Here is a 72,089-nt window from a genome sequence, read left to right on the forward strand (position 1 = left end):
TTAGAAAAAGAATATTAATTACATACCAGCCAGTTATCCATGAAGCAAATGGTGACCATTTTGGGCCAGCAAGCTTGGTACTCCAATAGTAGAGACCCCCAAAAGTAGAAGCAGAACAGAAGCTAGATACTAAAAATCAAACACAAAATTTTGAGTTTACTAAACATTGTTTATAATTAGTCATCCAACATAAAAGTTGAAAATTGCAGCAGTGAAAGAAGCTATAAAACAGAGGAAACCAAAGCACATGTATATCTAGAATTATCAAAGGAAGTACAACATCAGAAGCAAACCTAAATGTACCATCAGAAGCAAGAGAAATGGTAGACATAACAACATCAATAAAACTAGAAGCAGAAAAGAATAAGTCTGGCCATGCATATCTAGCTAATTACTGCAACAAGCTATGAATTCAATTGTTCACATGCTTAATAGCCACTCTATCAGTACTCTTGCAGTACCCTCAAAACCAAAGTGTAGGAAGTCATAAGACTAATAAAAAATCTAAAAAACAAAATCAACAAATTGAAAAACTGTACAGAAACCAAAAATAAAAAATCTTACTCAAGAAGCGATAATGAGAGGTTGGACTGTCCAAAAGAAGGCTGAATTATCTAAGTTATATGATATTACTATGAAATGATTCTTAAAATATACATGGTTAAATTAACTAAAAATTATCATGGTTCTTATCATGCATTACTTTTATACAAAACCCCAGTACCTTAACAGAGGAAACCTGATCAATATTCGCAAGTACATCAATGGAGCATTCAAAAAGTCTGTGCATCGAGTCCTGCTCAAGTTCTTCCGTCTACAACAACAATTATCTAGTTTTAGTTTTGTAGTGATAACTGGATGTATAAATTTATACCCTGCTAGTACTAGGATAGATCACCAAATACCTTATAACCAGCAGAAAGAGCATAAATAGCTCCAGGCAACAGCACAACCATGTGCTCATTTAAAATGGAAGACTCCTGCATGTAAACAAACCAGTTAATATAACAATGAAGTTAATATAAAGCAGTCAATCTTAAGGTCTGTAACAACAAAATCTATCAGGATAAAAATCCAAATGTGTACCTCATTTAAAGAGGAAGAACGCTAGGAACTTCTGCCAATTCACTATCATAAAGAGACGAGAACCATTGATGAGTCAAGAGAATGTGTATAAAATGCAGCAGACTTGAAAATTTCATAAACCTAAACTCTGCAAAACAATACAATAATACCAAAACAAATCACTCTACCCTGTTCGTTCTGTCAAGTTTCCAAAAAGTGATAGGAGGGGTTTAGGTATCAGCAACTTACTCCCAATACTATAATCAGCTGCTCTTGCTGCCTGCAAAAGCATTAGAGGTGAAACATATAACACAAACAACAGCTAAACCCGCAACCTGCAAACCCAAAGTTACATTCATTCAGCATAACTTAACAGCTTTCATGAAAAAAAAAACATGGAAAGTGCTCATAAATAGGTTTTCAATTTATATGCCAAAAAACAAACCTTTTGAGCAATCTTATATCTGGATAAAGTTGAAAAGTAAAGCATGTTTAGCATCAGAGATGGCAAAACTCAAAGCATCTAAGAAAGAAGGTAATATCATATTAAGAATGAATTGGAAAAAAGTACCTTCCAAAGCTCTGAAGAAGCTCTTTCAGTTCTGACTTTGCTCATTTTTAGGCATAGTAATATTCCTTGAAAAAAAGAAAGACAAAAAAAAAATTATAACTTAAATAATAATAATAATAAAGGACCCAAGTAATTTGTTTTTATCGTAAAAAGTATTCACCGCACCACAGAACAGAATAATCAAACAATAATTAGCATGCATTAATGGTAAAAGAAAACATGTGTAAAACAACCTGTGCTTTTCCAATTACAAGATGGATAGGACCTAAGGCGCTATTTGGGCAGTCACTAGTTCAAGTTTAGTTTCTGAACCAAGGAGGAAATTTGTTATATTGGTCCAGGCAACTAACTTCTAACTGTTTCTATTAAGTTTGTTGGTTCTATTTCTTTACTTGTAATACTTTGCTATATAAGTTTGTATTACCTTAGTTTTTTCACTGGTCGTGAAAAAGAACAAGTTTTATTCTCTAAAATTGTAACATCTTGAGAGGAACAGAGACAAGAGTGTTGTAAAGGTTGTAAAGAGAATGGATCATGATTCAACTTTCTGTGGCTCTGTAAAATGACCTTCAACATTCAATCATCATGATGACAAAGAACTTTAGAGATCTGTGAGGATTGGAGGTTGGCAATAACACCAACTTTGGTGCTTTAATTTTGTCTAATCCTATGCAAAGAAGTCACAACAGCAGAATAGGACATGGTAATAGAAGCCGAATCTGCTCGGAAGAACTCGTGGATGGAAACATGCCGTTAACAAGAGCATGAATTGATTTGTATGATTACGTGTCAACACAGCGGTTAACAGCAACCTCTCCCTATGACAAGATTAGAACATTAGAAAGAGATTTGGAATTATAAATTATGAGACATCTATAGACCTTGTATTGTTTACCTTAGGATTGATAATGAAGATTCCACAAACACTCTACATGGCTATCTATCTAAATGAAATTTTAACAAATTTGACCATATATTATAAACAAGGTAGCAGACAAAAGTGAAAGAAAAAAAATGAATAAACTTAAACAGTACACAAATAGCAAACCCTCAATGGCAATTGTTACTTTGTTAGAATAAAAACTTGTCAATTTCTTTATAGACCATATACTTCTTGGATTTGCAAGGTCAAAATATTACTCAGCTAAAATATTACATTAATAGATGAATGAAGTAAGGGCAGAGACTCTTACCATAAAATGCTCTCCACTTGCAAATGTAAAAGCCAATTAAAATCATCCCACAAGTTAATCCAATCAGAATAGCTATAATTATCACTTCTCTCTTCACCTTAAGATCAGGTCTTTCTTTTCCTAAATAAATTTTTGGAGCAAGAAAAGAAAATATTAATGAATTAAAATAGAAGGAAAGGAATTTGAACTTGGTAAGGAACTAAAATTTTCAACCTGTAATCTGTACCAGTTGTTTTTCAAGAATGACCTCTCTCTTGTGCCCAACACTGCAGTCAGCAAAGAAAAAAAAATAATCAGTGGAAATAGATCAATCACAAAAATCGGGGAATAGAAAACGCATAATATATAGGTGAATACAGCAAGGTCAATCTCTATTAAATATATCTTCAATTGTATATTTAAGAAGGCACCACTAATCAGTAAATAACTAACTTCATGAGCTCTAACACCAATGAAATTGTATACATTTAAGTTCTATGCAATAAGACCCGAAAAACTCTGCAAAAATGCCATTGGCGTTCCTGGGGTTGAATCTAAACACATTTGGACCATCCCCAGTTTGAAAGAAAGTAGCACCACCACCAGGGAATCCCCCTGCTGCATCAGGGGGTGGCATTTGTCCTTTGAGACCTTCTTCAACATATTGATCGTATATGGCTCTCTTCTGAGGATCACTTAAAACCTACAACAAAAATCACAGAAAGAATCATATCAACAAAACCAGAAAGCTCATAACAGAGCATAAGATACTGAGACAAACATATACCAAGTGTTAGCAACTGTTCTTGAACATAGCTTTTTAACATATGGATACTTATTCAAACCCTCATTTACTTCTGGCCTAATGATTAAGATCACATCTATACAAAATAAAAAATACTAACTATATGCTCTAACCAAGAAACAAGTAAAATAGAAAATTATCCAACTGTTAATTCTTAATATTCAAACATCATATTCTAATTTCAAGAAGATTCATACTAACCAAGACATATTGGAAGCACTGCAATTGACATTCCAACAAATGCCAAGGCAACAATCCGCCTAGCCAGCCCTTCAAGACCATCTGTTAAATTAACTTTGTTTCCCATAGAAACAAGACAAAATGAGGTCAACCAATACCCATTTTATTCAGGGAACAAAACAAGCTATCAAAGGAGACAGAGATGAAAATTGTGATACTTCTCCTAACATAATTCTTGGAGTGAAAATATGTTGAAACTTTCGGTTTTAGTATTTAAAACTAATAGCTAAAGTATTTTAGTATTTAACCAATCTAGTTTTTATTAATTTCTAGTTCCAGCTATTAACCCAAAAGATTATATACACATATAAATATATGTAGAATATATTAAGCAAAAGTTGTAAATATGAGCAGAAAAAAATTCTGAGACATATATGTCATTAGCAAGACAGAACATAGTGTTTCCTGAGTAGAATATGTGTGCATATGTGTGCATATACACATATACAGACATATGTATTTTTATCTCCCTTTTCTTATTTAATTAAATAAAATCTGATTTAATGTCAACTATTGCTTATTTTTTTCACATATTTTCAACATGAGTTTTTAAAAATAAAAACACCAATATTATTACAAGAGTGTATAGAGAGGCTTTGGAAGGGTTTTCTCATTGTATTTTATGGGGGTTCTAAGTGAAGTAAGATTGCTTGTTTTTTTTTTCCGAAGATTGATTTTTAAGTGTCTTCAAACTCAATATTTCCACAGTTTCTTATTTAGATAACTATTGATAAACATGACTTGTATATATTATTTATGTCTTAATAATACAATTGCTTCAGTTTTATCATGTTTTTACTCTTTCTTGTTAACTAAAGTTTAGATGAGCTACATGTACCACAAGAATAAGACTAAAAAAATAAGACCACAAAAACAAATCAATAAATAACAAGAACAAATAATGAGAAGTAAGAAAGATACATGGCTATTGGATTTAGAATATCATCCCTATACATGCCATCCCTTGTAAACCACTACCGGTGATGTAAAGGATTCTTTTCAATAAGATACTAATAAGGATTTCACCTTGTACTAATACACCCCAGGATGATATATATAAGAGGGTAAGTAAGTATGTCAAGGCACTACAAGAATCCAGAGAAGAACGAACTTTAAATCACCAAAATGGAAAATTGTTACACATCACAAGCACATTCAACATGAAATATTTCCAATTGTAAAATGAGAAAAAAAGTAGAGCAACTAAGGCAAGTTGAGTAGAAAGAAGGGAAAAAATACACACACACACAGAGTAGGGCAGAGATATTCTTACAATAGGATGTGCCAGCAGCTTGCCAAAGTTGTAGATATTATCCCCAAGCAGTGCTGAAAGTGATAAACCAAATGCCAAGTCCTAAAAAATTGTACAAAAAAATCAAAACACTGAAACTAACAGTCAAAACAGATGGAAAAGTTTAATGCATGCTGTTGGTCAAACAAAATTTCTCTAAAGAGGCTCCAATTTAGAGAATACATTTTTAAAAAATCTGAATTTATTCTTCTGCCAGGTAACTTATTATTTCAGTTACTCTTTAGTAACTTATTGTATCCACTACTTTTCGAAACCAAATATGTAATAGATAAATATTAACTTATCCACATGACTGGCTATGTAAGCAGAAAAGAAAAACAAACAAACAGAGTGATATGTCCAAAAGTAAAAAAATAAAAACACATTTTCATTACTTCAAAAGCGTTATTGTACAGTTTGGTAAAAGATATATACTGTAGAAAACATGAAGAAGAAGAAACTATATAGATCATCCTAGTTTCTACACAAAACAATAACATAAAGAAAGATTATAACATAAAAACACAGTGAACTCAACAAAGCCTTTAAAACTTCCTCATCTCATTTCAGAGAAATCTGATTAATTCCTAAGACTATTGAAAAGCATTTGAAATAGAATAAATAAAGTCCAAGAAGCCTGTTCCCTTAAGAATACCTTTACTAGTCAATAGCTCAAAATCCAACAACAGCAAGAACCCAATTACAGCTGCCTTCCCATTTATAATCTCATTCTTCCCTATGAAACCAAATCCTCCTGAGCTCTCATCAACCACCATCCTTACCTTTCAAGCAAAAAATGTGACATTAAAGAGAAGAAGAAAAAAATACTTACTGTATGAGCACGCAAATCAAATGCAAACCTGTCCGAAATACCTACACACTCAATCCAACCGTAGGAACACTCAATCTCATCATCCCAACAGTCACAAGCATAGTGAGCCATTTCATTTGCAAGGTGCTGGCGGAACCATAAACGTTCTTCGTTTATACCAAGACGAGTGAGGAAAAGATAAACTCTCCCAATGAAGTAGCCAAGAGTTTCATTATTAACAATTCCCTAAGTGACATGTAGCACTATAATCATCATCACATGCTTAGAGACAAGGGAGCAGAGAAAAGAAGATATTGAATAAAAGTTATGTAAATAAACCCTGGCAACTGCATCACCCAGACAAATTTTCTTCGCAGACTCGCCAGACATTTGTTCTTCCCTTGGGAACATTAGAAACTCTAATTTTGCAACTTCTGCAAAGTTTGGGTGAGATTTGTCTTCGGGATCCATAAAGTGTTCAATCTCAGCAAGTGTAAATTCACGAACTCTCAAAAGCCCTTGTCGAGGAGAAATCTGCAGATATATACAGTATTCTTGGAATGAGATATTGTTTAAGGTTTTATTTAAAAAACAAAATGGACCTTGCAACATTGTCACAGATCAATGGGACACAGTTTTGGGCACAAAAGAAGCATAGCACTAAGGAATGCAACAGCTACATTATAGGGATATTTTCTATTCTTATAAGAAAGGAGAGGACCAAAATACTAGTTACAAAGACCCGTTACCAATTAGAAATAATATGAGCATCCTATGCAAACATAAGTGATAAAGTCCAAAGATAAGAAAATTAAGAACCTCATTTCTGAAAGCCTGGCCAATTTGAGCAGCAGCAAAAGGAAGCTTGTTCCCATTGTACTAGTACAAGTCTTTGAAGTTAACAAATATGCCCTGTGCAGTTTCTGGCCGCATGAACCTGCAGCAGAGGAGATTTAATTACATATCATTACTGACTAAACAGGAGTCTTAATAAAAAAGAATCGCTAAGAATAATTAGTACCAAAATGTAACGTGCTCACCCAGGGCTTAAGCCAGATGGGCCTATTGATGTTTGGAACATAAGATTGAATGGATATGGATCAGAAAGTGGATTCTTAGTGTCTGGAGCTGTAATGCCATACTCCTTAAGTTTGGCACCCAGCTCTTAAGCTGAAAGATCATCCAAAACAGCAAGTATGCGCTTCAGTTCTGCAGCCTCCTTGGCAGTTATGGAAAGGTCTTTTTGAAGCTTTTCACTGTAGAAGTCCTTGAGCAAGTGATCGGCACGATAGCAAGTCCCAGTTTTCTCATCTTTAACCATAAGGTCAGTAAATTTATCAACATGACCAGATTCTTTGAGAACAACCTCTGGGGTGACACAGGGACAGTCAACCTCCAACATGTTCTCCTCAAGAACAAAATGCTGCAACAAAACAAATCCCTGCCTCTTAGCAGACTCCATATAAATATATAAACACACACACACACAAACTAGGATAAAAGAGCCTAATTCCATAATCACAACTAGCGGAAGCAAAAACCCATAACAAAATTACTCACCTCAAAAACTCAATTGAAGAAATCACCTACACCATTGATGCCAAAAACTACCATTGAACCACCTTCGTCGCACATCCCGATCCCCCATCGCAGCGTCACTATTGGGTGAATTAAAAGCATTATCTATCAAATAAATGAAGCAAAAAAAAAAAAAAAAACGTGTTGTCGAGACCATCTGCAACAATGCCGCTGCCGAGACCCTCCGCTACAGTTGTCGGAGCCGAGAGAACCTAGGAGTTGTGCATCTACGCCTGCCTACTTCTCCATCTTCGTACGCCTGTAGCAGTAACCCAACACGTCGACGACAACACACCAATCGACAACCTAAAAGGAACACAACCTTTTGTTCAAGTAAAAATATAGTGATCAACCTGAAAGATAATAGTAAAGGTGAAGCCGTAGAAATGGGGAAAATAAATGGGTCTCAGAAATGTTGAAGGAAAGGATGGGTCTCAGAAATGTTGAAGGATACGTCCCAGAAATGTTGAGGAAATGGGTCTGTTGAAGGAAAGGAAATGTTGAAGGAGAGGAAATGGGTCTGTTCAAGGAGAGGAAACGTTGAAGGAGAGCTCTGAAATGTTGAAGGAATTGGGTCTCTCTCGGGTCTCACAAATTTTCAAGTCTCAAATGAAAAAAAATCTAAGTGGCGCGGGATGGTGAATTATTACCGCCCGTTTTTTCACAAAGTGGCCCCATTATAGTACTCTAGTATAACACTTTTTTATTAGTATTATATTCATGTGTTATGGAAATGGGTATTTGGTGTAGTGCGGGAATCTAGCCTAGAGTGCTCGGGATCGATTTCACCACCATGCTTGGTGGAATTCAGATTCCCGGAAGTTAGTTTTGTATCCGGAAACCCTTATTTGAATATTAATGGAACCCTACACCTTGGTTGCAACTAGGTGATAAAAGCTTAGGCTCGGGAACGGATCGTGCTTGAGGAGTGTTGCTCGTAATCCGAAACCGCAAAGATCAAAGGTAAGAAAACTGCACCTGGTTGAATATATGTAATGGGACTAAGGGTTCCCTATTGTGTATGCTTGAAAAGATGGTATTATGCCATGCAAGCTATTTAGTGAACCAACGGCCTAAGGGTGCCAAGGGTTACACTAGCGCACAGGTTGCAACTTGGCCACTGGTAGTCGAGGATAGCTTAATATGCACTGAGTTCGGTTTAAGCGGGCCGGAGTCAGTGGGATAAACAGAGGGTGCGGCCTAAGTTGTTGGCCCTAATTATTATGTGATATGAATGTTATAAGTGATTGATTGCATCCTTGATTCTGAAAATATGCTGAATGATTAATGTGGATTATATGATGAGAGTTCATGCCTAGTGAGTTTATTATCTGTTATTATTGTATGTATTGCACATTATGTTTTCTTGCTGGGCCTTGGCTCACGGGTCTACGTGATGCAGGTAAAGGCAAGGATAAACTTGATCAGCCTTGATTTATAGAGCTTTGCGAGCGGAATGTACATGGCCAGCTGCTCAACCGCCACGGTTGAGGTTTAAGCAGGGACGCGAGACCTAGAAATTGTTCTTTTTGCCTTAGTATGGCTGACAATTGTCTGTATTTTGGGGAGTCTGTAATCCAACTTTTTAACTCTATTTCTTTTGGGATCCCATGTATATAACTGCTTAATTATATGAAATGAAACTTTTGAGACCAAAACCTTTTTAACCCTAGCTCACACATGTTTAGTGACACGTTTTAAAATTAATGACTTGATTAGCAAGTCTTGCACCTTTATAAGTACACAGTGTAGCGGTCTTGGCTATCCAGGGCGTTACAGGATATAACCAAACTATCAAAAACATACAAGTGTTTGAACATAACCAAATACGCGAGCCAAGATAGTTTGAATGTAACCAAATTATCAAAAGAAAAAATGTTTGGATGTAACTAAATATGCAAACTAGATTAAAAATATAAGTGTATGGATTACAAACCTAACACGACCTTAATAGGTTTGGAACAAACCAGCTAAAACTAATCGGCAGTAAGTTGGAACATAACCCACTTCGTGCTAAGTCGAGATAGAGGCTGGAGTATCTTGCAAAACAATAGTTTCGACCTCATAACCTCGGAGAGCTAACCGAGGATGAGAAAAAGAAACTAAAAAGTAAGTTACAACTAAACCATCTGCATTACACGCCATATAAGTACTTTCGGGTGCATGGTAAAAGTAATATCCGACCTTGACAAATAATGAGATTGGAAGCGGATAATTCGAGCAAATGGTGCATGAATGCATTGAACCTCGAACTTAAATCCAAATTATGTTTGTATGAATAAACAGGCATATATGACACTTTAATTTAAATTGCACAAAATATTTCATCTCAAGAAATGTAAAGCAAATGTATTAAAGTAAGTTCAAAAAAGTAATACCAGCTCTCGCACGAGCTATAAAATTGTCTCGGCCCCATGGGCATAAAAAATAAATCAAAAATAAAAAGGGGTATTACAAAAGATTCAAAGGGACACAGCCCTAAGGCAAGAATTAAGAAAAGCATTCTCCTTGGCCTTCTCAGCATCAGCGTTCCCTCCGGCTCTCCCCGCCTCATCTCGAGCAGTCTCCTCATCATCCAGCCAAGCCTGCCATTGGGCCACGAGCTTCACTTCAAGAGGGCCTAAGAAGCTGGTATCGAGGTCGACATTGTTGGCCCAGATTCTATACATGGCCATGTCGACTGCCCGGTCCTTCTTCTCCTTAAACTCCTCGAGAAGACGACTCTTTTCACCTTCCATGATCTCGAAAGTGGCGGCCTTCTCTTCTTCAAGCTTGGCATTGGTCTCCTTGACCCGAGCATTCTCCTGTTCAAGATCTGCGAGCTGGGCATTCAGCTTTTCAAGCTCGGAAGACTTGGCCCTCATCTCCTCAGCTCCTGTCTCCACCTTAGCTTTTGTTGCCTTGAGCTCGTCATTCAGTTTGAGCTGAAGATCCTTCGCCTCCTTAGCATAGGACCTGCTCGAGTGGATCTCATTGTTCAGCTTATAATTGAGCTGAGCAGAGACGGCAAGAGCCTGGCATACAAAGAAATCAACATTAGCATATGGACCGACTGTAAATACAGCTAATAGCGAGAAAAGAAAGGTTACCGCGGTAGTAAGCTCGACACTCTTCTCGTAAAGTGTATTGCAGTCTCGGGTGTTGTTCAAAAACTGCCAATGAGGAGCGTCAAAGCCACTAAAGCTCTGGCCCACTCGAGAAAGAATGTCTGAGCCAAGCGTAGCCCCATGGGATCCAGCAGCATTATCAACTACATACTCATCGATGTGAGTAGAAACTGACAACTTGCGTGTTGTGGAAGCCGAGGGTTTTTTCAGAGGTGGGCCGAGTGTTGAGTGAACCATGATGGGTGGAGGTTGGAGCTCGACCGTAGTGGACGCTTTGACCTGAGGAGTCAGCTCCACAGCCGAGCTCGTAGCAGCCGGAGCTGGTGGAGGAGGTGTCTTTTCAGTCCTCTTAAGGACCTTGGTGGGACACTCGGACTTCCGTGAGCCTCTCAGGCATTTGCTTCTTTTGGCCCCGCCACTCTCAAGGATGTTGTCAAGGTCGGTGTCCATCTCGCCTGCACATTCACACCATATTATGAGCTATCTCAAAAGCAAAATAATTTAACACGATACGGACAGAAGGGATAAAAAGACAAGTGGAAAGAAACCTAACTGGAACTCTCCCCCGAGCTTGAGCTAAGCGACCATGAAATTCCCCCATCTTCAGAAGAGATTGGGGGGGGGGGGGGGGGGGGGGGGGGGGAGTACCTTCCCTATAGGTGGATGTCAACCTCGAAATGTCCCTATAGTCGTTGGTCCCGTATTGGACGGCTATTCTGTTCCATACCTCGTTCAGGCTATACATGGTGTCGTATTTCTCGAGCCAGCTATCGAACCTATGTACCCGCTCATCTACCCAAGACCATACATAAAAGTGGTTCCTAACGTCCTCACACAATATTAATCTATCAGTTTTATACTTTAGTAGTGAGGGGGACCACATATTCGAGTTAAGGATGACTGTACCTTGTTCATCCAAGCCTGAGCTTGAGGCCTCGTCGTTGGCCTCATTCCCCGATTGTGGACTCCTATGGCGAACTGGAGATGGAGGCCTCGCATCTCTCCTTGTGGGGAGGTTGCCGGTTGGCAAAGGCACGAGCTCTCACCAGTCATATTTTTTAATTAGACCAGTCTGATGTAGACTGATCTTTCCCTAAGAGCCCACACGCCCGGAGCTTGTCTTCATGCAGGAGATAGGAAAGGGATCTCCTGCCATAGGGAAGTTGGAGCAGAGCCTCTCTGTGCTCCTTCATCTCCTTAGTAGGGGTAGGGCGATGGTAGTTGGCTAGAAAATCAAACGCATTTCAACTAAGTACGGGCCTAAAAACAAAGTTCGAACACAAAAAAGAAGGAGGTTGAGATACTTACAAATTCGTCTGAACGAATAAAATCGAGACGGGGCTAGGCCGTCTGTCCAAAAGAAGGCCTTCTTGAAGTCAGGAGGATGATTGGGAAGATCCTCGAACATCTTCTTTTCCTTTGGATAGCTCGAGAGGTAGTAGAAGCCGTCTCCTCCCTGAGCTCGGGAGGGATTGCTTTTCAAGCAAAAGAGATATAAATTCTCTTCTGGCGAAGGTCCCTTCCATTTCAGCTCGTGGTACAGCGACCTCAGGGCAGACAGAACCATGTAAGAATTGGTGTTGAGCTGGAAGGGAGCCAACCCAACAAAGTCTGTGAAGTCCTTGAAAAAAACTTCAAGGGCAGTATCGCCCCTGCTTTCATATGCTCCTGGCTCCAAGTTGCGTATCTCAGCTTGCTGTCAGGATTTCCATCTCCTGGAGCGCGGCAACTCCGCTCGTGCGAGGTCGGGGCTCGACACCTTAGCGAACCTGATACTCCTATGCCGTGAAAGGCCAAAATATTGGTTATCTGGCCTAGTGACGTGACCGAGCTCCAGTAATTCTCAACCTTGAAAAATTCTCTCCTCGGCTGCGAGGTAGAGGGTTCCCCCATCAGTGAAAACTGAAGCTCACCGGGTTTGAAAGCGATTGTCACTTTAAGCGTAGGATCGAGAGGGATCGGTCTAGGCTCGGTGTCCGGGCGACCCTTAGTCTTTTCCTTTTCCCTTCTTCGACTTCGTCTATCTGACGTTGGAAGTGGTCTCGAGTGTCATCTTGCTCACGTCTCAGTTCGTGCTCCCGAATTAAGCGTTGGTTCCGAGTGAATGGAGATTCTGGGCTCGAAGCTACTTGTGGGTAAGGAATTTCGAGCTTTGACCCCCACCACTTTCCCGAATTCTGCGGCATCTAACAAGAAAGGAAAAGAGTGAGGGCCAAGCGAACAAGAAATAAAGAGATAAATAGTACCTAAGCTCGAATGATCGAGACTACAAGGCAAGCTCGACCCAAAGGAAGAGACCAATCTCAGAGCGTGTATTCCACAGAAAGGAAGGGAGGTGGATTAGTTATGAGAAGTCCTGAAATATTAGGGAGAAAAGGTGGCAGTTGTCTAAAAGGTGATATTTTTGGGAATCGTGCATTCCTTAAAAAACCCTGATTTTGTACCCGATATCTTGGTGTGCAAGATATGGTTTCTAAAATTTGAAAACCTAGAAAAGGAACCATTTTTGGACCTTCTTTCGCAGAAACTAGGTTTAAGCCTAATGTCTATCAGTCGAAGCACCCCAATCCTAGTGCACTAAACTAGTATAAATCCTAGCACTCATGGTGTAACAGAGGCAAAAGCATACAAAAAAAAACGTACATGTATAATGTAAAGAAGCCATAAACCGAAAAATTACACAATGTGATCGGTGGAAATAGAGAAATAGATGATTGAATGAGCGGTTGCAAGTACGATCTCACTGAATCAAAAAGTCCAACCGTGCTTTGTCTTCTCAGCTTGGAGAACATGGAAGAACTAGGCAAAGAAGTGTCTGGTTTTTTCTCTCTGAGAAGTTGAACTTGAAGAAAAAATGGAGAAGACGAAAGGGAATATATTTATAGACCCTCAAGGATTGTAAAAGTTGAATTAATCTGAGCCATTGGCCAGATTCCGTATCAGATCCGACGGCCAGGGACAAATGACATGATGGTACCATAAAGTTGGCAGGCGAACGATCATGGGCAGAGTTTCAAGGCACTCGAGTACCTTGAGTAAGCAATACCCAGCTGACGCGTCTCCATACTCGAGTGTGTGGCAGGTCGGTTCCCGAAGGAAGTAGTTCAAAAGTTTCATTCTCATAGGATTCGAACTAATACTTTTGAGGGGGCACAATGTTACACCCAGATTTCGAGACCCATGAGATTGTGATCTCGAAAGCTAGACTCGTCAATTGTGAGCTCAAAATATCTTAAATGCATATGCATGACCCAGGTGTCGAACCCTCGAATCAAGATGGCAACCTCGAAGACATTTTTTAACCTCGAAGTTCTTTCTGAGCTCGAAAGAACTTGGCATCGGGATATACCTGATGTCGAGTGTCTGCAGATCAAGTAGCCCGAGCTTGGCATAAGTATAAGCTCGGAGTGTGACAGCCTCGGTGGTATTTACCCGCTCCGAGCTGGTCTTGGGGAAAGGTGTCTAGCTCATAACTTATCTATAGACCTAGACTGGCATGATGCTGATTGCTGACCTCGAACGACTTAATGGGTCATCTGATGAGACGCAGTCCATGCATTTAAAAGATATTTATTGTTGTAACATCCCAACATTAAAGGGATATTAACAAGTCTGTTATATGCCCCCTGGTCTTCAGGGGACGTTTCCTTGTATATAGGAGTTACAGAATTTAATATCATTATTTTCATTAATAAATATGAGTATCTTCCCGAAATATGTGGGAACGAACTCTGAGAACCCTCTATAAATAGAGAGGTCATGAACATTTGTAGAGGACGGATTTTTGATATCTTGAGAGAATTTCTGGAGAATTAAACCCTGAAGGATTTCCTTAAATTTCTAAAGTCTTAATAAAATTGACTCGTGGACTAGGCAAAGTTAACTGCTGAACTACGTAAAATTCTTATTGTTTACTGTATTATTCATCTGCGCCATAGTTCCTATTGTTTAATTGTTCTACGTTTTAAGTTGACGAAAAACGGTGTCAACAGGTTGCAATTGAGAACCTTTCAAAAATGAAAATGGAAAATAGGAAGAAACAATGGTGCTGGAAGACTCTTTGAGAAGAAACGAGTGAACTTTTCTACATTTTATTTTTATTTTAAAAATTAGATTAGAGCAAGAAGAATGGATATGGAAACGTGGTAAAAACGTGCAAACGTGGCAACAATTACTGTTTTTGTAATTTTAAATAAATAAAAGGCAACAACCAAAATGCCCTTATAAGTAATAGAAATTGAATATGCAACAAACTGCAGCTTTATTTTTAATTTCTCTTTTTATATGGTAATTTAAATACCATATATTATTTTTTTTAAAATAAAAAGCCATACAAAAGATATGAATTCAAGATTCCTATATAAAAAAGATAAATAAAAAAAAAAAGCCAGGATTTTAATTCCACTCTTAAATTTAATATTGCAATGGGGCACCAATAGGCCATAGCAATACTCTTTTAAATTTGTCATATTTGACTTCTTCTTGTGCTTCATTCATTAATTAACATAGCAAACTGGCTTGCAAATGTTTTCGGTAATAATTAAGGGGCATGATGCAAAATGACTTTTAATGTTGTGTGAAAGTAAGTAAATGTCCATGTTTTTAATTTTGTAGTAAAATAGCCTAATCATCTATTTAATATCACATATTACCAAATACACCCTTTAACAAATTATTATTTTATTCTAAATATTTTAATATTATGGTATATATATTTTAGTTTTTATTTTAAAGTTATTTTGATTTTTTTTCGTTTTTTATGGGTTGTTGAATGATATACCATACCACAAAATATATATACTGAGTTGAAAAATAATATACCATCAAAACTTATAAAATTATTACTAAAAAATGTATTAACTATGCTAACAAAGTTATATACTACCATTAAAATGTATATACTATGATACAAAATTATATACTACCACTATGTATAATAAAATAGAAATTAAATATCACAAAAAAAAATATTATATACCATACCACAAAAAACATATACACTAATTGGAAAATAATATACCAACAACCTATAAAAAACTTAAAAAATCAATATAACTTTAAAATAAAAACTAATTAAACAAAACTAATATACATATACCACTATATTAAAGTCATACAGTCCTAAATAAATAAATAAATTATAAAAAATGACAATTTAGGTAATCAACAATATAAAATTGGCATTTATCGACAATTTAAAAAATAAGGACATTAGCTTCTTGATGGCTTTATTTTGGGCTATTTCCTATAATTTCTCAATAATTAATTATTTGCACTTACAGCCTTAATTTGTAAAGTGTGTTTTGGGTTTGTGTTTGTACGTATTTATATTTATTTTATACATAGGCGGGCACATGTAATTTCTCATAATCATTTCCTTTTAATATTGAGGGAAACATTTCAATATATCTATATATATTTATAAGGAAAAGTTTTGGAGATATGATATGCCATCCTATAATTTTTTACAACTATTTTCTTTATTTTATTAGAATTTAAATAAATTTGAGTTTTATCTGTATATGATAATAAGCAATAATATAAGAAATTACCCTAAATACGGTAATTTCTCTTTCTTTTTCATTTTTACATTCTATTTTAGTTTATTTCAATTTTATATATGTTTCTTTTTTAATTTTATGTTAATTTTATCACTTTATTTCAGATTTACCTCTTATACAAAAAAAATCTCTGTACGTCCTGATATTTCAGTTCGGGTCTTTTAGGCAGCTCGAGTACAGCTGGCTAACTAAGAACAGTACTAGATGATCCGCGAGTTCATATTTCCTCTGCAAAGGCAGTGCGACTCCCCAGGTAATAACATGAGCTGAGGAATACGAAGCAATAAAGACACGAGCTGGAGACACATATGAAGCACAGCATCCTTGACGCGAGCTGGAGTTATGTTCAGGTCGAAGTACGCTAAAGATTGCCATTTCCAGGAACCTTTATAAACCTGGATACGTTATATATAAACAAGCGTGATCAGACATCACATGGCCGTTTATCCCTGAATTCTCGGACACGTAACATAAACGTGCCTAATCAGACATCACATGTCCGATTATGCCAGACGACCCATGATCAGTTTTACCTAATGATTACACCATACCTTAATGTAAATTGTAATATTCATCATTTGTGCAAGGCAGGTCACATGAAGATTTGTATTCACGTGATGACCCCAACACCTATCCTAGGATGGTTCTTCTATAAATACCAAGACCTTGGGTAAGGAAAGGGGTTGGGTTCTTTCTCTGTAAAAGCAAATATTCTGCAAAAATATAGAGAGATATACAGTAATAATATCGACTCGTGGACTAGGGGGATTCTAACCTCCGAACCACGTAAAAAGGAACGAGTATTCTTGATATTTCATTTCTAACATCCCTGAGTGTTATTTTCCTGACCACGGTTTATCCTTAAGCACTAATTTATTCCAGCTAATTACGTTATTCACTGTTGGTGAAAAACTGCGTCAACAATCTCTCTCCCACTTCCCCTCCCTCTCTCCCACTATGTTTCCATGCCCCATCATTGAATTCCCCAATGTTCTAGCAATCTTGGATGGAAAAACTATTAAGTTGTTTTAGAGGATAAGGATGATTTCACAATGATAACAAATAATCATTTTACTGATTTAGTGCATAAGATAAATAAGAGGAAGATCTATAAAAGTGAAATTCAGAATGCTCTTGTTCAAATAGGAGTTGAGAAAGGCGTTGCTCCTAAATAGTTCACTTTTAATTCATTCATTGTCTTCTTATTGGATAAATGATTTCAAACACCTATATTAAGTTAGCTATAAATGAATAATTTGTTTTCTTAGCAGAACTTAAACCCAACAAAAAAAAAGGGGATTACATAAGCCAATAATGATGCATAAGACTTCTCGTTGTATTTTATGTTCTAGTTTTAAAACTCCATTTCAATGCTTGTTGACAATAAAACTTGGTTATCTTTAATTCGCTAATAAATTATTTGACCCGTTGTAGAAAAACTTAAAGAATATACTCAACTTAAGAAGACACTAGGTTGAAATTGGCATACAAGTTTTCAAGTTGTATAGGGTTGCATGTGGTTGCAATGGGTTACATAAGTTGCATAAGAATGAAATTAGCATATGTGTTTCTAAGTTTTCATGGGTTGCATCAGGTTGCATGAACTTGCATTTGATGTTGTAGTGAGTAGTATGAGTTGCATAATGATGAAATTAGCATATGCATTTTTAAGTTGTCATGGGTTTGTATATGTTGAGTAATGATTTTTTTTTTTGTAAAATTTCTAAATGGTTTAAAACTAATTGTGGTGTTATACTTGTAGGTTATAAATAAAGTATTCCTTCGTTCACTTTGATTTGTTCAACAATTAGTATTTTTTTCTTGTATGGGTGATTAATTAATATAGTGAGTTCATCAAATTTATATCAATATTAAAATTAGAATTTGTTAGATTTATATATTTAATTTTTGTAGTATATATTTTTATATTATTTAAGTCCACTTCCTTCTTTTATATGTAGTTTTTTGTTATTATAAAACTGTGCAGATTGCGATTATATTTCCTATTATATATATATATGAGGGCACTCTTAATGGTTATTACCCATGGATGATTACTTTAATATTAACCATTGGATTAACATCAATTGTCCATATTTATAATTGTTAATTAATATTTCTAAAAAAAATTGACTTTTTCAAATTTTTAAAAGGGCTACATGATGACATGGTGGTCAAATATTTATTAATTAAATAACAAAAAAAACTATTTTAATATTCATTCTCCTTTCCTTCTTCATTCTTGATTGATTTTTGAAATTAATGGGAATAATTAATATAACCATTATCTTTCTAACTAATGTTTATTACTCGTGGATGGTTACCATAAATCACTAAACACGTTTTTGATGAGTAGTGATTATAATAATGATGAAATTAAATATATAAAATCAATAATTTTGAATTTTTTATATCAATTAGGCAATAAATATTAGTTGAAAAGATAATGGTCACATTAATTATTCCAATTAATTCCAAAATTATTTTTTTCTCATGAAATGGATAAAAGAAATGAATCAATAATGAAGAAGGAATGAAGAATGAATATTAAATAATATTTTTTTATTATTTAAATAATAAATATGTAACCGTCATGTCATTAAGTAGTAATTCCAAAAGTTTGAAAAAGTCCAAATTTATTTTTAGAAATATTAATTAACAATTATATATGGGCCATTAGTCTTAATTCAAAACTTAATATTGAGGTATCCATTCATAATTAGTAATCATTAAAAGTACCCTGTGTATATAAATATTTATATATCTTAAAAAATGACATATAATATATATAGATGTGTGTGTCGGTTCTGCTTCTTATAATCTAATACAGTAAGGTTTGTTCATTCCCACTAAAATCCACAAATTACGACAATTTTTCCAAGAAAAAAACAAATCAATGGGAAGAATTAGAAAATAAGTTATAACTAGGGGAATAATCCATCTCACGAGACACATAATATAGTAATGAATATTCTTTGTCCAAATTATTAAAGGAAGTTGTTATAAATATTATAATTAAAACAATAATTTGAATGTCGATTTGAAATTAATAATCAGCTCTTTATAAGAAACTATCAAATCTGTTCGTATTTGATTGATTTGTTCTACCAATTTCGATCCATAATTGAATGATGGTTGATTCTACCAAAACTATATATTGAATCATTAATTCATGTATTATTTTCCATCTTTGGTTGTATTCGACAATATATATTAGGAGATCTTGGACACGTATTAATACATACCCAGTTTACCCAATAAAGAAAGAATGAAAGAAATATAATATTAACTATTATCTATTTTCTTTGATTTATGTTTTTTTCGATAATATTGTCTTAGTTATATAGTTTATATATATTTTTTGTTCAAAATAGTATAATAATAATAATAATAATAAATACAATTATTTATTCACGGGACAATTACAAGAGAAAAATGAAAATGATACGCATGTTCTAATTGTCTTTCCAAATTTACAAGGATATTGTATAATATTTAGGGATAATTGCAGTATAAGTAGCCAATGTTTGAGTTTTGCATGCGGCATAGACCCAATATTTATTTTTAGTGGCAATAGTAACCAAAGTCACACTACAAAAAAATGTAGTATTACTGGCGGAGGATTCCGCCGATAATAATTGGTGCAGTCCACCGGTAATGCTCCGCCAGTAATAATCGGTCGGTAATTAGCGAAATTACCGACCGACTGACACACCCGCCGGTATTATATTAATATCGGCGGATTAATAGAGGCAGGGCTCCACCGGTATAAAATAACATTGTCAACCTTGTTTGACTCATTTAATACCAACGGGTTCCGCCGCTATTAATCCGCCAGTAATAAAATACTAATATTAAAATATAATAATTGATTTTATTTTATTTCATAATAAATATACATATAATACTTATTTAAAAATAATAATATTTAACATAAATTAAAATTAATAACACAATTAATATTTATCAAACAAAAATAGCATTATAATTAATCATAAAATTAACATAATAAAAATATCACTTGTCTCATTTTAATTACATATGATCTAATTATAAAATAAACATAATAAAATTTCAATTGTCTTAATATAATTAAAAAACGTAATCTAATTATTATTGTTTTGATCGGGCCAACCAGATGTAAAATATTCATTAAGGTCAATATCTTGATCACTAGTATTAGGGCGCGGCAATGGTGGTGAAGCAAACTGTGGTACCTGTGGAGAGTGCTGCTGCATAGATGATCCAAATTGTCGAGTATGTGGTCGCGTCGAGGGAGACTGATGCAATAAACTCTCAAACTGACCATACCTCTGCTGCTGCGACGAACTCACAAATTGACTATACATCTACTGTGGATGTTGCTGCTGCGATGAATCCCCAAAGTCACGACGCCTAGGATGTGACGTCTGAGATCATGCAGGGACGTTGTGGTAATAAAAAGGAGGGGACTGGGAGGAGCGTCCATACATGTTTAGATAATTCTGTTGAGGGGGATAAAAATGTTGTTGTTGTTGTGGCATCGACCAAGGAGGTGAACTTTGAGAAGATATACCACCTTCAGGTTGTGATGGTAAATATCGTTGCAGAAGGCTTTCAAACCGCGACTCAGTTTCTATACTGGTATGCTGAGGATTACCAGATGAACCTTGTTGAGATTTCAACATCCGGATCTCTTCACGCATTGACTTCATCATTTCCGCCATAGTAGCCATGTCTTCCTGAGGTATATGAGTAGGTTGGTCCTGTGACTGACTTTGACTTGTGGAGCTGGAAGCTGATTTTTTCCCTTTGCCTTTGCTGTAACCTACTCCTCTTTGAAATTCAAACCTTTCCCCAAGTACTTTACTCATAATCTCGTACTGATCGATCGATGAGGAATCAGCAGCAGATCTAGTTTCAGATCCCTCTGTCGGTCCTTGAGACTGGCTTTGAAGTCGTGCCCTCTCAAGCTCTTCCGTCATTTTTTTCCTATTCATAAAAAGTGTTAGAAACATAACAGTAACATAGTTTAATGAAAATAATAACACAAAAGTTTCTCGAGCTGCGTCGTTGACAAAAACTTTTGTCGATTTTCTCAAATGGCTATCTTTCCAAGTATCAATAACATGTTCATCAAGGTTCGCCTATACAAATGTAGAGATAGGAAGTTAGAATGTAAAATTTTGTTAAATTAAATTAATATTTTTACTTACAAATTAGTGACGCTTAGATGCCATCGATTTTGTGCCTTGCGCGATGTATACTTCATTTCTTTTATGTTTTTCTTGTTTTGGTTGGATCGCACAATAAATTTTGGGCTAAAAAATAACTGAACAATATCTTTCCAACTCTCCTTGGTGCAATGGTCAGGTGGGGCAATGAGAACACTCTCCAAATCTTCCAGCTTAGAGTAATATTTTTTGAAGTGAGTATGTCTGATGTTCTTTCTCTTAGAATATCTTTTGCGCATCTCTGTGTAGATAGTTTTCATAACTCTCTCGGGTTCAGGATGACCATCAACATTATAAAAATGCTACATTAAAAAACAACACATTAGTTTAGTTTGTAAATGATTTTAATAAAAAATTTATACCATAAGACTTGTTCTAAATTTTACCTTCATCTTTTGTACGACTTGTTCCTTAAATTGTTGAGGTACATCAGCAAAATCCAAGTAATGTCCTGGCAACAACAAGGTGACTTGGAGGCCTATCTCGCAGAAAAAAGCTTGGTCCTCCAAGCCAACCACTTTGTCCGTCCTAGGATCAAGCTGAAGATCTAGTGGTTTCCCGGCATTCCGCCTTCGAATTTCAAGTGGTATGTTATTAGCCCAGCCACGACCCTTTCTTCTCGGCACTTCAGCTATCCACATTTTCAACAATAACCAAAATTAGAAATATTAATATATATTAAACATTCGTTGAGCTTGACTTTCAAGCTATGAACAAAATTTGAAAATTATTATTAACCTGACTCGCAGGAAGAGGGTACTTTACTAGGATCTGGCGGGTCTAGACCTCCACCATCTCCGCCAGGAGAGGTGGCTATATCTGCTGACATTGTACTTAGGAACAAAAATTATTAGTTAGTATTAAATTATTAGTTATTATCAAATATCACCAATGGAAATGAACAAAATGATTACAAGTCCCATATATTATATTTTAAATGATTGTCTTTATTACAAAAATATAAAAACTATGTAAAATAATCACTATCACTTTCATCATTAATTAAATTAACATCAATCAGAGACACATGATTAACATCATCTTCACAAATATCAACTAGCAATTCATCTTCTTCATCGACTTCTTCTTCGCCTAAGTCGTCATTTATGAAATTATCATCCAATTGATCAGCAGGTGAATTTTGTATAGTGCCAATATATGTTGTAGGTTCATGAGATTCCATAACCAACTGACCGAGATCCATGGTCAACACAAAATTTGATGAGCTTCTGTCATGTACAACATCAACATCTGCATCAGCTTCATCATCCTCGATGTCCCAAATTTGACGATGATTGACATCCTCAACAATTTTCCAGTGTCAGCCTCTAAGTAGATCATCGAGATAGAATACTTGCCTAGCTTGGCTAGCAAGTATATAAGGCTCATCTTTGTACCATTCGATACTGACGTTTATACTGGTGATATTATTTTCAGTGATTGTTTTCTTCTTGCTTGGATCAGTGTTAAACCATTTGCACCTAAACAATGCAACTGAATATGAACCAGTGAAAGATAACACCAGTACTTCTTGAAGCATGCCATAATAGTTAAAACCTTCAGTTCCCGCAACAGATACTCCACTATTCTATGTGGTGCGCTTTTGATCTCGGTCGTAAGCGACAGATGCTAAAGCTAGCAACTCATCACCATTCTCTAAAGATCCAAGTTTGTGCAAGTCATATATCTAAATAAATTAATAAACCTATATTAGAATGATAAAAATATCATTACAACAATAAAGGTTTAAAAATAATCTCAATTTTACCTTTTTATGAAACCACTAGCGAATATTTTTCTTGTGTAAAAAATTATGATCACCATCTGGGTATTTCAGTTTGATCTCTACTAGGTGTTCGTTGTAAATTTGAATGCTTTGACTGTATTAGATAAAACAATTTGGAATGAACATAAATTTCACTTTAAAGGGAATAAACTTACTCTAAGTAATCGTGAATTTCGGGAGAATTGTCAAGTACGAACCATTCAACCATTTCACGAGTCGCAAGGTCAAGAGGCTTGAGAGTTCCTTTTGTCAGGGGACGACATTGAGATTGAAACACAATAAGGTGTCGTGGGACATACACCTCATCTTCATTGCGATCAAGACGGTTAAATTTTGTTTCAACCCCTTTGAAATACATTGAACAAAATGTCAAAGCCTCATCAGCAACATAGCCTTCAGCTATCGACCCTTCGGGACGAGCTTTATTTCCCACGTAGTTCTTCAATTTTTTCATGTACCTTTCAAAAAGATACATCCACCTCATAAATACCGGTCCACCCAAAATCGCTTCTTCAGGCAAATGTAAGACCAAGTGAATCATTATATCAAAAAAAGCCAGAGGAAAAATCAACTCCATCTTGCACAATATCAGAACAAGGCCTTTTTGTGCTTCCTCCATATCTGTAACATTTATAGTCCTCGAACATACTTGCCTGAAAAAAATTATACAATTCAGAAATGGTGGTCAATATATCTTTTGGGAGAAACTTGCGAACACCCACTGACAGTAATCGTTGCATTATAACATGACAGTCGTGGGATTTCAACCCAATGATATTTGTTTTATTCTCGATTATTTTTTTCTTCAAATTTGAACAAAAGCCATCTGGAAATTTCACTTCTTTAATAAATTGACAAAATTGTTGTCTCTGAGCAGGAGTTAACATGTAAGAAGCATGCGGCTTCATCAACTTTCCATTATCATCTTTATAAATCCACAATGATTCTCTTACTCCCATCTTCTTCAAATCATATCTTGCATTAGTGGTGTCCTTAGACTTGTCATTGTCCAAGATTGTGCCGAGGAGACTATCACACATATTTTTTTCGACATGCATGACATCAATGTTATGTTTTAAAATGTTTGTACACCAATAATCAAGCTCTTAGAAGATGCTTTTTTTCATCCAATTTCTGTCTTCCGCAACTCTTCTACGTTTCACACCTCCAAACTGCAAGTGTTTTCCAGGAACTTGGGGTGGAAGGTTGTTCACTTGTTCTAATATTTCCTCATAAGTAAATCATTTTGGAGGATGTATTCTCTCAATTTGGCCGTCGAACTCAGTGTCCATTCTCATTCGATGTGTACTGGGCAAGAATCTTCTGTGACCAACATAAAATGTCTTACCGATCACTCAAATGGAAGATGTATCTTCATTACATGTGGGACAAGCTTTGTATCCCTGACCACTCCATCCAGACAAACTACTTCGAGCTGGAAAATCATTGACTATCCATAAAAGGGTTGCGCACAACTTGAACATAGTGTTGGTCGTACTATCTCTCGTAACAACTCCGTTAGCCCACAACTCCTTCAACTCATCCACCAATGGTCTTAGAAATACATCTATGTCCTTACCCTGTGATTTTGGACCAGAAATAAGGATGGTTAGCATCAAATTATTGTCTTTCATACATAACCAAGGTGGAAGATTATAGTTCGCCAACACCACAGGCCACATGATGTATGATAGGTTCATGTTGCCAAATGGATTAAATCCATCAGCAGCTAAGCCTAAACAAACATTCCTAGGATCACTTGCAAAAGCATAATGATTGACGTCAAAGTTCTTCCATGCCGTCCCATCCACCGGGTGTCGTATCACTCCATCTTCTTTCGATTTCCCAGTGTGGTGCCATAGCATGTCCTTCGCTGTAAGTCTTGAGCTGTATAGTCTTTTCAACCGGGGTGTCAATGGAAACTAACGCATCACCTTATGCGGCACCTTTTTTCCTTTAGTTTTTTCAAAAGTAACCCATCGACTAGTTCTGCAAACTGGACATTCCTCTTTGTTTGCATGCTCTTTGTAAAATAAACATCAATCATATTGGCACACATGAATCGACTCGTATCCCAACCCTAATTTCTTCAATCTCTTTTTAGCCTCGTAGTACGTTGATGGAATTTTATTTTCCTTCGGAAAGGAAGGAAAGCTTTAACAACTTTAATAATTCATCGAATATGTTGTTAGGAATCTTCCCTCTAACTTTCAAATGTAATAGCTTAGCTAAGAAGTTAAGGGAAGAAATCCAATCACATCCAAGATACAACTCAGCTTCAATCTCCTCAAATAACCCGTGGTAATACTGACTTGCGCTGTAATTATTGTCTACTTTCTCAGTTGTCGGTAAGAGGAAGTCCTCCACTATGGGAATCATCTTGTCAACTTCATCATCATCAACTCCTCATCAACAACATCTGGTTCCGCTTCCCCATGATAAATCCACCTCTCATAACCTTGATAAAATCCCCTATCGAATACATGTGCTTCGACAATAGGTAAAATTTCAAGCCTATTATTTATGCATTTGACACACGGACACCTAATTCTTCCATCAGAATCCTTATGTTCCGAGGCCATCGTCAAAAAAGATTGTAGACCATTCCAATATTCTTGACAAGCACGATTTCTCAATATTGTCCAAGTCTTGTCAATTGCCATCTAAAGTGTTAAAAGAGTCTCTGAGTTTTAGTAATGTGGAGAGGAATGGATAACAAAAAAAATTTGTTATCATTTTTGAAATCTTATGCAATATATTAATATCTTATGTTATTTTATGATGTTTTATTAGATAATGTTATTCAAATTAAAAAAAAAATCATTAATTATTTTATTATTAATATTTTAAACTTATCATTTCTGTACCGATATCCATGTAATTGATGGTTGTAGTCAACAACCATCAATCACAAGCATACCGGGACAAAAAAAATTATTATTATAAGATATGTAGTAATTTTTAATTAATCATTATTAATTGTAATAAAATTTATTAAATAAAATTTTCAATTTCTATATTCAAAGAATTTAATACTAGTTAATATTAGATAATAATATTTAATAAAAAAATTAAAATAGTTTCTTAAAATAATTTATTATTTATTTAATTAATCATTATTAATTTTTAACACTTTTATTAAATTAAATTAAATTATTCAATTAGATAATGTTATTTAATAAAAAATTAAATTAAATTATTTACTTAAATAATGTTGAATCAAACTTTTATTATTTAATTAATTAACAAATTAAAAAATAAATTATTATAAGATATGTAGTAATTTTTAATTAATCATTATTAATTGTAAAACCTTTTGTTAAATAAAATTTTCAATTTCTATATTCAAATAATTTAATATTAGTTAATATTAGATAATAATATTTAATAAACAAATTAAAATAATTTCTTAAAATAATTTATTATTTATTTAATTAATCATTATTAATTTTTAACACTTTTATTAAATTAAATTAAATTAAATTATTCAATTAGATAATGTTATTTAATAAAAAATCAAATTAAATTATTTAATTAAATAATGTTGAATCAAACTTTTATTATTTAATTAATTAAAAAATTAAAAAATAAATTATTATAAGATATGTAGTAATTTTTAATTAATCATTATTAATTGTAAAAACTTTTATTAAATAAAATTTTCAATTTCTATATTCAAATAATTTTATACTAATTAAAAATCATAATCTACAAGTAAGCAAGATTAAAACAAGAAAATATCTAGAAGATTCAACTTACTTTTTCTTTCACTTAAATTATAAAATTAATTTTAGTCTAAAATAATTGTTTTGTTTTAATTCAATATTGAGCATGCAAACAAGTTAAACATACAACATAACATAATATTAGCAACCACAAAAATCTCAGAGCACACAATATAATATGAACATAGTATAATATAAACAAAAATCCCAGAGCACACAAAAATCCAACATCCAACACACCAATCTTAAAGCATAGCATAATAATGTACTTTAACTTATTAAGTAAAAATTGTAGTAAAAAAAGCTAACCAAAACAATATCAGTAAAGTCCAATAGCCACTTCGAACAAAGGAACAAGACACTCCAAAATATTGAGATATACCTAAAAAGTTCAATAGGAAACCAATATCAGTAGTTAGTTTGATAATTTGAGAATAGAAAATGTAAAAAAAACTTAGACGGTGAAAGAAGACTGAGCACGAACCAGACCACTGTGGTGAACGCGTGGCGTGGGGTCCAAAACTCCGGCGTGGTGGCGTGGTGGTGCTCGGACGGAGGGGCGGACAGTGGTGGTGCTTGGACTGAGAGGAGAAATTTTTTTAGAGAGAAGAGGAGAAATGGGAGGGACGGACGATGCAATATATAACATTATTACCGCTGGGGATCCGCCACTATTAAAATGCTTCTGCCGGTAATACAATATTAGCGGCGGGGCCAGTATAATCTGTCGGTATAAGTGTTATTATCGGCGGATAAAGGCGCGCTGCTAATAACATTACCGGCGGATAGTCCGTTGGTAATAAGGGAAATAACCCGCCTCTTGCAAATTTGAAACGTCCTCTTCTTCGTTTCCCAGGCATTGTATTAGCGGCGGACTATCCGCCACTAATAATGGGTAAGTCCGCCGCTAATAAAAATTTTTAATTTTGTAATTTAATTTCTCCATTATTAGCAGCGAACCCAGTACTCCGCCGCTAATAACCTATACATTACCGGTGGACAAAGTACGCCGATAATATTTCCCCCTCTAAAAATGTTTTTTCTTGTAGTGTCAGTAAAAGTGCAATTCCGTCAGTCTCATCCGTTAGATCTGTTAATGAGCTGATTAGGCAAACACGTGTCACATTTTTATTGGTCCAAATCATAATTATTTTTAAAATATTATTGAGCTGGACTAATTACGGAGTGACATGTGTTGGTCCAGTCATCACAAAACGGAGACCTAACAGAGAAGGCTGATGGAATTACATTTTTACTGACTTTGGGTACTATTGCCACTAAAAATAAATATTGGGTTTATGCCACGTACAAAACCCAAACATTGGGTACTTATGCCGCAAATATCCCTAATATTTATAAAAAAAAATCGAATTGTTAATTTAAAATTTGTGATTTTTAATTATTTGGAAATTAAAATGATATATCAATATACTAATGCCAAATATAGTGCTATCTTTGTAAATAAACAAAAATCATAAACAAAAATGAAATTAAAATTAAAAAGATGCATGTGAGTGTAATTATATTCCTAAACACTTTTAGATTAATAAAATAAAATATTTGGAAAAATAATATAACATTCAATTTAGTGACAGGTTTAAGTTTTTTTTTTTTTTGGATGGATCACTCATCTTATGAGCTTCAAAATATTAATTTGATACCATGTCAAATGATGATTTAAGAGTGGTGGATCTTCGTCTAGTCGGGTAAAAATATGGGATCAAGGCTTTCATCTATATATATAAATATATATATATATATATATATATATATTGTTTTAATTGAAGAGGATGTTGATCATATTTCTTAGCCTTCTCAATTCGTTTTTTTTATCACGATGACAAACTTATTTGGCATTTCACAAAAAATGGTGAATATGCATGGTGTGCGACGTAGTGGTTATTAAGTTACTATATGAGGGAGAAAGTTTACTAAAGCGTATATGAGAAGAACAAAAGAGTAGTGGAAGTATCTACGAAAAATTAACGAGGGTTCCATCTAAAATATTCTTTTATGGATTCCTACAAACACTGTTTTGTATTTGAATGCTTTTACTAATCAATTTTGTTCATTGAGGATGTCTTCATGCCATGTGGTGTTGCCTATACAACTAAAGGTATTTGTGAAAGAATTGGTTTTTCATAAGCTCATCGAAGCTGAATGTCTAGATATCATTGCCTTTTTACTCAACTTGAAACCAACTTTCTTTCAGGTAATGAATTTTCTATTTTCGCTATAATCATTTGGTAGATAATTTGGCATTTTAAGAATTGCTTCACTCATTGTTACTCTAACATGAACCCTCAAGATTTGTTGGCGTGGGAGGTCAAGCATGTTGAATATAACTAACTATATATGCAAGAGAGGTGGAGTCAGGATTTATCGTTATACGGTTATTAAACTTTTTTGTTTTTAAATCTAGGGGAGCTAAAATGATGCTATTTTTACCAAATTTTCGAGTTTTTTTAAGTTAAAAATAACAATGTTATTGTTAAATTTAATAAAAATAAAAAATTGAAATGGCGCTTAAGCCCCCCAGCAAAAACATTGCTCCACCATTGCTACCGAAGTTTAAAAAATCCTGAAAAATGGTATCCACCAATTAGGGCTGGCAATTTTTGACACAACACGATAACATAACTCGAAAACGATACGAAATAAATAGGTTTGGGTAACACGTTTAATAATCGTGTCATGTTTATGTTGGAGTTTTCAATATGTTTAATAATCGTGTCTTGTTTGTGTTTACCTTAATCGTGTCGTGTCATAATCGTGTCGACGCGATAACATGAATAATTATCATAGGTTTCATAATTTTTTATATAGTTATGATCAATTGTGTTAATTTCGTGTTGCATCATGACACATTAGTCATGCCACAATCGTATTACCATATCATGTTCATGTCGTATGGCCTGCGAAAATAATTGTACCGTGCTTATGTTTGCGGTTTTGATAGTTTAATAATCGTGTCGTATTTATGTTTATCTTAATTAATTATGTCATGTCATAATTTTATCGACACGAACATGACTCAATTACAAAAATTGTCAACCCTACCATCAATCAATAACCAAATCAAGATATATGACCAATATGTGGAGGCAGCAATTGATAAAGGCCAAAAGGTGTGCAGTTTGGACTTGTTGCTTGAGATAATTACTAGAATCTAGTTCATTCTACCAAATCGAACTTCATGCAACTATTGTGACGGATGTTATAGTCTTGCCAGTAAAAGAGCATGAATTTTCAAAACTTTTTGCATCACTTTTGGGTTATGGATCATAATAGGCATCACTTTTCAAAACTATTATGTAGTAATCATCCTGAATAGCTCTTGAAATTCTGTATTTTAATATTACCAAGTGATTTAAAATAAACAACTTAATTAAATGCGAAATACTGATTAAGTTGTTTAGATAGATTTCAGTTTTGTTCACACTACTTATGCAACTGATTAAACAGAAACAGAAAAACAGGTAAAAATTCAACACACGAGAATTTTTACATGGTTCAGATAACCTACATCCATGGGGCCACGCCCAGAGAATAAACCAATTAGTAAAGAAACAATGTGTACAAAAGCATTGACTTAAACAATGTAAGACTCCCTCTTAAACTATTTCCGCAATCTTGTTGTACTCTTCTCTACGAATCTGGTTTTGATGAAACGATGATTCTCTTGAAATCCCTTTAAAGAATAGCGAGTGCTCACTTCCTCCCAAAGTGAGACTTAGATAGAATCCTCTCCTGAAGATCCTTATGAACACGTTCACAATAGACACTACCTGTTTACAAAGGATTAGACAGATATCCACAAGTACACTCAGCACCCTCACAAAGATTAAGGTAAACAAACTTAATCTCTACAAATAAAACACTCTTCAAAATAACATAATGTTTACAAATTTTCCAAATGGAAGAGATAAAAATTCCAAAGGCCTTGGCAAGATATTTATAGGCAAGAAAATCGTCCAAGGCCAACATTTTCTGAGATCTTTGAAATCAAATTGCAAATTCCTTTGATTTAGGGAATCAACCAACGAGATGAATTCTGTGTCGACAGAAAAGGAAACTGATGAGTCAGCAATGCCATCAGTTTTATTTGGCAGAACGAACATGGTCAGTTCTTTTGACCATGTTCATTTTCGACACATTCTTTATTCCAGAATGAACATAATCCCTGAAAATAATCTTAAGATAATTGACATACATATTTTTACCAAATAATGTTTATTTGTGATAAATAAGGTAAAAATGTATTCACACTTAAAAGATATTTTCACACTAAAAAATCAGCTGAATCAATTTGATAATAAATCATGAATCAATAAGGATATGCTACTGATTTTCCTCAATAACTTTAAAATATTTTTGTCTAAATTAAAGTTAGTCAATAAAGGATTTTACAATCTCTCCCTTTGGCAACTTGATAAACAAAAATATTTTAAGAGTTTATTTTGAAAGACTCTGCAAAGAAAATACAGGTTAGAGAAAAATAGTAATGTAATTACTCCCCTTGCGAAAAACATCTCAATTGTAACCAATATCACAAATAAAAAAAAATCATCTCAATTGTAACCAATATCACAAACAGCAAAATAAAATCACAAACAACAAAATAAATAAATCTTTCTTACTCCCCCTTGTTGTCTATCAATAAGCCAAAGGAGTAAAAACAACACAAATGACAGAAGCCAAAAGAAAAGACACTTAAAGCGTTATTTTACAATTTATTTAAACTGAAAAAGAGGAAATCAAAACAAAGGCAGAAACAGATGACCACATTTGGAAGGACCCACAGCAAATTGAGACATCATGGTGTGCTGAAGTTGCTCTATGGTTGCGAGACAATTCTTGAGACTGAGAACTTCTGTCTGAACAGTTTCCAGAGTGGTCTTGACACTAGCGAGTTCAGTAATGACAGAATCAGCATCGCCAGCCTTGAGAGAAATCCTTTTAGTCGTCTTGGCAGATGAGGATTCCTTCTTGAGTTTGTAATCTACACCGGTAGTGGGGGGTGTCACGATTTCATATTCCAACCGGAGAGGCTTTTGAGAATCAAGCAACTTGTAGATCAAATGAGGAAACACCAAATATTGGCTTTTCTTTTTGGCTTTTCCTAAGGCAGTGATCTGATAAAAAATGAGAGTAGCAAGATCAACTTGGAGACTAGTCCCGACTTTGAACAGAAAGAAGGTCGTGTCAAAGGTAATGGTGGAGGTATGAGTGGTGGGAGTCCAGTTGTTGATGGAAAATTTGTGAAGTATGGAATAGTAATGAGTAAGATCAGTCACTTTGAAAATTGAATGTTGTTCCCAAACCATATTTTGTCCCACCAACTCAGATAAAACCTTATCTTTGTTGAAATCCACAACATCATTGATAACAAAAGAAGGCACATTGAGAACCTTGGCAATTTCAGCAGCACTATGCAAATATCAATTGCCCCGAACATAAACTTGACCAAACATAAAAGACTTGCTATCAAACAAATCATCATTAAGATTAGCATAAAACTCTTGAACAACCCGAGGAACAAAACCATCAAACCCAGCTAAAGATCCATACCACCCTCTATCCTCATTATTCTTAATGACCCCAAACACTCTATGGGTAGAGAACGAAATTTTTTTCTCACAAATAACATCTCTATGCACATAATGCTTCATATTTTTCTCATTGTCATTGAAACAAAAATTCAAAGAGTGAGCTTTAAAAGATGAACCTGTTGTGGCTTTAGGAACCACTGGTGACTTTGTGCAAATCTCAAAAAATTTCACAGCTTTCTTGCCCTTTGGAGAAACAGAAGGGTCCTTTGATGGGTCAGATTCGGCTTCGGATGCAACATCATCATCAATTGAGGCATCATCCTCAAGGGGATCATCATCAGAGGGTACAAAAGCTTCAGATGGGTAAGTTTCAGATGAGGAACAAGGGGGAGGAATCTTCTTCACCATTGTCCGAAACTTGGAGAGAGGAGTGGAACCCATGGGAGAAGAAGCCTTTGGAGTGGAATCCGAAGGATTAGTACCATTGGATCGAGGGGATTTTCGAGAAGAGGAAACTCGGAACCACCCTTTATTTTTCTTCTTGGGTGCAAGAACATCAGGAGATTCGGTGGAGTCAGAATGGGTTTTGGGCGACGCACCTTCATGATCAGAGAAATCATCAAAGAGGGATGCTCAGACCTTTTTGGAAGACCCAGGAACAGTGGCGGGCAGAGCCACCGATGAAGGAGGTCCAGATGGAGCTTTGGGGGCTTTGAGGTCAGGAATGACCACGGCTTTGCTCGTAGTGGTGGTTGCGTCAATGAGGCTGGGTTGAGACAATGTACTCTTTCGAGTCTTTTTCTTGGTGAGAGATTGAGATGCAATCAACGAGCCAGCCTTCAAATCCTTGACAGACTGAGAGCCACTTCCTCTAGTTTTCACCATGGTTGCATGAGAAAGAGAGAAAACTGTCACAAGAAAAAAAAAAGAAATCGAAAAAGAAAAAAGAAGAAGAAGGATGGAGACGGTTGTGAGAATGGGGCCTAGGATGTCCGAATATAAAGAATGAGAGAGATAGGGATTTGATCTTTATTCCCTTTTTGAGAATGAAATGGAATACACACTTTTGTAAAGTACATGATAATATCCCAAAAAAAAAAAAATTCCTACATTAGTACACAAAACAAAATTGGGAAACAAGCCATAATAGGAAACTTTCGATCCTAAAAAAAATATGTGATAAAGACAAAACAAAATTGATACAACATGCCCTTTTTGATACACACTGTTGACGCGGTTCTTCGGCAACAGGTAATTAATAGAATAAGAGAGTGGGATTAGTGCTAAGTAATGAACCGTAACAGATGAATGATCTTGAAATAAAATGGTGATACGAATACTTTTTTAGGTGGTTCAAAGGTTAAAATCCTTCTACTCCACCAGCCAATATTATTGCTAGTTTTCTGCTATTCTTTACACAATTGAATCCAACCCTTTGCAACTCCCAGGGTCTCCATATTTATAGGAGAGGGCACCTGGGTGTTGGCAAGGGGACCATCCCGTGACCTTCTTACCCATCATGTCACTTCTGTGACATTCATGATTAATTCCTAAAATCTGACAAGTGAAGTGTGGTCTAATCAATAGGTAAGGGGGATAATGGGTCGCACGGCCCAACCCAGTCGTGGGTGCCTGAACACGCACATTTATGCTGCGTGTCCGAGAATTCAGGGATATATCAGACACGTGATGTCTGATATATGCACGTTTACATTGCGTGGTTGACTTTATAAAGGGTCACAGCTTCCAACTCAAGCTCGTACCTCGAGCTGGATGTCTTCTTAACCCGCGGTGTCTATACCTCTGATCCGGCTCCTCAGTAACCTTAGTAAGCCTTTGGTTACCTCGAGCTAAAGAGGTGGGACCTGGTAACAGCAGCTCCGGGTACATGTCATCCACGTGGCTGATAAATAATTATGTCATACCTCAACTCGCTAATAGCCCGTTGGAGAATTAGGGCGTACATTTGCCCCCAAGCCCCTGCTCATGGCACACGACGTCATCTAGGGCCACAGTGGGGGCTTTTAGGCTTCCTTGTGGACTCTTCACATCCTGCCCATTACGCAGGCGTCGAATACGTGGAGCATCATGGTTGGTGATGGTACGTCTTCCGAGAACCGCATTAAATGGCCTAGCCTACACTCGACCGTCGTTTCGCCTTTCAAGTAGAGATCCTCAAATCCTACATCAAGGCAATCCAACGGCCCTCCTCACTTGACCTCTTACGTATATAAAAGGGGTGGCCACCTTACGCATGGGCCACCCGTTCATTTGGAAATTCTCTTATTTTCTTCTTCCTTCTCAGCCTCAAAAAACCCTCCCTTTCTTCCAGTTACTGTTCCCAGCGTTCCAAAAGTTCAGGCGCGAGAGCTCCTTTGAGGCTTTGGCACCAGCAGTTTCAACAGGACTCCAACCCAGACGACCCTTTCAGCCTCCTCACAGTAAAACATTCTGTAAGTTCTCCGCTTATGCATGATTTAAATTTCCTTTTCACTGTTGCTTAGGTAAATTGTTTCTGTAGTCACATGCGGTATCCTGCTGGTTTTTGTGGGTATGATAGGCGTAGGTTTATATTCCAGGGTATTGACCGTAGAAAAATCATTTAGGAATACGACTCAAAGGGTACACTTTCTGGGGAAATTTTCTGGGTAGAAATTTTGTAGGCCTGTTTGAAATAACCAGCTTTTAGGGTGCAAAACCGGGTAGTTTAGGGGACACGCTTCACAGGCAGTTTTGCACTGTTTCCCTACTAAAACTTTCCTTCCAAGGAAAACTTTTATCCTGACCCTCCTAACACACGGATTCCGAGTAATTGGGGATCCGTTGGGAGCACAGGCGCGTGTTCATAGAACCGCGTGGTCTCACTCTCCACGGGCTGAGATTACCTCAGCCCGTGTAAAGGAAACACTTCGCGTCAGATTCTTTCTTATGCTTAGGTTGCCTTTTCTAAATTTTCTTCTTTTGTTCGCTAGGTGACCAGATGGGACCAAAGAAGAACGCCCCTAAGAAGACCGCTGGCAGCTCGTCTTCTCAGCAAGCCAAAGGACAGGAGGTGGTCATGGACTCTCCAATCCCCGTTTTCAGTCCGGCCGTGGAGTAGGAGATCGAGGTGGGGCCCGACACTTTCTTCGAGGCCGAGAGGATCATCTCGAAGATCACCAACCAGGGGAAAGTGAATAAGATATTCCTTTCCCACAATATTGAGATTGGGAGGGGCGCCCTAAACGCGCGACCTCCCCTAGAAGGCGAGCGGAGCTGCGCATCGCTTGATGAGGAATATGCGGCCTGGAGCGACGAGCACTTCAAGGCTGGAGCCTTCCTTCAGCTAGACCAGTACTTCATGGATTTTCTCAACTACGTGAAGCTGGCTCCTTTCCAGCTCCCCCCTAACTCCTACCGTTTGTTAGCGCGGTTGAGATATTTATTCCTGAAGCAGGAATGGGAGGTCCCCACGCCTGCGGACATACTTTACTTTTTCTGCCCCAAGGCTAGCCCAGAGCAGAGGGGGCGAGGCGACGGGTTCTACTATCTGACCCATTTTCCAAACACGGCTGCGGTCATCGAACTGCCCAGCCACCCCAACGACTTTAAAGACCAGTTCTTCATGTCCAAGGGGTTTCGCAATTGTGAATATCACTATTTCAATTGCCCTCGTAAGTACCCTTTGCTCTTAGCTCGTAAGTTGATTATTGATTAGCTTCCTTTATTAGTTCCTGACTTAGAAACAATCATGCAGCCATTTTTGCGAGGACGGCCAAGTCTATGACCCTCGAGGGTCAATACGAAACACTGGCGGGGCCGCCCCCCAGCGAAAATGACTATCACCAACTCGTATCAGACGAGATGATGCTGGCGTGCAAGCTAATCTCCCCAAGCCAGACTCTGGCCTTAAGGAGACCGGGGGGCCTCCCTCCAGCTCATGAGATGGCGCCCATCCCCGAGGAGGAGGTCGCGGGAGAAGAAGAGGACGAGGAGGATGAGGTGCCCCTTGTGAGGCGGAAGCGAGCGCTGGAGGTCGCCCAAGAAATAGATGTGGAGAGGGCCCGGTCCGGAGCAGCAGCCGGTCCCTTCAGGCAAGGTAATCCTTATATGTTGAAGGACTTAGATAGGGCCACTGCAGACCTTTGGTTAGCTAGGTTCAATCCCAGGCAGCCCGTTCATCGCCATCGAAGTGACCCAGACCGCGACGTAACCTTACTCCAATGCGTCGACCAGCTCGTGCTGGATTACGAAAGTAGCCGCCCTAGGGGCACTGTAGTCGTAGATAACACCATAGCTTTTAGGTCGATCTTTTTTGAGGAGTACGGGACCAATCTTCGGTCGTGGCCCTCCCTTCGGGAGGGTATAGTAGCTCCGGGTCTGGTGGTCGTGACCATAGATTCCTCCTCCAGCTCGGAGGGTAGGATCCCTTTCAATATATACTTGAGATCTGTTTTCCCTTCAAATTTTGTTGTCTTGCATAAATATTTCTACTTGTATATTAATACTTTGTCTTTGTTTTGTCAGAGGATATGTCTCAGCCCAGGAGCAACGATCTGCGAGCTATGTTCCCTGGAGGGAACCCTTCCTCTGGGGCCTCTGGGCCCATGGTGAAAAAGCTCCAGCTGGCGAAGAAGGCCATCGGGAGTACCTCTAAGTCCCCTGCAAAGGGGAAAAACCAGGCTCTGACAGCTCAGGAGAAAGTGCCTCCGCCCCCTCCTGCAATGAAGATGCCTCCTCCTCCCCCGCAAATTCCCGACCCTGCTCGGGAAACGAAGATGCTCCCTAGGACCTTGTCAACCACCACCCCTAAGGTGCGCATCCCAGTGAACCCTCGAGCTCTGGAGAAGATCCCCGACGTCTTTCGGGGGACGGTCTACGAGACGGCGAGCTACATCGTGGACCATTACTATAATGCCACCGAGAGGGACCTGTGGGCGATCAAGACAAGGAGCCCGGAGAACGTGATGGAGTCTTCACTGGGGATGGCCCTCACGGTAAGTTGGCCTCGCCATTTGCATCCCTTGCTCATTATGCATCACATGTTTGTTTTTTCCTCTAAGGCAGTTGCCTTATCATCTTTTGGTCTTGCAGGGTGCCTTGGCTCTCCATCGGAGCATATCCCGATCTAGGGCTCAGCTCGAGGATATGAGGGGCGAGCACCAGAAAACCTTGGTTGCCATCAAGACTGCCCAAAAGCAGGAATAGGATGCCAAGGATGCCCTGCGACTGCGCAGGCCGAGCTAGACGCATCTCGACCTAAGTTGCAGGAGGCCGAGGCTACCAAGGTTGCCCTAGCCGCCGCGAGGGCTGAGCTCGAGGAGGCCAAGGCCGCACTGGACGCCGCGAAGGCCGAGGCCGAGGAGGCTAAGGCCGCCCTGGCGACGGAGAAGGCAGCCGCTAGCTCCTCCATGGAGGAGGCTATGCTGTACCATTGCTGGGTCTATAACCCATATGGTGACTTCTCCTTTCTGGGGGCGGATGCATGGGATAGCTTCTTGGAGAAGTTCAAAGCTTGCCTTCAGCAAGAGGTGCCCTCCGAGACTGGGGAGACCTCCGCAGCCGCCGAGCAGGAGGGCGAGGTGGTGACCTCATCGGAGCAGCCTGGCGGGGCCTAGGACTTCTTTTCTTTTTACCATTCGAACAACATTTTTTTTTATAACTTTGTATGAGGTTTTCTAACCTCGAGAAAATTGGCTTCATCAACTTTTTGTTTTTAATTGATTTAATTCCTTTTGCCTCTATGCATTTTGGTAAGTCTTAGTTTTTTGTTGGTGCTGTGATTGACATTTTATGCTTTTCTAGGAAAAACATGCTGATCAATTTTGAACCAACTTCTAAGATAAGTCCTGGTTGTATCCTGGACATTAAATTAAAAACTTAGTTCGCGTTAATTTTTTATTAATATCTCTTGCTTTTTAAGAAAAACAACGATCAATCAATTTGAATTAACTTCTATGTTTTAGGACCTGGTTATATCCAGGACGTTAATTTGAAAACTTAGTTCGTGTTAATTCTTGATTAATATCTTGTGCTTTTTAAGAAAAACACCGATTAATCAATTTGAATTAACTTCTAAGTTTTAGGACCTGGTTATATCCAGGACGTTAATTTGAAAACTTAATTCGCATTAATTCTTGATTAATACCTTATGCTTTTTAAGAAAAACACCGATTAATCAATTTGAACTAACTTCTAAGTTTTAGGACCTGGTTATATCCAGGACGTTAATTTGAAAACTTAGTTCACGTTAATTCTTGATTAATACCTTATGCTTTTTAAGAAAAACACCGATTAATCAGTTTGAACTAACTTCTAAGTTTTAGGACGACCTGGTTATATCCAGGATACGACTTAGTTCGCGTTAATCCTTTATCAATATTTCGTGCTTTTTTTAAAAAAAAAAAACATCGATCAATCGATTTGAATCAACTTCTAAGTCTTTAAGGTGACCTGGTTGTATCCAGGCACCATATGCCCCCCAAGTAATTAAGAAAGGGTCTTTCATGGTTACTTGAGATTACATTCGCAAATATACACAATAATGAAAAAAGATTTAATTCTCATTGCTTAATAAACAAAAAATGGCCTTTCTGAGTAAGCCTTACAAGGGTATTACTGATAATATTTCTTAAATGGATGGCATTCCAAGTTCGTGGGACTGCTTCTCCATTAAGCTGGGCTAATTTGTAGGTTCCTTCCTTTATGACCTCGATTACTTGGTATGGCCCTTCCCAGTTCGGTCCCAATATTCCGTCTTTGGGGTCCTTACTGGCTAAAAAGACTCTCCTGAGGACCAGGTCGCCAATGCTAAAGGCGCATTTTCTGACCTTTGAGTTGAAATAACGAGTGATTTTTTGCTGGTAATGTGCGAGCTGGAGCTGCGAATCTTCTCGTCTTTCATCAATCAGGTCGAGGGATGCGCAAAGCAGTTCATGATTGCGGTCCTGGTCATACCCCTGGACCCTATGCGAAGATACCTTTATCTCGACAGGAAGGACTGCCTCACTCCTAAAAGCTAGGGAGAAAGGAGTATGACCCGTTGGAGTTCAATGCGAGGTCCGGTATGCCCACAGTACCTGGGGGAAATGATTTGGCCAGACTCCCTTGGCTTCGTCCAGTCTCTTCTTAAGGCTCGCCTTTAGTGTCTTATTAACGGCCTCGACCTGCCCATTTGCTTGGGGGTAGGCCACGGAGGAGAAGCTTTTCACAATGTCGTACCTTTCATAGAATTCGGAGAAGAGGTCGCTATCGAACTGCGTCCCATTGTCTGATACGATTTTCTTTGGCAGCCCGAATCGGCAGATAATGCTCTTGACCACGAAGTCGAGGACTCTCTTGGAAGTGATTGTTGCCAAGGGTTCTGCCTCAGCCCACTTGGTGAAGTAGTCGATAGCCACCACTGCGTAATGGACCCCTCCCTTTCCTGTAGGGAGGGCGCCAACCAAGTCGATTCCCCAGACCATGAATGGCCACGAGGACGAGATCATCTTCAGCTCGACTGAGGGAGCTCGGGCAACTGTGGCGAATCACTAACACTTGTCACATTTCTTGACGTAAGAGATCGAGTCCTTTGATATAGTGGGCCAGTAATATCCTTGCCTTAAGATTTTTAGGGCCAAACTTTGCCCCCCAGTGTGATCTTCGCAAAAACCCTCGTGCACTTCTTACAAAATGGTCTTTGCTTCGCCTGGCAGAACACATCACAGGAGAGGCAGGGAGTGCCCACGCTGGTATAATAGACCATCTACCACCGTATATCTTGGAGCTTGGTAAAGTACCCGCCTTGCGTCATTACGCTCTTCCGGTAACTTTCCTTCGGTGAGATATTCGAAGATGAGGGTCATCCAGGTCGGTCTGGCGTCGATCATCTCGACCTCCGCTCCGACTTCTTCTATGCTTGGTTTCTCCAGGAACTCTACCGGTACTAACCCCAAAGTCTCCGTCTCCCCGAAGGTAGCGAGCTTGGCGAGGGCGTCAGCGTTGGCGTTCTGCTCCCAAGGTATCTGCTAGATTGAGCCCCGTTCAAATGCGGACAGCTCGACTTTTACCTTGGCCAGGTAAGCAGCCATCTTGGTTCCCCGTGCTTGATATTCACCTAGCACCTGGTTTACCACGAGCTGGGAATCGCTGAAGCACTGAACGGAGCTGGCCTTCAGCTCCTGGGCCACCCTTAGCCCGGCCAGTAAAGCTTCGTATTCGACCTCATTGTTGGAAGCCTTGAATCCGAATCTCAACGCCGAGTGGAATCTATGTCCTTCTGGGGATATCAAAATGACTCCAGCCCTGGAGCCGTTCTCATTAGATGAGCCATCTACGAAGATCTTCCATGACGCTTAGGCCGAGGTGACCTGGGGCGAATCTTCCACAAGATCTTCCAGGGCCTGGCTTTTTATTGCAGTCCGCGGATTGTACAAAATCTCGAACTGGCTGAGCTCAATAGCCCACTTCAACAAACGTCCCGATGCTTCAGGTTTTTGCAAAACCTGCCTTAAAGGTTGATCGGTTATGATGTGTATTGAGTGGGATTGGAAATACGGCCTGAGCTTTCGGGAGGCCGTGATGAGACAGAACGCCATCTTTTCCATCAGCGGATATTGTGACTCAGCTCTGAGAAGCCTCTTGCTGATGTAATAGACTGGTTTTTGAACCCGGTCTTCTTTTCAGACCAATACGGCACTAGCTGCATCTTCTGTAACAGCTAGGTAAAGGAAAAGAGGCTCTCCTGCCGTTGGCTTAGACAAGACGGGCGGCTCGGCTAGATGTGCTTTCAGGTCGAGGAAGGCACCTTTGCACTCCTCTGTCCACTCGAACTTCTTATTCCCCCGGAGCACACTACAACAATTTTTCTCAAATATTACATTAAAATATAACATAATTTTAGAAGTGCTATTGATAGGAGACACGGAGAAAAAAAGACACGGGAAAAAAAAATTTAGGCGGAAAGTGAAACACTTTTTGCCGCCTGAAATTGACAAAAGAGAACAGCAAATGAAAAAAAAAACTTATTCCTAATCTCTCAGTGCATCTCTACCAGCGTGCCTCTCTCTCTCTCTGGTAAATCCTCTCTCTCAAATCCTTAATCTCTACCAGCGTGCCTCTCTCTCTCTCAAATACCTAATCCCTAATCCCTAATCTCTCAGTGCATTCAGTCTCTCTCATTCGCTCTTTCTCTCATTCGCTCTCTCACATTCTCTCGGCTTTCTAACCCTCGCGCCGTTGAACCACACCACAACCACACCCCTGCTGAAGCCTCCCTCATGCCGGTACTCACGCAACTAAAGCACACCATGACCACGCCCGTGCTGTAGTCGTTGAGTCTCTCGTCCCCCCCCTCTCTGTTTATCTCTCCCGCTGGCTTTTCCGTTTGTCTCTGTGAGGTATAATTTGTTTTTTTTTTTTTCAGATTTCAATTTAATATCAAGAAACCATTTTGAATATTATCAATATATATATATGCTTGTGTTGGAATTATTTCTAAAATCCTGACTTTCATATATATAGGCTGCTTTGTGGAGATATTTGCGACATTTTAATCTTGTGAGTGATTTTCTTACTATGTGCCTGGTTGAATAAACTCTTCTCTTTCGGCATTAACAGATTTCCTTCATGTTGTACTAATAAAATGGATTTATATAAGGTTGATGCCATTCCCAACCCATCGAAGGAGCAACTAGTAGATGTTGTGCAGAGGCATTTCATGTCACAGGTACTGGTCTTCATCATTTTGCATAAAGATTAATTGTGAGTTTTTGTTAAAAATTTTAGTCTTACCCTTTATGATGATATAATATTATATAGAATATGATGACTCTTTTTAAATTTGTAATTGGAGAGTTGACATGTATTTTGCTCTCTTCAGGTTGCAGGTGGTGATGGAACCGCAGGGTGGCTCCTTGGAGTTGTTTCTGATCTCAAGTTATCTCATCCACCAGCAATTGCAACAGTGCCCTTAGGAACAGGAAACAATCTTCCATTTGCATTTGGCTGGGTAGGAAGAACATGAACATTTCAAATCATTTCTACTTGTTCATTATACCTGTTAAAGCTTTCTTTACCGATTCAGATATATATACATATATATATATATGTATATATCGTTGTGGCATATCCTTTCATCTTGTTTTGACTCATAAGCCACTTCTTGATGATATGTTTGATGTTGAGCTGAATCTTTTAATGTTAAAACCCCTGAAAAAGTGTTGATATTCACATTTAATGAAAAAAAAAATCATACTTTATTTAAGCTACTGAGTACAGAAACTATTTTCATTTACCGTGTTATGAACTTCAGTTTAATCAGTAGCCATATTAATTGGTGCTACAGGGGAAGAAAAATCCTAGGACAGATGAAAATGCGGTAAAGTCATTTTTGTGTCAAGTAATGGATGCTAAGGAAATGAAAATCGACAGGTCAGAGCAGTTGTTACTTTCTTTAGCACTTATTTTTTTTTCTATGAAATCTTCTGTCGTTCTCGATTGTAGGTACTAATTGCTGTTCGCTATTTGATTGTGAATAGCTGGCATATTATGATGAGGATGCGGGCTCCAAAAGAAGGTCCATGTGACCCTATTGCTCCTCTGAAATGGATATTTTTTGCTTGCTGTTATATGAATGTTTCTCTTCTTATTCAGGCTTGCTTATTCACGAGGTAGCCAATATACTTAGCAGTTATTTTCTATTTTATTTATGTGTCTTTGTTCCTTGCTTTGATTTTGCATTTATGTGATAGATTGCAAAACCTTGTTATGTGCAAGCTAAAAATCAAGGATTCAATATCACAGTGGAGTGATTTCTATGACACATGGGTCCTTTTTTTAACTTTTAAAACAATTGCATAGACACTTGTTGAACTAAATACTTTCCCTCTTGTTTAAAGATTCAGAGTCTTTTTTTTTTTTTTCATTATGCTTGTAAGTTTAAAAATTGGGATGGCAATCAGATGTTTAATGGAGTTGTTGATAAAAATTCAGGGCTGTTTTTAAGCTTTCCTTGGTTCTATTTATGTTTTGTTATGACTTGTTTAGATTGAGAATTTAGGTTTTGGGATTTTGAAAAATGGTTTCGCTATCTCATTCTCTAGTTGTAATTCTGAAAAACCAGTTTCAGATCTTCTTTGGATGATGATTCAAGTGTCATGCATTTGTTTTGTTCAAACTGAAATCAAAATAGTATTGAAAAACACAATATTATGTTCTACAAATCTTTTTACTGAATTCCAAATAAAATAGAACATGAATAACTTGTATAGGGTAATTTAATGTGCTCTCAGCTTTATTTTGTTTTCATGGGAGTTTTTGATGTTGGTTCTTTGCTAGGCACTTATTTTTGCGAAAGAATTAGCTATGCCTGGAAATGGAGAGAAAGAGTCAAATTTGAGCAAGAAAAACGCTCACAAACTCAATGATTTATAAGGTAATTTCTCAGTTTTTGTTGGAATAAATTAACAAACAGCAAGCCATTTTAGCTTTTGATGTTCATTACATAATTGGTATAACTAATGAGAATACATGACAAACTTCTATATCTGTCTTTGTTCCTTGCTTAGATTTTTCATTTATGTGATAGATTGCAAAACCTTGTTATGTGCATAGAGGGAATCATATATTTTGAGAATGGTTTATTTATGGTTTTGCATTTCGAGAATGGGATTAGTCAATGAGTAATGATCTTGAAATTATTACCAGGTCATTGAGCATGGTCTGGGACATCTGCCATTTACAGAAAAACAGGTGGTCACTCCAACTGGTAAGCTAACAGACAAATGGAATTTTTTAGTTCTTTGTCCCTTTCAGTTTTCTGTTTTCATTTTTAATGGGTTCCTTCAGCTTATATGTGAAAAATTACTTATCATATTGTAACTTTTCCTTTTTTCTTTTTTTATATATATAAGTTAAACTCATATATATATTCGTTTTTTGGTGTGTTTTCGGATAAGAAAAAATGTTTACATATAAGTTAAACTCATATATATATAGAAATATGCTAACTCACTGCTTTATTCTCTGCAGATCAGATGAGAAGTCAGCATGTATAGCAATCTGCAACAGAATGGGATTAAAGGGATATCAGGTAAGTTTAGGCATTGAATTATTTTCATGATATGAAAATAAGTAGTCAATTTTCATGTTCCTTTTATTTATTCATTTTATTATATTGGTTTTCTTTTGTTTGGCGTTGTAAAGAATTTCATGTTGTGTGTGGTAGATTGGGAAAACAAAGGTATTTTTAAGAGCTGGGCAGATGGCTGAACTAGATGCAAGGAGAACTAAAATCTTGGCTAATGCAGCAAGACGAATACAAAGGCAAATCCGAACATATCTAACCAGAAAGGAATTTATTTCCCTAAAAAGAGCTACAATAAATATGCAGAAATATTGGAGAGGTACTCATTTTTACATTTCATTCTCTCATATTCAGCTATACCATGCAGCTTTCATAGGGAAAATCTTTTAGTATCAATAGAGTAGGTAAAGTTAACAAGCGGTTAACAAGTGATTAACAAATCTAAAAACATCTGGAAGTTTGTTACCTGGTTTAGTAGCGCTTCTATGCAACCATATCATCAAAGAAAAATTGAATCAGTAAAGAATAGATCACACATTAACTGAAAGGCTATCCTATTTGTACTTTAAAATATTTTCTTGGACATAATACAATTATTCATACCAATATAACCAGGAGGACCACATTAACTAGAAATATTGCCAATTCTCAGAGTTACTGTTTAAGATGTATTATTTTCCTCTGTTTACAGCCAAACTTGCACGAAAGCAGTATGAACAAATGAGAAGGGAAGCTGCTTCAATTCGCATACAGAAACACCAGCGTACCCATATGGCAAGAAAATTCTACACAAAATTACAGGCATCTGTAATTGTTATCCAGACTGGATTACGAGCAATGGCAGCTAGAAACGATTTCAGGCATAGGAGAAGAACCAAGGCTGCAACTTTGGTTCAGGTAATAATTTTCGTGCTGAGAGCTTGAAGGCTTATGGATTATGATATTATTTGTCAACAAATGCTACAAAATAAAAGAGAATTTGAAATCTTTCTAATAAAAGCAATGCCATAAGGAATTATAATGGTCTTCATTCTTTACCTTTGAATTACAACTGCTCCTTCTTTACAGACAAGGTGGAGAAGACACAATGCTCTTTCTACTTATAAACATCAAAAGAAGGCCACTCTTTCACTTCAATGTCTTTGGAGATCAAAGGTTGCGAGGAAGGAACTTAGAAAGCTCAAAATGGTAAGATTGGCTAATTCTGGAGTCACTATATTTAGTAACACTCATTCCATTACTATGATTGAAATATTATATGTAATATAGCTCACTAGAGAAGGAAAAAAAAAAGATGCATTGCAAAAGAGATTGAAAAAATATTCTACCGCAGGCTGCAAGAGAAACAGGTGCACTCAAGGAAGCTAAGGACAAGTTGGAGAAGCGTGTTGAAGAGCTTTCATGGAGACTAGAATTTGAAAAGCATTTGAGGGTAATATGCTCTCTTCCTACTGGTTTGACTAACATAAGCCTTAATTGAGGCTCAGCTAGGTTAAACGTTCCAAACTAATTTAATTGATTGCCTATAAAACATACCTTGAATTTGAATTTTCTTAAACATTTTTTGTCATAGAGTTTTTAATTACCTCAAAATTAATGAAAATAATGGTTGGAGAATGAAAAATCTATAATGAGACAATAATAAAGTTCCACCTACCTTTGTTTAATAGATTGATCTTGAAGAAGATGAGGGGCAAGAAATTGCCAAGTTACAAAGCACATTACATGAAATGCAAGAGAAGTTAGAAGAAGCCCATGCTGCAGTCATTCATGAGAAAGAAGAAGCAAAGTTAGCAATCGAACAAGCTCCACCAGTCATAAAGGAGGTGCCAGTAGTGGATGATACTAAACTAGAAATACTGAGAAAACAGAATGAAGAACTAGTACACAGATAATTACACATATACACACACATACACGCTTTAAGCAGGCATGTAAGTGAGTTTATTCCCCACAATAATTCTGGTGGATGAGTTGGCACATTGATTATAATATTTTCATTAACCTATAAACATTTTTTCTTTCAAGATAACAAATGAAAGTGGTGGCAAGAACTTTTACTCTGTTCTGGGATAGATTTAGTACCAAAACCAATATAAATGTCTGCTTCTATGTTGGTTTTCTGCTAGCATGAACTGAAGTCTTTATAAAGCATATGCAGGGATTTGAATATGCAGGGATTTGACAATTGTTATTTAACATTTGAAATTGCAGACAACCTGCTGCCTGGGTTTGAATATGCAGGGATTTGACTATTTATTTAATGACTTGGTGCAGGATCTAAATAGATTTATTGATGAGAAGAGTGAAAGCAGAGGAGAAAAAATTTAGCGGGTATCCCTCTATTTTTTCTCTTATTTTTCTTTTCTCTTTATTTTTTCATTTTATCAAACAACACATTTTCTTTCTCTTTATTTTTATGCATCGATTTCTTCAGTAATTTATCAACAAACAATGCGTACATTCACAGAATAGATTTTGAACTTGTAGTAACATATTCTTGAGAAATTTCTCTTGCCAAATTCCTATTTAAATAAAAATAAACCATTATGATTGATAATCTGAAATGATTGCTATTGAAACTGAAAGTTGAAACAACCTTAAATCATGTTGCCAACAGTAAAAACATAGGAGAAACTGTAATTGAAACCAGCTTTAATCATGTTGCCAACAGTAAAATCATAAAAGAAATCATATTAAACAGATTTAAAACTTGTTACACAACAGTGAACACTAAATTTGAACAACTGTGAAACTTGCCTGACACTAAATTTACTTCAGGCTTTCCTGAAAGAGTTCATAAATAAAATTAGCAAGTTAATTTGCTGAAAACAAGCATTCAGATTTAAAGTTTATAAATAATGTTTTATAAGTTTTTATAAAGCATTCTGTCAGCGAAGCTCTTCTTAGAAGGTACTAAAAACACAAAAGGCAAACCATAATAATAAAAAAATTGTTTCAAAAAATAATGCTTTTATGTTCAGAAGGTATATGCAGATATTAACAATTCATTAATGCTCTTTTTCTTTTTTAACTTGCTCATCAGCTTAAAAATGTTTTACATTGTTACAGGTATTGGGATATGATGTGAAGAATGTGAAAGCACTTTACCATAATTAATTGTTACATCATATAAGAGGGATCATAGAATATATATATATTGATTGTTGTATGTTCATTTGATTTTGATCAGCAGTAGCAGTTTTATAAGCTTAGGACACAAGTAATCCCTGGATTAAGGTACTGTATCAGCTTGCATATATTATGATTCTTGAACCATTTTTTCCCTACATTAAGTCAATGTTGTAGATTGATGGTCATGGAGATTAATTGTCATTGGAAGCCTACTTTTTTATGTTAAATTTCTAAAAAATTTACTATGAAATGTATTGTTATGAACTTATGGCGTATACTATGGTGGAAGTTCAGTACATTTCGAAGAGCTGTAACTAGTAGCCCATAATCTGGCTAAATGGGCAGGAAGAACAGGTGCCATGGAGAGCTGAACAATGAACATATCCCTACATGCATATTCCAAGACCACAAGGAGTTTAAGCAAGGTCAGTCTATGCCATTATCCATTTACATCTGGTGTGCTAGGGTCTTAAGTCTTTGTATTGTTGTTTATTTCTCTATTCTGTTAGCCTTTATATTATGTTAGTTTACTTTGTTTTTAGTGTAATTCCCAAGTTTAGGTCCTGGTGTAGTTTGTCTGTTCTAGTTCTTGTTGGCTGGTTCAGCTGTCTCTGTAATGTTATTAATCTATTTGGTTGCTATGTTTGACACAAGTTATAACAAAAAAAAAAGATATCTAAACTCTATGCAGGCCATTTGATAATTGAAAATTCGCTTCCATATGCAGGAAATTTATTCATTCATTTAAGGTTGAATATATAAGAGTTTTATCCTAATTAATTGCTTATAAAGATATATTCTGATAGCATACTATCAGCATTATTACAAATGAGAAAATTAATAACTGATCACAGCTGTAAAATACGGCTGTAATATCACCTAGAATCAATGATAATTTCAACATTAAGTAATAGCAAAGTTTTATGCAAAATGTATTGTGTAGAAATATTCTTGTCCTCTCTATTTTACATTTCTGAATTGCATTTCAAAAGTTCTCTACATTTATTTTTCCTTCTTTGCATAATGGTTCTTAGATGGTTTTAAATTTTTTCCTTTTCAAGGTTGGCGCTAATCATTTTTTAGGGGGGGCATGATTTCTATTATTCCTCTTTAATGGGGAATGTCTATGCTGCCTAATTAAATGCTTATTTATTTATTTTTAAATTTTAATTAGTCTATTTCATGATTTCTATTATTCCTCTTTAATGGTGGTAGGTGACATTACTAAAGCTGCAGAAGCTGCACTAAAGTTGGAGCGTGAAAGATTAAAAAAGTTGGAAGACTTGGATGAAGGAAACAAGGCATTAGGATTGAATGTAAATAAGGTTTGCTCTCTATAAACTAGTATTTTTGTTTGGGATTTTCTTGCAGCATTCTTATAGAGTTTAATTGTTTAAGTATATTAAGCTTTAGTTTATCTTGACAGGAGGTTTCTACTGGTGTGAAAAAGTTATTGAGGGAATCATCTGGCCAGTACAGCGACTTCAGTATTCTTTAAATTCTCAGGTAAATCATGTAACTTACTGTTTGTTTAGTAGGATATATGTTTTTATATATATCTATAATATTTTAGGTGAAAATTTATGATCTTTAAGAAAGTGTTAGATGGCACTAGATGCATTAGATCAATCCATATGTGTTGTTTTAGGTTCAGATCACTTCCAGGACTTGTCAACCAAACCCAAAGGGATATCATAGAATGTAATGTCTGCTTTTATTAGCCTTTTCATTCTTCCTTTTTATACACATTACTGTATTGAAGTCATAGGTTGTCTATGATTTTTCATGCTTACGTTTGACACTTCTATCAGATAATAGTACATATTCTTTGATTGCTTGATTGATGCTTTTGAAAGTATAATACAGATATATTTAATAAGAGCTAATAATTTCATTAATGCAACATGGATGACTATAGCTGCCACTTTAATAAGTTCTAATCTTCCAGTTTTATCAGATACTATATTGTGCAGTGACATAATATATCAAGTGACCGATTACACACATGCATAGGCACACACTGACACCTATACTTGGATTGACTGATAAAATTTTATAATTTCATTACTTCCAACACAGAAACCTAGAATTACAACTTTCATGCATTTTTAATTAATACAAGGAAATTTGGTTCTGTTTTTTTATTTATAAAAGCCCTAGAATTACCACTTTAAGTAATTGCTGGTGTGATTCCATTATTACACTCGAATATTACAGGTGTGTAGATGTAACTGGAGCTTACAGTGCTCTAAAGACGGAGCTTAACATAAGCTTGACAGCAATAGGCCTTTTGTGGACTACAACTGGCTTTATTGCAAAGAGGATTACACATGGACCTGTGGAAGAAAGGGAAACAAGAAAGGGAAACAGGTATATGACAAGTGCACAACAAATGGACTCACAACAAAGACAAGTGCATAAAGGATGATGAATTGAAGGATGAAGCAAGTTTCATGCATGGTTTATTTTGTGTATCTTGTAATTTTTTTGTTTTTCATTTTTGAAGTAAAAAATGTTCAAGATTATAAAACTTTATTATGTTATGCTTTCAAACTTAAGTTAGAACTAAGATCTCATGAAATAGACACATTCAGAGTTTGAATTAGTTATTGTTTAATGTAATACTTATGGTTTATCAATCTATTAAGAATTATATTTTATGATTAATTTTGATTTTTTTTTTATCAAAATACAATAATGAAAATCTTTTAATTAAAAAAAAACTTATAAGTACCATTATCACAATAAAAAACCTTAATATGTTATGATTTAGAAACATATTATAAGCGTAAAAAATCGTTATGGTTTATATAATATAACAAACTAAAAATGTTATCAAAATAATCAAATGTAACAGTTGGAAAGTGTTATGAAAAAAGTACAAGATTAAACTTCAAATTTATAACCAAAAACTCTATCTAAATGTTATTATTTCAATATTATAGCACCTAAAAATGTGTTATTGAATAGTTTAAGATAACACCGAAAATAACATTCAAAAACTGTTATAGAAAAGACTGGACTTTTAATAACAGGGGCTATGTTAGCATTTTCAGAAGTGCTATCAATAGTCCCGGTTAGCAGTTTTTAAGTGTTATGAATACTGTTTTTTCTTGTAGTGGCAAGTTGTAGAATGGCAGGCACTTGTCGGTGGATTTAGAAATAAACCGATTAAGGGCTGCCACCCTTCTTGTCAGGCCTTGAACGTCCTTTCGCGACCGAGGTGAGGGAAGCTCGAGCAACGACCTGATCTTATCGGGGTTCGCCTCGATTCCTCTAGTGTTGACAATGAAACCCAAGAATTTTCCAGACGCGACCCCGAAAGTGCACTTCTGCGGGTTAAGCCTTATGCCGTATTCTCTTATTATCTTGAAGCATTCCTCCAGGTTGGAAACATGGTTATCGGCAGTTTTCGACTTGACTAGCATGTCGTCAACGTACACTTCCATGTTCTTCCCGATCTTGTTGGCAAACATCCTGTTCACCAATCTCTGGTATGTAGCACCAGTGTTCTTCAGCCTGAATGGCATGACCTTGTAACAATAGACGTTAGTTGGGGTCATGAAGCTAGTGTGCTCCTGGTCCGCTGGTGTAATGCCCTGGATTCCCTATTATGGTTTAATGGCCGGATTAGTAGGTTGGGAGGGCCATAACTGTTTAATTATGCCATTAAATGTGTTTATGAATGTCTATGATAATTATATTATAATATGATGTTAAATGCATGCATGTGAGTCCACATTTGTTTACAGGGGTGTTTTGGTAATTTGGCCCATTGAGGGTATAATTGAATATCTGTTAGCATGTTAATGATACATTGTGAGACCACATTATAATGTGGATTGGTTCGAGTATTTCGACATGAGACGATCTTTAAACATGATTTATCGGTTTGGTCATAACAGGTATGAGCTCGGGGCTCGGGGTGAGTCTCGGGGTAATATTAATGGTTATAGCGTTACCGGGGATTTTAGGGTAACGGGATATGAATTATTGGTGTTTGAGGATATTGAGATTATCGGGAATTAGGAAGCGTTAATTATGATTAACGGGTTAAGCGAGAAGTACCAACTTTACCCCTAGAATAGCTTGAGAAGCTTTAGATGACACAAGGGAAATTTGGTCATTTTAGGGGTGGATATATGTGACTTAAGTGGCTGTAGAAGGTGGTAGATTTAAACAGAACAAAACAGAGACACTTCCTTATCCTTTCCGTACACAACTTCCTCCATTATCTCCTTTGAGGTTTTGAGCTCTAGGTGTGGATTCAACCAAGGGAAACTTAAAGGCTGGGTTGGTGCACTTGATTTAGCTTATGTGGGAGGTTCAAAACAGGTTTCAAGGTGAGTTTTGGTCATTTATCACAGCTGGTGCTCTGTTTTACTTTTGGTTTTCAGTTCATGATTTTAATGTGGGAAGTGAGAATCAAAGGGAGTTTTAGTGTTGGTTTGATTGGGATTTGATAAGAGTGAGCTAAGGGTGTTATTTGGGGGTTTAATTATATGTTTGGAGGAGGTTTAGAGATGGTTTGAGGGGCTGGTTTGAGAGGAAGGATCACAGGGGAAAAACTGGTTCGTGTATGGTCGGTTGCTGGTTTGGGCTGGGCGCCGCGCCGCGGCTGTGGTGCGCCGCGACCCTTTGCGTTTGGCAGAGGGGAGCCCTCTCTGTTTGAGGGCGCACCGCGGCGTTGCAGGGGAGGGCCGCGGCCCTTTAGGTCAATTTTGCCAAAATGTGGTTTTTAAACTTGGGGATTCAAACCTTAGGCCTCGGGGTTGGACCTAGTACCCGGTTGGGTAGTATTTGATGTCTCGGGGGCTGGGATTTGGTTTGGGAACCCTCAGTTATCATTTTTATTAATGAAACCTATAATTTGGTTATGACCAGGTGACCGTCAAGGAATTTAAAGGTTGATCGTTCTCAGAGGTCATTCATATAATAACTCTCACTCGAACCAGAGGTAAGAAAACAGTGTATGAATACAGTTGCACTCTATATAGGTATATGACATGCATGGTTTGATATTGAGGCATGTTGGTTGACTTATGTGGACATGGATTGCATATTAATTGCTAGTGAACGCTGATTGCCTATTTGAGACACTGACTAGTCAGGGACCGACTCTAAAGTCGATGATCACGCATTGAATGGCTTTATGGCATTAATGCGGGACCGACCCTAGGGTCGAAGAACTTATAAGCGCTTGCCTGGTCTACGACCAGATGACTATAGCCAAGGTGTATGACCCCGGTGACCGTTTGTCACATGGCTAGGGGACGTTATCCATAGCTTCGACTCTAAAGTCGAGAGGAAGGTTATGTTGGTGTCCAATCACCATGCACCTGTCCTGAACAAACTTATGAAAGAATCACTTACCCATTAAGCCCTGGTGACCCTATCGTCACACGGCTAGAGGGAGCGATGCTCATTTTTGTGACTTTTGGCTATTGTCACCTATTTGTTTGGACTGATAGTCCTGAATGGTTATTATGATCGTTGTTGATATTATAACATGTCTTATTGTGTTTTCTTGCTGGGCCTTGGCTCATGGGTGCTTTGTGGTGCAGGTAAAGGAAAAGAGAAGCTCACCCAACCCTGAGTGGAAAGCTTGGGCGATGTTGTGTACATACAGGGCCGCTTGACCACCACGATCAAGGAGTTCTCAGAGGAACTAGGGGTTTACCCTATTTTTGCCGCTTAGGCCGGCGGGGATTGTAAATTTGAAACTGTAGCGACTCTTTTGTATTGTGGACATCTTGTAAACATTTTAAAAAGGCTCATGAGCAGTTTATTTACTTAATGAAATATATCCTTTCCTTTTTACTGATTTTTCACCTTAACCTGATAATAGCACTTAGATCACGTTTTTAACCAAAGGACTCGGGTAGCGGACAGCTAGGTTCATGGCGATCTGATTATAGCCCGAGTTGCATCCATAAAGGACATGAGCTCGTTCCCCGCCGTGGCGTCTACCAATTGGTCGATCCTTGGCAAGGGAAAACAGTCTTTGGGGCAAGCTTTATTCAGATCGGAGAAGTCGATGCAGGTTCGCCACTTCCCGTTGGGCTTCGGGACCAACATAGAATTGGCGACCCAGATCGGGAACTTAGCTTCGCGGATAAAGCTGCAATTTTTTAGCCGGGCTACTTCTTCTTCTAGGGCTTCAGCTCGAGTTGTTCCCAGGCGCCTCTGTTTCTGGGACTTCGCAGGCACGCTCTTATCTAAATGGAGGGTGTGCATGATAACGCTTGGACTGATTCCCACCATGTCCTCATGTGACCATGCGAACACATCCAGGTTCTACTGCAGGAACTTGATCAGCTCTGCCTTCCTCTTGCCACAGAGGTTTTTCCTGAGCTTAACTACCCGTGAAGGATTCTGTGGATCGATTTTTACCTCCTCGAGCTCTTCGATAGCTTGGAGCTTGGACTTATCCTCGCCTATTCTTGTGTCTATATCATCACTTAGGACGATACTTTCCCCTTCGGTCCTTTGAGGATTTTCAATCTCAGGATTAGGCAAAGGTTCCTGAGATTCCTTATTTCTACCCTGGACGGTCATCGTTAACTGCCTGGGTTTTAATTTTCCCTTCATGGAAATGCTGTAGCATTCCCTGGCAGCAAGTTGATCTCCACGGACCGTGCATATCCCTGTGGAAGAGGAGAATTTCAACGCGAGGTGGCGGATGGAGGTAATGGCTTCAAAAGCTATAAGTGTAGGTCGACCTAAAATGGCATTGTATGCGGCGGGACAGTCGATGACCACGAACTCGAGGAGTTTTGAGACTGTCCGAGGTCCCTCTCCTAAGGTGATCACCAGCTCGATCGTCCCTATTTCCATCGATCCTTCTCCAGAGAATCCATAAAGCATCATGGAGGTGGCTTTCAGCTCGGTGACAGATAAACCCATCTTCTCCAGCGTGGACCGTTATAGAAGGTTTACCGAGCTCCCATTATCGACCAGCACTCTCCTAACCCTTCAATTAGTGAGCTGCACTGCTACGACCAGAGGGTCGTTATGAGGGAACTGGACGTGGCTGGCATCTTCTTCAGTAAAAATGATTGGTTGCCTCTCCAATCGTTGCTGCTTTGGTAGATGTTGCTCGGGGATGAACTACACTCCATTATGAGCCTTAAGTTCGTTGACGTACCTCTTTTGGGCACCTCGGCTCGTGCCAGCCAAATGAGGACCTCCAGAGATCGTGGAGATTTCTCCTCCTATCACGGGAGGAGGGATGTCCTGATCTACCCAAGACCCGGGTTGACTAACCGGGACTTCCGGAGCTGGATGGCCTGCGGGAACTCTATTCCGTGCATACTGAGCCAAAGGTCCGGCTCTAATGAGAGTTTTGATCTCATCCTTTAGGTGTCTACAATTATCGGTATTGTGGCCAATGTCGTTGTGGAACCGACAAAATTTGGAAGGGTCTCACTTTCCCTTCTGGTGCTTTAACAGCTCTGGCTTCTTCTAGGGGAGGCGAGCAGAATTTGCTAGGAAGATGTTCTCCCTAGAGTGGGTGAGCTCTGTATAAGTCGCGTAGACCGGCTTAAATTTTTCTACGGACTTATTCTTCTTTGGGCCGTGCTGGTTGCCCTCGCTGCTCCCCTTTCTCTTGCCTCCACCAAACTGATTATTCTGTGTAACGGTCTGAGTCGCTGTCGCGACCTCCGTTCCCACTCCAGCGGGCTACTCGGGGACCTGGCTGGTTCCTGCAGCTGAGGCTTGCGCCTCCTCCAGGTTGATCCACCCCTGGGCCCTATTTAGGAATTCGTTTACGGAGATGACTCCCTTCCTTTGTATCTCATTCCAGAGTCCCCCTCCGACAAGGATTCCAGTCCTCAAAGCCATGAGCTTGGAGCTGTCATCTGCGTCTCTGGCCTGAGCAGTGACGTTCGCGAATCTGCTCAGGTAAGCCTTCAGAGGCTCGTCGGGTTGCTGCCGTACATTTTCCAGGGTGTCGGCCTTGATGCGGGTAGCCTGGGAAGCTCGGAATGCTCTCTTGAAGTCAGTAGAGAAAGTTTTCCACGAGCTGATTGACTATTTCTTACTCTGTTTGAACCACTGTCTGGCCGGCCCAGTCAAGGTGGAGGGAAATATTAAACATCTCAGCTCGGGGCCGATGTTGTGGGCCATCATCAAGGTATGGAACATACCCAGATGATCTGACGGATCCCCGTCTCCGTTGAATTTGGACAAGTGCGGCATACGGAACCCAGGTGGATACGCTGTCGCCGCTATGCTGGGGGAGAAGAGCTCAAGTTCGTCCCCTGAATCATATTCGTCTTTTTCTTTCTCTGACACGAGCTTCCTCATTAGCTCCTCCATCTGAGCCAGGCGCTCAAGGGTTTTGTCCTGATTTCCTTGGTTGTTCCGGGGTTGTTCAATAGCTCCGGATCCATTGTACACGTTTGGCGGGTTATTGTCCCTCCTACCTTGAGATAGGTTATATGGGACATTCCCGCTGTCGAGTACCTCGAACAGGTCTTCCCTTGGGCGAGCACGGCTGCCGTTTCCCGCCGGGTCTCCCCTTTGGGAGTTTAGACGATCTCGAAGGTCGTCCCTCGGGGCGTCTTGGGGACTCTGTGCCGAGCTCAAGAATTGGCACAGGTCTCCGCCAGAAAGGTCACTTCGACGGCTTCCGGTCCAATAGCTCCCATTTGAGAAGCTCGGAGCCCGCCTCTGGGGAGGAGGATTCGAGACTTCTCTGGGCGCCCTGCTACGATGGGAAGGCCCTGCGGAAGGTGGATTTCTCCTATTGCTCCCATAAGCTGGAATATCTCGGACTGGCCGAGGAGGAAGCGGATATCTTATCGGTGAGGGAGGATGCCTGACCGGGGACGCAATCCTGGTCCCGTCAGGGCGGAGTAGGTTAGGTAAGGGCCACTCTGCTCTACCCTCCGTCAGGTCCTGTGCTCAGCAGTCTGAGCAAGGTGCAAGATGGCTAATCGGGACGGGCTGTCGCTGTGAGCCCTCCCCGGACCTCCTTCGAGAATTCCCTCGATCCCTCCTGGGCGCACTCGAGGCTGTATTGTTGCTCGGCCCTAGGTAGTTCTTCAAAGGGGGTCTCTCGGTGGTGCGATGAGGGAGTAGAGTTTGATGTCGGGGGTCTGGCCAACCAGCTAGGCCTGGACCGATTATCCCAGCAGGACTTATGAGTCTCACCTTGCCTCTTTCCGACGTTAGTGTCAGTTTTAAGAGGGGGTTGTCGGGCCAACACCTCCTTAATCTGCTGGTTAGCTTTCGCCAGCTGACTCCTTAGTTGTGCATTCTCCATTTCTACAGCCGTGTAAAAATCTGGGTTCGAATTAGGTGGCCGGGGTGCCGAACTTCCAGTGTCATCTTGGCCTATTAGCTGCTTGTCCGACCGCTGTTGAACCTCAAGGTTCTGGTCATCGGAGATGGCGGCATGATGGGCCTCCTGCCCATCATGTTGGTCCGCCTCGTTGCCATGTCTTGAGCGAGTGACCACCATGGTTGGGTATTTGCGATAGCACCAATCTAACAAGCTCTCAATGAAAGCACCAAACTGTTGACGCGGTTCTTCGGCAACATGTAATTAATAGAATAAGAGAGTGAGATTAGTGTTAAGTAATGAACCGTAACAGATGAATGATCTTGAAATAAAATGGTGATACAAATACTTTTTTAGGTGGTTCAAAGGTTAAAATCCTTCTACTCCACCAGCTAATATTATTGCTAGTTTTCTGGTATTATTTACAGGGTATTTCTTTACACAATCGAATCCAACCCTTTACAACTCCCAGGGTCTCCATATTTATAGGAGAGGGCACCTGGGGGTTGGCAAGGGGGCCATCCCGTGACCTTCTTACCCATCATGTCACTTATGCGGCATTCATGATTAATTCCTAAAACTTAACAAGTGAAGTGTGGTGTAATCAATAGGTAAGGGGGATAATGGGCCACACGGCCCAACCCAGTCGTGGGTGCCTGAACACGCACGTTTATGCTGCGTGTCTGAGAATTCAGGGATATATCAGACACGTGATGTCTGATATATGCACGTTTACATTGCGTGGTTGACTTTATAAAGGGTCACAGCTTCTAACTCAAGCTCGTACCTCGAGCTGGATGTCTTCTTAACCCGCGGTGTCTATACCTCTGACCCGGCTCCTTAGTAACCTTAGTAAGCCTTTGGTTACCTCGAGCTAAAGAGGTGGGACCTGGTAACAGCAGCTCCGGGTACATGTCATCCACGTGGCTGATAAATAATTATGTCATACCTCAACTCGCTAATAGCCCGTTGGAGAATTAGGGCGTACACACACAGATTCGATTCTCCTTTAAATGTATATATAAATATATTTTATTTTAAATTTTTTTATTTATTTAATTATTTATATATATATAACCAAATGTACCAAAAATATCCCATTTTGATTTGTGCTCATAGCCTTCGTGCCATTGTCTGTGGAGAGAGAAACAATCATTAATTCAAAACAAATTTTTACTATAAGGTTAGAAAATATATTTAATATAAATCATGCTTTTATTTTCAAAATAAAATATCACAAAATATTTACTCCTGTCTCAAAAAATATTTTATTCAAATCAATGAGTGTGTATGAAACTTACAAAATTTTCCAACAGTATATCTTAAGCATTTGTGTGTGATTGTGAAAGCATAGATCATTGCCCTGTATGGCAATTTTAGCCTTTTTCAAGGACATTGCCCTATGTGGATATTTTTAGCATTTTTCTCAAAGAGTACCCAAATTAGACGCTTTCACACTACACTGAAGGCAACCTTTATCAGTGGTAGAGTATCTTCTACATAATTTTTGTTACATAGTTCCAACTTACTCAAATATAACAATTACACAACAGTGTAGGTAGCTCTATTCTAAGATGGAGCCTGAAAATACTTTTCAAGGATCAAATGCTCATACACTAGAAACACAGATTGATTTGAAAGAATATAAATTGGAGGGACTTTTTATTTTGATTTTGATTTTGATTTTTTTTTAAATGTGCATGATATATATTAACTATAAATTCTAACCTGAAGTAAAAATACATTTTGACAAAATGATTGAGAATTTTTCGGTGGACAAGGGCAGAAGAAATTACACAACTTATTCTAGCACAGGGATATGGCACAACACAAACAAAAATTAATTAGAACACACCCCCAAGGATTTCCTGAGGGAATCAAACCTGACTGTATCAAGAGCTTTTGTAAAAATATCTACAATTTGTTTGTCCGTCTCAACATATTCTAAGATCAAAGTTTTATTTTCAACAAGTTCCCTAATAAAATGATGAAGAATGTCAATGTGTTTAGTGCGAGAATGTTGAACATGATTTTTTTAGATATTAATTGAACTAGTGTTATCACAAAAAATAGTCAAGGTTTTAATATCAAACCCATAATCTGTCATCATTTGTTTCATCCATAATAATTGAGTACAACAGCGTCCTGCAGCTATGTACTCAGCCTCAGCAGTCGACAAGGAGATTGAATTTTGTTTCTTGTTATGCCAAGAAACCAGATTGTTTCCTAGATAGAAACATCCACCACTTGTACTTTTTCTGTTATCTACATTGCTTGCCCAATCAGCATCACTAAAACAAACAAGGTTAGAGTTTGTTTCCATTAAGTACCAAATTACATACTCATGAGTACCATTCACATAGCGAATGATTCGCTTTACAGCTGTCACATGGGATTCCATAGGATTCCCTTAATACCGAGCACATACCCCAACACTGTAGCTAATGTCAGGACGACTAGCTGTGAGATATAGAAGACTTCCAATCATGCTTCTGTACAATGTTGGATCTACTTTTACACTATTTTCATCCTTGGTCAGTTTGACCGTGGTTCCCATTGGTGTTTTGGCATGTTTAGCAGACTCCATCCTAAATTTCTTGATCAGATTTTTTGCATACTTACTTTGAGAGATGAAGGTTCCATCTTCTAACTGTTTGACTTGCAGTCCTAGAAAATAGTTTAACTTACCTACCATGCTCATTTCGAATTCATCTGTCATTTGTTTGACAAACTCTTGCACTAAGGTGTTAGAAGTAGAGACAAAAACAATATCATCACATAGATTTGTGCAATAACAATATCAGAATCAACATTTTTGATGAAAAGAGTTTTATCGACTCTGTCTCTTTTATAACCATTCAAACACAAGAAATTGAGTCAATCTTTCATACCAAGCTCTAGGAGCTTGTTTTAAACCGTAGAGAGCCTTTTTAAGTTGAAAAACATGATCAGGATAATGTGGATCTTGAAAACCTTTTGGTTGTTCAACAAATGCTTCTTCATTCAAAATTCCATTTAAAAATGCAGATTTAACATCCATTTAGAATAATTTGAAAACAACAATACAAGCAACAGTCAATAGCAATCTTATTGACTCAAGTATTGCGACAGGGGCAAAAGTTTCATCGAAGTCAACTCTTTCAATTTGAGTATACCCCTGAGCAACTAGCCTAGCCTTATTTCTTATTATTGTACCAAATTAATCATTTTTATTTTTGAAGATCCATTTGGTACCAATAACATTGGTATGATTTGGTCTAGGAACAAGAGTCCATACCTCATTTCTTGTGAATTGTTCTAATTCCTCTTGCATTGCTTTTATCCATGACTCATCACTCAAAGCTTCTTTCACATTTTTTGGTTCAAAGCTAGATGTAAAGCAAACGAATTGAACCAAGTTCACATACCTTTTTCTTGTCACCATACTTTCTTCAATATCGCCAAGAATGAGATCTGAAGGGTGATTCTTTTTAATTATGGCGGAAGGTTCTCTCTGCATTGAATCTGTGATGATTTTTGGCCCTTCCTTTGTTGGTCGTTCAGATGATATTGGAACAGATTCAGCTTTTGTTGCAACTTTTTCTGAATAAGAAGGCACAACATCACCTATTGTCACAGCAGGAGATTCTGTCTGAGAAGTTTCGGCAATGAACCTATCAATTTCTTCTTCATTTGAATATTCAGAAAAATCTTTTAAATCATCAACAACAACATTGGATGATTCCATAACAGTTTGAGTTCTCATGTTATAAACACGATAAGCTCTACTATTCATAGAATATCCAAGAAATACTCCTACATCACTTTTTGAATCAAATTTTCCGACATTCTCACGATCTCTAAGAATATAGCATATACACCCAAAAACATGAAAATAACTTACATTGGGCTTTTTACCTTTCCAGATTTCGTAAGGAGTTTTGGAGGTACCTAGGAGAAGAAACACTTGATTGATTATGTAGCAAGCAGTGAATATTGCCTCTGCCCATAATTGTTTGGAGAGTTTCTTACTGGTCAGCATTACTCTAGCCATTTCTTGGAAGGTTCTATTTTTTCTCTCAACAACCCAATTTTGTTCAGGAGTTTTGGGAGATGAGAACTCATGAGAAATACCTAGAGATTTACAAAAATCATCATAAACAGTATTCTCAAATTCCTTACCGTGATCACTTCTGATTCTCACAATCTTACCTATATTGCAATCTTTTTCAACTCTTAATTTTATGCAAAGATTTTTAAAGGCATCAAAAGTGTCTGATTTTTCCCTTAAAAAGTCAACCCAAATAAAACGAGAAAAATCATCAACACACACAAAGATGTACATTTTCCCATTAATATTTTCAACTTGTATAGGACCAATGAGATCCATATGCAAAAGTTCAAGAACTTTTGAAGTATTAATTCCTGTAACACTTGTGCGGGAGTTTTTTTAATTGTTTCCCCAATTGACATGGTTCACATTTACCTGCAGATTCTTTACCTAATTTGGGTAATCCACGAACTAACCCTGTACTTGCAATCTTTTTCAAACTTTTGAAATTTATATGACCCAGTTTTTCATGCCATAAGTCAGTGGTATTACCTATAGTCGAATGACATGTGATAGTTAGTGAAAGTGTATAACAATTATACACTCATACTATTTTGATCAATAACATTGCAATCATCACGAGAAAAATTTACCTTGAAGCCTTGATCACAAATTTGACTTACGCTAATTAAATTATCCCTAAGGCCTTCAACAAGCAAACATTTCTCAACTTTGGTAATCCATCAAGACTTAGGGTACCTTTTCCAACAATATTACCTGACATACCATCACCAAAAGTTACAACACCACATTTCAAAGATTTGAAATTTGTGAGTATATTTGCATCACCTGTCATATGTCTAGAACATCCACTATCAAAATACCAAGAGTTAGAGGCACGAAATTTATGACAAGTAAAAGCAGCAAGACAATTTGTTCTTGTTTTTACAATCCAAACACTTTTTGATGGTTTTTTTCACAATTGGAATGAACTGATCTGTTTTATTTATTTTGAGAAATTTGGTCTGTTTATTAGATGTGGAAACAGATTGAACTTTTGTAGCATCACCTGTCTGAGATGTACCTGCAGAGACGTTAGTGGATGAGCCAGAATGAATGCTAGATTTCACAAAAATGGTTTTGCCTTTCGATTTAAAACGATCAAATCCTAATTCAGAAAAATTACCAGCTTTTTGTCCTGCACCAATAACATCATCCAAGATCCTAGAATTTTGATTAAGCATTTTAACACATTTTACCATGTGATTAATTTTATTTGATAATCTTTTAATTTCACAATATTTGGAAATAACTTTATCCTCAAGATTCTTCACAGTGTTTTCAAGTTCATCATTCTTTTTCTATAAGGATTTGTTATCGCTTGCCATTAAACGATTATCAGAACAAACCTTTAACCATTGATCATAATTATCTTTATACGATTCTTTCAAAGAGTACTCTTCCATATCAGACTCACTGGATTCACATGTCAGAGTTTTCTTCCTGAACTGTGTTGTCCAGACAAACAAGCATTTTATTAACCTGCGAATTTATAGTTAATCCAGAAACAACAAAGGTTAAGGCAATGTCTGAGTTATCTTCTTCATCGCTACTTTCAGAGTCCTGATCACTCCAAGTAGCTGCCATTACCATTTTATTTTTCTTCAGTGTATTGGCACATTCAGATTGAATATGACCAAATCCTTCACATTTCCTGCATTGCACAACTCTTTTATTGCTATTGTCAAAAGGTTTAGAGAAATGATTACCTTTGGAAGATTTGAACGTGGATTTTTTGTTACCAATATTTTTCTTGTATTTTTGAAATTTTTTGGTCAACAAAGCCATTTCATCTTCATCATCATTTCCATCTGAATCTTTTATCTTTTATCTTTTATCTTTTATCTTTGATGATTTGAGAGCAACTGATTTTTCTTTGGGAGCACTTGGTTTTTCCTTTTGACGAATATGTTGATTGAGTTCAAACGTTCACAGTGAACCCATCAACTTCTCTACTTTCATTGTGTCGAGATCTTTTGCCTCCTCAATTGTTGTGAACTTTTTTTGAAACATGTCAGGAAGCACTCTAACAATTTTTCAAACTAACACATTATTTTCCAATTTTTCACCCAAAGCAAAATATTCATTAGCAATGTCAGATAGTCTTTCATAGAAATCAGTGAGAGACTCAGTTTCTGTCATTCTAAGATTTTCAAATCTTGTAGTTAACATAACAAGCCTAGAACGCTTGACATCAACAGTTCCTTCAAATTGAGTTTGAAGGATTTCCCAAGCTTCTTTGGTAGATTCACATGGGGATATTAATTTTATGTATCCTTCACCAACTCCATCAAAGATAGCATGCAAGGCTTTGTTGTTATAACTAGATAATTTATCTTTAGCATCGGTCCAGTTAAGTTCAGATTTTACCTTTGTTACATCATTTGATTCAAATGGAGGTGTCCAACTGGTTAAGATTGATATCCACACATTTTCTTCTTGAGATTTAATAAAGGCTCTCATCCTAACCTTCTAATAAGGATAGTTAGAATCATTCAGTAAGGGAGGGCGAGTTATAGATCCACCTTCTACAAAGAAAGACATTTCACAAGGCACAAACAAACAGAAAAATACAAGATCTTACTAAGAGTTTAGTGACCCTCTCTGATACCAATTGAATTTTTTTATTTTAATATTACCAAGTGATTTAAAATAAACAACTTAATTAAATGAGGAATAGTGATTAAGTTGTTTAGACATATTTCAGTTTTGTTCGCACTACTTATGCAACTGATTAAACAGAAACAGAAAAAAGGAAAAAATTCAACACACGAGAATTTTTACGTGGTTTAGAAATCCTTTCATATAACCTACATCCACGGGGCCACGCCCAGAGAATAAACTAATTAGTAAAGAAACAATGTGTACAAAAGCATTGACTTAAACAATGTAAGACTCTCTCTTAACCTATTGTCGCAATCTTGTTGTACTCTTTTCTACGAATCTGGTTTTGATGAAACGCTAATTCTCTTGAAATCCCTTCAAAGAATAGTGAATGCTCACTTCCTTCCAAAGTGAGACTTAGATAGAATCCTCTCCTGAAGATCCTTATGAACACGTTAACAATAGACACTACCTGTTTACAAAGGACTAGATAGATATCCACAAGTACACTCAACACGCTCACAAAGATTAATGTGAACATACTTAATCTCTACAAATAAAACACTCTTCAAAATAACATAATGTTTACAAATTTTCCAAATGGAAGGGATAAAAATTTCAAAGGCCTTGGAAAGATATTTATAGGCAAGGAAATTGTCCAAGGCCAACATTTTCTTAGATCTTTGAAATCAAATTGCGAATTCCTTTGATTTAGGAAATCAGTTAGCCAAATGAATTCTGTATCGACAGAAAAGGAAACTGATGAGTCAGCAATGCCATCAGTTTTATCTGGCAAAACGAACATAGTCATTTCTTTTGACCATGTTCATTTTCGACACATTCTTTATTCCAGAATGAACATAATCCTTGAAAATAATCTTAAGATAATTGACATACATAATTTTACCAAATAATGTTTATTTGTGATAAATAAGGTAAAAATGTACTCACACTTAAAAGATATTTTCACACTAAAAAATCAGATGAATCAATTTTATAATAAATCATGAATCAATAAGGATATGCTACTGATTTTTCTCAATAATTTTAAAATATTTTTGTCTAAATTAAAGTTATTAGTCAATAAAGAATTTTACCGCTCTTATGCTTATTTGGGCTATTATGATGAGGTGGTGTTGATGGATATTAATTAAGAAGAATGCTTTGGGTTATGGTTTTGGTGCTTTGCATTTCTCTCCTATGACTGCCAATGCCCCAACTAATTTTGTTTGCAAAATATGCTTTATATTTTAAAGTTTCGGCAATTTGGAAATATAGGGGTTTCATTTTGTTTCTTTATCAATTTTGAACTATGATATGCTATTTCTTAAAATTGTAAGACATTGATAATTTTATTTATTTTTTCTTAAGTTTTTAATTAATCAAATTATAATAATATTTTATTAATTTTAGATTTTTAATTAATTAAATCATTTAAATTCTTAAATTTAGTTTTTTTTTACTTTTTTAGAAAAATAATATTAAAATTTGATCTATTTTAATATATTAAAATAGAAATATTTTGAAAATAAATGTTATTAAAAATAATGATCAATGATATATTTTTGTAGTGATTTGTTAAATAAAAACAAATATTTTTATATTTATTAAACAAAAAGATGTAAACTGATACGTATAGAAGCAAATAGAGTTAGCAAAGTTGTATAATCCTTCTATAAATTATATGATGACAAAATTATTGTCGATAGGTTTCCATGGCAGCGAAACGGCCTGTGTAAGCTTTCCACATTTTTTATTCATGTTTGGGTATCAATTTAATTTATTAATTTTCTGTCGGTGATTATAACAGCATAATTAAAAAATATATATAATTATTATATATAAACAGTAACAACTGATAAAATACAGTCACGCTGAGCTGTCAGTTATGTCAATTAACAATCATATTAGGGCAACTCTAATGGTGGCTACTCGAATGGTGGCTTAACATGTCCAAATCATCCAAAAATATAATTTTGTATTTTATCTCTCATCCACATAACTTTTGGCAACTTTTTTCATAAAAATGCTCCAATGACAAGCCACCCCAAAAGTTATCAACTATGACCCCACATATTATTATTTAATATATTATTTTGTAATTATAAATATTGTCACACTAAATTTTTTTAATCCATATATTAATATAAATAAATATTACATCAAATTTAAATTAGACAAAATTTAAAGGAGCTTATAAAATGACATAATCATAATTAATCAATCTAACATAATTAAAAAAAATGCTAATTAAAATGATTTTCATATTTTGATCATATGTGCTCTACCAAGTCCGCCTGAAGATTGCGATGAATGTTTCTATCACGAATTTCAGCATTTCTTTGAAGCATTGTCGGGAAGTCAGAAAAAGGTCCATGCAATACTTCAACCATTAGGGTGTCGGCGGGGCCGTCATCATAATTAAAATCAAACAAACTCTCATATGCATCCGTAGCATGGGATAATTTTGAGAATTTGGAAAACTTTGGTTAAATTGATAATATTGAAAATTTGGATTTTGAAGATTAGTAGATGGAGTATTTTGAAAATTTTGATTGAAATGAGAATATTGAAAATTTGGATTTTAGGGATTGGTATGTGGAGAAAATGATGAATTTTGAAAATTTAGATTTTGGGAGTTGGTATTTGGAGAATTTGGAAAATTTTGAGAATTTTGGGAATCCATTGGTAAGAAAAGAAATTTTGTGATATTGATAATTTGGAAGAAGATGTATGTAATTGTGTGAAAATTGAATGAAATAAATGAGTATTTATAAAAAAAAAAATAATAAAAAATTATGTGATAAACGATAAAAAAAACGGTATCAAATATATTTATATATATATCTGTAAAATGTTTTATTTATATATATATAATTAAAAAAAAAAGGAGAAAGCACTGTTACCTCACAATGGCAACGATGCCTTAGTTTTGTTACCCTCCAATGCATAAAATGTGGGGCTGTCAGAAAATGGTCAAAGAGCCATTGCGGAAGGCAACCGCAGTGGAGTTGCTCTTATGGTTTTGTTTAGGTTAACTTTTTTTTAGGTTGAATTAAAAAAAAATTACTTTGGAAGTATTTAGGTAAAAAATAAAAAGTTAATTTTAATTTAAAAAGTCTTTTTTGAGAAGTAACTAGAATTTGTAGTTTTTTTAAAAGTTATTTTCTAAATTAGAATAATTTTATTATTCTAAATTTATTTATAATTTTTTTTTATTAATATCTAAACACTTTAAAAGAATTTTTTATTAATTTTATTTTTATAAAATAGTTATCTAAACCTAAAAAATAAGTTAAAGATTTGCAGGATATTTGCGACATAAATATCTAGTATTTTATATTTGTTATAATTAAATATCTAGTATTTTACATTTGTTATAATTAAATATCTAATATTTTATTTTTATGACAAAAATATTCAATGTTCAATATATGTTAAAGACAAATACTTAATTTTTTTTGCTACAAAAATATCTAAAGTTGATAAAACATTACTTTTTTCAATACATTTCTCTGTTAGAGCTGTTAAGTGTTTACTCACTAGATATGTATCACTCTATAATTTATGTATTTTTGTTATCAATTTAAAATGTCTTCCCAATTTAAAAAATATTTTAAAAAAATGAATATAAAATGGATCGATTACATAATAACAAATGTTTGCTTAGTTAACATGTTTAATAGTTCCAACACAGCAATAAATGACAAAAGTAATATTTGAACAATTTTAAGTATTTTTGTCGCAAAAAAACATATTAGATATTTATTTTTAATATATATTGAATATTAAATATTTTTGCCAAAAAAAAATAAAAAATTAAGTACTCGAGTATAAAAAAGTGTAAAACATTGAGATGCTGTAAATATCTAAAGCTTTTACTTAAGCTCTAAACAAGGCAGAGAAGCCTTTAGGTATGTTCGTACCCACAGAATATTTTGACTGACCAACCATAATTACCAAAGATGATTAATTATACAAGTCAACTTTGCTTCGTCATTGTTGTAACCAATATAAATCAATCGCTTTAGTTAGAAATTTGGGAAACTTCTCCGTATATATATTAGTAATTAATTAAAGGTCATTGTTTTATAAATTGTTTAATTTGTTGGGAGCAATTTCAGCATGAGATAAGCACAAGCCAGTAGCTGTAATATCTTTTAAATAATCCCAAAACCAATAATATTATTATTTGCCGAGAATCATATCAGTTTATTAGGTGTCAATAATAGTGGAGTTGAGTTATTATAAACAAAAATTGAATTATTAAGCAGTCAAGTAATAATTTGTTCTTTAATAACGTCTCTCTTATAGTTTAATTTGATCATTATTTTATTTGTTGCAGAGACATTATTAAGTGAATGACGTTAATATGTACACCTATTTAAGGATGCGCCAGTATTCGTTTCATTCATACCACGTACTACCATCGAGCAGTAGTACGTCGTCTTTGCTCTGAAATACAAAAGAGTATATATATATATATATTAAAGCACGATGAAACTCAACGTTCTTATGTTGCTCTTTGTTGTTCTAATTAGCAGCCTCTTGGGGGCCTCTCAAGGAGGTAGTCTCAGTGAGTATTTCTACAAGCATACCTGTGGAGAAGCTGAGACTATTGTAAAGAAGGCCACCGAGAAACATGTCGCCAGTAACCCTGCTGTACCCGCACAGTTGCTCAGAATGCATTTCCACGATTGTTTTGTCAGAGTAAGCTAGCCATTTTAATAATAATAATAATAAAATTATATTAGCCTTTTGTTTGGACGTAGGTTCGTCACGTGAATTAATTGATTAAATAAATGTATTATTGTATGTTATTATTTCAGGGATGTGATGGATCAGTTCTGTTGAACTCAAAAAAGAAAAATGCGGAAAAAGATGCAGGTCCGAACCAATCTTTGTTGGGTTTTGATGTAATTGATGATATCAAAGCACAAGTTGAGAAGAAATGCCCAGGAGTTGTTTCATGTGCTGATATTCTGGCTTTGGCAGCAAGGGACTCTGTTTCCTACGCAGTAAGAACTGAAATAATAATATAACAAAATTTACCCATGCCTGCCGATTCCATGATCTTAAAATATATATATATAGCATCTTATTGATTTATTTAAATTTGTACATTACAATATATATTTATTCAGTTTAAGAAATCCATGTGGGAAGTGCCTACGGGTAGAAGAGATGGCAAAGTATCGCGAAGCAGCGAAGTACAGCAAAATATTCCAGCGCCCTTCTTCAACTTCAACCAACTCAAGCAGAACTTCGCCAGCAAAGGCCTTAATGTGCATGACCTTGTCGTATTATCAGGTATGTACCTACAAATTAATAATAATTACAGCCATTAATTTCCATACAATTATATTAATATATAGAGATTATATATATAACATATTTTATACTTAATTTGTTTCCATTTTTTACAATTATATTTTAACGTGCGTGATTCACTAGCTAGCACTAGCAGCTGGTGTATTTATTTTTCAACGCCCAAGACTGTTACCTCCCACCACTCGAGAAAAGAAAAGTATAACCAAAATCCTGGTGGACTATTAACATGCAAAGAAGAAGAAATTAACACTAAAATTGAAAAAGAAAAAAAAAATCGCAAAATGAAATTAACGACACAGCAGGCGGGTCTACGTATTATTATTTGCTGAAATTGATTGGTTATTTTATTTATTATAGGAGGACACACAATCGGAGTGAGTCACTGCAATGGGTTCAGCAACAGGCTGTACAACTTCACTGGAAAAGGAGATCAGGACCCTTCATTGGACAAAAAATACGCTCAGCAATTGAAGAGCAAGTGCCCTCCAAGAGACCGAAAGACAACTGTGGCAATGGACCCCGGCAGCGGCAGTGCTCTCAAGTTCGACAGCAGCTACTACGACGTCGTAATCAAGAAAAAGGGTCTCTTCACCTCAGACTCCACACTTCTCACCAACAATGTCGCCCGTAACACCGTCCAGAAGTTGGTTCATCAGAATGATTTCTTCACCGAATTCGCACTGTCCATGAAGAAGATGGGAGCCATTCAGGTCCTCACTGGCACGGCTGGTGAGATCAGGAAGAAGTGTTGGGCCGTCAATTCTAATTAGAACAAGCTACCAGTCGATCGTGCATCCATATATATATATGGTGCATGTAATAATAATAATAATCTTTGAGTAATTAATTTGCATGTTCTTCTTTTACAATAAACCGGACTATATTTTATGGCCTTAATTGATATATCTATTTATGTGCACGGTCATCAATGTCATCATCAATTTTCTAGAGTTAATTAAGAGTGAGTATCGTATATTTACTGGTTAATTTAACTGTGCTACTTGAATTGTTCGTTAAGATCTACTCTTGATGTATTAATTATTGCAAAATAAATAAATTCAAGGAAGCTTTCTATATATTACTATGGATAATTGAAGTATTATATATATATATATATATATTATATTGTTCTCATTATCTTCCTACTTAAATTATTTTCTTGCCTCGTGCCTATAAGACTACTATCTATATATATATATATATATATATATAGCTTAGAAGACAAAGACACATTAGTCTTATCATATATTATTAATTCAAAGAAATAATATCCATTTAATTGCACGTGACATAATTCTTATTAGGCACCCTATCACTTATTATTTTTCAATGGCTTGTCTGTATATGGATATCTTGTTAGTACATAATTTTTTTTTTTTTTTTTTAAAGGATTACTAAGAACACTCTCAATGGATGAGCTAAAATATGTTATTCTTTATAATATAGAGAAAAAATGGTTAAGTAGTTTTCCAATTAATGATGTAAAGTTGTATTTTTTTTACCTAAATAAATAGTATTTCTCTATAAGTAGTGAAACACTATTCATCAAGGTATAAATATTTTATTATTTTTTTATAAACTTTTGTGTATATATATATATATGAGTATGATACTATTATATTTAATTATTTTATTTCTTAAAATGAATAAAATATTTAAAAAAATATAATATATAAATGATGTAGAGAAAAAATAGAGAACTAGATGTATGATATAACGTAAAAGTTTGAGGTAAATTATAAAAATGTATGTTTTTGTGATATATTTTGTAATATACTTTCTCTATAATATTTAGCTAAAACTCATAAAAATATTTTCCATCAGCTCCTTTATACATATATTTATAATAGTTATGCACAAAATCTAATTAATACATATCTACATTTACATAACATTTACATATCCTTTATATAATATTTTAATATTATTTTTTTATAAGCTTTCTCTCTCCATTTAGTATATATTTATTATTTTATTTTATTTTTCAATTATTTTATTTTATTTTAAGTAATAAAATATGTTTAAAAATATAATATTTAAATGATGTAGAGAAATATATAGAGAAGCTGATGTATGGTATAATGTAAAATTTAGAGGTAAAATAAAAAAAAAAACGTGTTTTGATGAGTTATTTTAAAAGATTGAGTAGAGCACTCGTTGGGAGTGCTCTAACACAATTCTTAGATAAATATATATAATTTACTATTTCGATGGTGTCACAATTACAATAATGAAATTTTATTATGTTAGAAAATAAAATTAAAACTTTGGGTGACAATACGTTGGAAAGTAATTAAATTTAGAACTTTCAGAAACAGATTTTGATTAAAAATAAATAAATAAATTGAGAAAGATAAAATATGTAATTGTTCCATAACATTATTGTATTGCCTTATTAACGCACATATCAATATTGACCAATTGCGTACGAGGGAGAAAAGTTCGGAAAAGAGAAAAAGTAACCTCTGACTGAGGAAGATGTAAATAAATAATAGTGAAAAAGAGGCTATATCCCTTTCAAAAAAAAAAAAAAAATTTATATTTATTATTATTATTATTATTTAAGCAAAATATGATGATTTTCTCAAAAAAAAAAATTAACTGTTTTAAACACAGATAAGACGACTAGCACCTAATATTATTACAGGGGAATTTACTCATTTGGTACTTTATGTTTTTAAAAAATATTATTTTGGTATTCTCTGTTTTCAATAATACTTATATGGTACCCTATGTTTTAAAATTATACATATTTGATACCCTAAACTCAGATTTGATAGATAAAATTTTGTCAATATAATCAAACTGTTATCAGTTATATATAATTAAGTAATTAAATTTAAATTTAGAACTTATATAATTGACAGCAGCAGTTTGATTAAATTGATAAAATTTTATTAATTAAATTTGAGTTTAGGGTACTAAATATGTACGATTTTAAAATACATGGTATCATATAAACATTATTGAAAATAAAAAGTACAAAAATGATACTTTGCAAAAACACAGGGTACCAAATGGTTACCTAGCCTTTGTTAAAGTAATTATAAAACAATTTACTCATTTGGTACTTTATGTTTTTACAAAATATCATTTTGGTATTCTCTGTTTTCAATA

At 36.3% G+C, this 72,089-nt stretch overlaps 4 protein-coding genes and 1 pseudogene across 4 annotated transcripts; 3 read left to right on the top strand and 2 right to left on the bottom strand.

The window, feature by feature from the left end:
• Nucleotides 1-5,922: 5,922 nt before the first annotated feature.
• On the bottom strand, nucleotides 5,923-7,417 carry LOC133805931 (glycine--tRNA ligase, mitochondrial 1-like; annotated as a pseudogene).
• A 24,265-nt stretch (nucleotides 7,418-31,682) lies between these two features.
• LOC133805933 (uncharacterized) lies at nucleotides 31,683-33,362 on the bottom strand. Its single transcript, XM_062244080.1, has 4 exons — nucleotides 33,263-33,362; nucleotides 32,673-33,076; nucleotides 32,407-32,591; nucleotides 31,683-32,355 (listed from the first exon to the last, which is right to left on the bottom strand). The coding sequence occupies exons 1-4, from the start codon at nucleotides 33,360-33,362 to the stop codon at nucleotides 31,683-31,685; spliced, it is 1,362 nt and encodes a 453-aa protein (XP_062100064.1).
• An 8,386-nt stretch (nucleotides 33,363-41,748) lies between these two features.
• Nucleotides 41,749-43,277, top strand: LOC133805073 (diacylglycerol kinase 1-like). The gene is made up of 6 exons (XM_062243175.1): nucleotides 41,749-41,836; nucleotides 41,961-41,996; nucleotides 42,097-42,165; nucleotides 42,319-42,447; nucleotides 42,784-42,869; nucleotides 42,977-43,277. Exons 3-6 carry the CDS (start codon nucleotides 42,157-42,159, stop codon nucleotides 43,110-43,112), a joined length of 360 nt encoding a protein of 119 aa, XP_062099159.1. The 5' UTR covers nucleotides 41,749-41,836; nucleotides 41,961-41,996; nucleotides 42,097-42,156; the 3' UTR covers nucleotides 43,113-43,277.
• An 838-nt stretch (nucleotides 43,278-44,115) lies between these two features.
• On the top strand, nucleotides 44,116-46,418 carry LOC133805934 (myosin-12-like). Its single transcript, XM_062244081.1, has 7 exons — nucleotides 44,116-44,189; nucleotides 44,469-44,529; nucleotides 44,665-44,842; nucleotides 45,215-45,420; nucleotides 45,592-45,711; nucleotides 45,857-45,955; nucleotides 46,194-46,418. Exons 1-7 carry the CDS (start codon nucleotides 44,116-44,118, stop codon nucleotides 46,416-46,418), a joined length of 963 nt encoding a protein of 320 aa, XP_062100065.1.
• Nucleotides 46,419-68,138: 21,720 nt separating this feature from the next.
• On the top strand, nucleotides 68,139-69,742 carry LOC133804629 (peroxidase 3-like). Its single transcript, XM_062242775.1, has 4 exons — nucleotides 68,139-68,351; nucleotides 68,471-68,659; nucleotides 68,786-68,951; nucleotides 69,330-69,742. The coding sequence occupies exons 1-4, from the start codon at nucleotides 68,139-68,141 to the stop codon at nucleotides 69,740-69,742; spliced, it is 981 nt and encodes a 326-aa protein (XP_062098759.1).
• The last annotated feature ends 2,347 nt before the right edge of the window (nucleotides 69,743-72,089 follow it).

This window comes from Humulus lupulus, chromosome X, assembly GCF_963169125.1.
Source record: "Humulus lupulus chromosome X, drHumLupu1.1, whole genome shotgun sequence".
NCBI classification, from domain to species: Eukaryota; Viridiplantae; Streptophyta; class Magnoliopsida; order Rosales; family Cannabaceae; genus Humulus; species Humulus lupulus.

Coding starts and splice junctions, on each gene's coding strand:
- LOC133805933 (XM_062244080.1), bottom strand. CDS start 33,362: ATGGTGAAAACTAGAGGAAGTGGCTCTCAGTCTGTCAAGGATTTGAAG. Junction 32,592..32,672: donor TTTGCACAAAGTCACCAGTG/GTTCCTAAAGCC, acceptor AAAAATATGAAG/CATTATGTGCATAGAGATGT. Junction 32,356..32,406: donor GATGATTTGTTTGATAGCAA/GTCTTTTATGTT, acceptor ATATTTGCATAG/TGCTGCTGAAATTGCCAAGG.
- LOC133805073 (XM_062243175.1), top strand. Junction 42,448..42,783: donor TTCCATTTGCATTTGGCTGG/GTAGGAAGAACA, acceptor TTGGTGCTACAG/GGGAAGAAAAATCCTAGGAC. Junction 42,870..42,976: donor AAGGAAATGAAAATCGACAG/GTCAGAGCAGTT, acceptor GATTGTGAATAG/CTGGCATATTATGATGAGGA.
- LOC133805934 (XM_062244081.1), top strand. CDS start 44,116: ATGAGTAATGATCTTGAAATTATTACCAGGTCATTGAGCATGGTCTGG. Junction 45,421..45,591: donor AGGCTGCAACTTTGGTTCAG/GTAATAATTTTC, acceptor CCTTCTTTACAG/ACAAGGTGGAGAAGACACAA. Junction 45,712..45,856: donor AACTTAGAAAGCTCAAAATG/GTAAGATTGGCT, acceptor ATTCTACCGCAG/GCTGCAAGAGAAACAGGTGC.
- LOC133804629 (XM_062242775.1), top strand. CDS start 68,139: ATGAAACTCAACGTTCTTATGTTGCTCTTTGTTGTTCTAATTAGCAGC. Junction 68,660..68,785: donor GGGACTCTGTTTCCTACGCA/GTAAGAACTGAA, acceptor ATATTTATTCAG/TTTAAGAAATCCATGTGGGA. Junction 68,952..69,329: donor TGACCTTGTCGTATTATCAG/GTATGTACCTAC, acceptor TATTTATTATAG/GAGGACACACAATCGGAGTG.